The sequence below is a fragment of the Helianthus annuus genome, chromosome 1 (genome assembly GCF_002127325.2).
Source record: "Helianthus annuus cultivar XRQ/B chromosome 1, HanXRQr2.0-SUNRISE, whole genome shotgun sequence".
Taxonomy (NCBI): Eukaryota; Viridiplantae; Streptophyta; class Magnoliopsida; order Asterales; family Asteraceae; genus Helianthus; species Helianthus annuus.
Genome location: NC_035433.2, coordinates 128,393,477 through 128,454,424, shown reverse-complemented (window position 1 = coordinate 128,454,424; position 60,948 = coordinate 128,393,477). Strand labels below are relative to the sequence as shown.

At 37.7% G+C, this 60,948-nt stretch overlaps 1 protein-coding gene, 1 long non-coding RNA gene and 1 pseudogene across 2 annotated transcripts; 2 read left to right on the top strand and 1 right to left on the bottom strand.

Moving 5' to 3' along the window:
• Positions 1–380: 380 nt before the first annotated feature.
• On the bottom strand, positions 381–5,410 carry LOC110939680 (annotated as a pseudogene).
• Positions 5,411–19,291: 13,881 nt separating this feature from the next.
• On the top strand, positions 19,292–25,634 carry LOC110939672 (serine carboxypeptidase-like 2). Its single transcript, XM_035989166.1, has 13 exons — positions 19,292–19,416; positions 19,569–19,714; positions 20,616–20,677; positions 20,780–20,902; positions 21,389–21,491; positions 21,576–21,613; positions 23,316–23,417; positions 23,501–23,587; positions 24,252–24,323; positions 24,415–24,563; positions 24,656–24,769; positions 25,131–25,185; positions 25,378–25,634. Exons 1-13 carry the CDS (start codon positions 19,292–19,294, stop codon positions 25,471–25,473), a joined length of 1,272 nt encoding a protein of 423 aa, XP_035845059.1. The 3' UTR covers positions 25,474–25,634.
• On the top strand, positions 23,507–24,303 carry LOC118479867. The gene is made up of 3 exons (XR_004861114.1): positions 23,507–23,587; positions 23,665–23,739; positions 24,252–24,303. It is a non-coding gene; the product is annotated as an uncharacterized LOC118479867 (long non-coding RNA).
• Positions 25,635–60,948: the final 35,314 nt, after the last annotated feature.

Below are 60,948 nucleotides of genomic sequence, written 5' to 3'. Positions count from 1 at the left end.
TTAGGGTAAAAGTAATCTTGTCAGCCAAAACACAGAAAATCAGAAGCCAAAAGCAAAGCAAAAAAGAAACAACAGAAAACAATGATCGTTCAGAAAGCGAGCCAAAAAAATTACCGGTGAGCAAAGAACATGTCCGAAGAAGGAGAATGTGGCTTGGTGGATCCTTTAATCCGGGGTGGCTCACCATCGACACCACCTTATCCTCAACTACCACACTCGCACGACACGACCAACAACCACCGCCGTTCTTATCCACCTATAACCCATCTGGTACCAGATCTGCCCGCACCCCTTCCATCCCTAATAGACCTTCGGAACTCTCTTCTAGCCTTAGTCGACTATGGCTCACATCTATTTTACCAAATCCCTTCCCTGTCTCTCTTGATCTTTTTGTTACACCCTACACCGTATCTCACCAACAGCTGGATACGGGTAACACTTGATGGCTGTAATAGAAACAGCCATGTGTTCCAATAACAAAGTGCCAGGAAGTCTGGAACTATTCATTTCGTTCTATTATTTATAGATAGTAATATTCACTTGTCGCGTTTAATGCATCTTGATCCACCACAAATGTAGCAACTATATCCAACGGCAATCACCACATGTTATGCAATTATTTTCTTAAGATAATATTTGACCAGTTGATATTACATGACATGTTACATTATATTATATAAATACATAAAAACATTTGTAATTTTCTTGTACCTATGTAGCTGTGCCTATCTCTAGTGGAATGATCATACCCGGCTCTAGCTCGATCTCATTAAACTCTTGACCGTTGTATCTCAAACTCTCGATCTCCTCAACAGGCCAATGAAGTAGATGGGTCCTGGTCTTTCTATCGAGTACCACGGTTCTTCCGACATTCTATAACAAAACTCAACATCAGAACATTTGTTATACTTTATTATTTAAAAAAAGTACAAAGAAGAAATTAACATACGAAAATAGTAGCCCATCCTCTAGTGAGACCCTGGTTATGTTTGTCCGATTCGGCAACATAACCCCACGTGATCCGCCTTTTCTTCAACGGGTCGTAAAGACTCTTGGATGCAAAGAATCTTCCGTAATCACATCGATACCTGATACCCACATCTAGTTCCGGGTTATCGGGAGTCCATTTATCGTTTATTGTGTAACACCCCGTGTTTTGGAATGTCAAAGTCAAAGTCAAAGTCCAAGTCAACTTTGACTTTCTTTGACTGTAGATAGTCGATTTTGTGTTTTAGTTGTATTATGTGGAGTAAGTGTTGTAATCAGCAAGAACCGAAGTAATCGAATGTGTTTTAACGCGAACCGATCTACGACTGTGAATGATAGGAAGTAATAATGCGATAAAGATAACCAGTCAGTAATCAAACCGGTCTAACAATCAATCGAACTCGAGACTCGAATTATGCGAATTTTGGTATTATTATACGTGTGTGTGTGCCTTATGTGTTACTTGTGCGTGCTTACTTTATGTTTGGTGTGGTATTCAAGCAAATCAATCGAAAATCGAATCGAAACTCGAAAAGCAATCGAACTCAATCGAAACCGACATCGAAACGTGACTTATAGAAGATTGTATGTTAGATATAGTGGTTGGGATTAAAAGTAATTTGACTAGGAACTCTATCGTATCCGTATCATTGTCCATCGAAATCGAAACGACGAAAATCGTCGCAAAATACTCGAAGTGCGTGGCGGATCGAACAGGAAGCATCCTGATCGAACAGGCCAGCCGATCGGCTAGCACCTTGCCAGCCGATCGAGCAGCCCACTCGATCGGAGCTCCCAGCCGATCGGCTGCCACTTTCCTCTTTTGGAAGCCTATAAATAGGGCTGTCATTGTCATACTTTCCATTTTTGGAAAGCTCTGACCGAACCAGCTATCTTCTTCACCTTTTTTCAGATTTCTCTCAATCCCGGTAAGTTTTCACTCTAATTCTTGTACGTTCTTGATCATTACTTGATTCTACACCTTTCTATCTTTCAAAACTTGGATTTTAACCGTGAAATCATCAAGATCTAAGTGTTCTTGGGTGATGTCATCATGGTGTTCTTGAAGAACACCATGTTTTGGCCTCATTCCACTATGATTAGCTTAGATCTAACCGATTTCCACATAAACAAGTTAAGATCTATCAAAGATCTAAACATCCACAAGTTGTGAAGGATTGAAAGAAGGAATTCCAACTTTCTTTCAACTCTTTTACACTCAATGCCTTCAAACCGATAGAAACGGAGCTTGAACCGGCTAACTAATCATTCAAACAGTTAAAAGGTTCGAGATTCGGGATCTATGAACAAGGTTCACCGATTTCGGGTTAAACTCTAAAACCGACATTCCGAACCGTTCACCGGCCGGACTTGGGTGATTCCTGTTCGAGCCAAGGAAACAAGTAGGAACGGAGGTTATCATAGTTCAACACGTTGTCAAGTTACCTTGAAAGAATGACAAATAAACAAACAACCAAGTGTTAAACGAAAGGCCGACCAGGTCAGAAATGCTGGCCGAACGGCTAGGCTGTTCGAACAGCCCAGCCGATCGAACACACCAGCCGATCGACCGGGCCAGCCGATCGGCTAGCACATGGCGTCCCACCCTTCCAAACTTTTGAAGTATAGTATTGACGAAGTAATGTTCAATCGAATGGGTCACTCGATTGGTAAACATTACTGTTCGGATCATGAGATACTATGCTTCAACACTTAATCGTTTTCACAACTCGTTCGTAGTAGGGAATGTCAGCCGATCGAACAGACTGTTCGATCGAGTGACATTCAGTGGAGGACCACTCCTGAAGTTCCTAGCCGATCGAGTAAGCTAGCCGATCGAGTGAGCTAGCCGATCGAGCGAACCGCTCGATCGACCGACTTGAAAGGTAGGAACACTTCAGTGTTCTCAAATGCTGCAACGAAAACTTCAAAAGTTCAAATCCTCAAACACAAACACACCAGAGGAAGAGACAATCCACTCGTATGGTCCCGCCGATCGAGCCAACCGGCCGATCGAACAGGACTGTCCAAACAGATATACCAGCCGATCGAACGGGCCGTCCGATCGACCCTGCCGTTCGATCGACCAGCCCATTCGATCCATCCATACCTGTTTACTTTTCCGCGTTACTTATCGTTGTGCTATCGAACTATTCAGGCTAATCTTACTCTCAGCGCTCCCTTCAATCCACAATCAATCACTGTGAGTATACTCGATCCCTTTTTGCTTTTAGCACTTTTGGGTGTTACATACGTTACCTATCAAATCACAATCAAACACAAACTATTTGAACGCTGACCATTTGCATGTGCTACTTGACTAAATGAATGCTGTTTATTATGTTTACACGTGGAATGCTATCTACCTGCCTTAGCAACATAGTACTATAGTTTGGACTCAGCACCCGTTCACACGGGGGTTGTTAAGGACAAATACTTGCATGGATTACGGTGGTAATCATGTATTGCGAACCGTCTCGGACGGTCAACCCGCAGTCGTTGGTATCGATGGTCCCATGTCGATAATTAACATGCATCGTTTTCCTCTGCGTACGTGCCTGGTTATGCGTACACTATTCGAACTCTATATGCTATTACTAAACTTGTGTGCTCACCTTTACATTTTATGTATTGAAAATATTCTAACGTATGTGACAGGTAATTAGGATGCTTATCTGCTAGGGAAGCGAGGCTAGAATAAAGCTCTAGAGGCCAACAAATAGATGTAGGTCGTGGTCTACCTAGGGGTCTCTAGAAGCAAATAAACAATTGTCATGGAGCCGTTGGAGTTGTCCGATCCGGGGTCTATGGCATTAGCTGTCTGTAGATCTTGTCCGGATAAGTCTTAATGACTTCAAGCAATACTTTTATTCAATTGGTTTGTAATAATTAAATCTGAGTTGTCGGAACGGAATTTATTTGCCTAGTTGGTTCTATGATAACTTGTTTATTTATTTGGGATACGGTATGGGACGTATCATTAAACTGAATTTGTAATAATAGTTGTTGTGGAAACTTCTGGACAATCTGTTTCGCTCAGTGCCGCGCCCCGATAATTCCGCCATCGGTTGGGGTGTGACATATTGCATCATAGGTCCCAATTGAATACCAATCCTTACGATGTCCCTCCCATCCATATCAAGGGCACTATCGTTGGTTAATGACACCGGATAAAAGTCGACAAATTCCCACATATCGGTATTGGGAACCGAATGCAATGGCTCATCCAACAACTTGTAATTCATGAAATCATCCGTACGGTAAACAAATACAAGTCCTGTTTTGTTTTGTTTAGATCCCATGATCATCCTGTGTTTTCCAACGGGACCCTTCCAAATAGTTGAGGGGTTCCGATGGTCTTTTAACCCAATCCCTGGTGGAGTGTAAAGGATTGGGTTGCCGTCATATTTGACCCACTCTACACGAAGTGGGTCAGATATGTTGACTGGTACCGCTTTGCATTGAAACTGGGAAAAATTATTAGTGTTTCCCGTGTACAATGCAAAGATTTCACCGTTGGGGAGGACGGTGGTCGACCCTGATAAAACCCCCTCAATATCGTACTATTCGGATGGGCTGAGAGTAACAGGAAGCTCAAACCAGTTGATCAAGTCTTTCGACATAGCGTGACCCCATGACATGTTCTCCCAAACCGGTGCATACGGGTTGTGTTGATAGAATAAATGATACCAACCCATGTGAAACAACAGACCTGCATTTGAGGAATTTGTCAAATAAACTAAATTGGATAATTTAATGTGTAGATTAACGTTTAAATACAAATAAAATTATTATATCACATAAACAGTTACAATAGTATAATTGTTACAAGAGATTATTTACTTATAAAAATTATTTAAACGCCACTATTTAAAAACACAATAATAAATTTATTTATTCACTTTAAAAGTGCAAAGTAATATTCGAATGATGACATACCATTTGGATCTGAAGCAGAGTCCAGCCAAGAATATTATCAATAGCCATGAAATAAACCAAAAGAAAAACAATTAATATTGAAAAAAAAAACACAAATAGCAAATTCGATCGGGTAATTTTACTATACCATAAATGAAATTTTTCGCGGGTTGAAAATGGAAAGCTGTTCTCTACCATTTCAAGCGATCAGCTTGCGAGTGTTTCCGGGAATATTTTTCTAGCAATGCCGAATTCGTGGCTAAAACTTGTTGGTTCAGAATGACGAGTAAGATGGATAAAATGAATAACAATGTGATACTGAACGGAGCCCTGATGAAGAGCCGCTTTCGAACCGCAGCTGGTGGTGGTTCGGGGTGGTTCAGTAAGAGATTGTGGGCGTGTGCATGCTCAACGTGACTAAAGGGTTCGGTGGTTTTCATGGTTAAGTGAAGGACTGTGGTTGTGTCACCTCAATTACCAAGTTTAAGTAGATATCTTGGGCTAACCTTTAACTGTCGAAATAATGAGGTGCATCATGAATGTGTCATATTTTTAAACTAATTAGTATCTTATTTTTCCTATAACTCTTTAAGAAACTAATTAATATCTTATCTATCTATGTTTTTAAATGATAACTCAATAAGAAACTAATTAATACAATGCAGACCGGATACCATATCAATCACCAGACACGACAAACATACTTTTCTCTTTAGGAACAACAGTTTTGATGAATGTTACATGCATTCCATTAACATGATAGATTGATTTCCAAGAAAAAACAATTTCAAGGAAGCCTAATATTTAGGTTCCCCAATGTGTAAGAGCCACTGTACAATGAAAATAGATTCAAATTGTTTTGAGTATCTATATCCATTTGTTGCAAACCAACTTAAAAAGATCATAAATCAAATCAATCAAGGAATCCACATGAACATTAATTGTAATTAAAACCCAACTTTAAGCAAAAAGCTGACAATCAAACCAACCAAGAAACCCACAGGAGTCGGGAAATTAGGTTAAGAATGAATTTAAGGTACCTGTAAGTGAAAGTGAAGCCCTCCGGGGACACCAAAGAGAACGACTTTCTTGCCGACGACAAGATAGTGTACGGAGCCTTATAGCATATGATCATTCTCATCGACATCGGGCATCGTTGAACGGCGGTGACGGCTGACATTTCTTGGTAGAGGCAATCGTGGGTTTCTGCTGCAAGAAGAAAACGATTAGATCGCCGCTGTCATCATGGGTTACGGCGGAACCCTAAACTGGTCGGAACTCGCCACTACCACATCTGATCGCTTGAATCTTCACCCGAAAGCCCTAGAGTCAACAACTTCTGTTCTGTTTGTGGGAGACGAGGACGCGTCGAAGGCCGGTTGCTGGGGACTCACCGGCTCCCGGATCTCTGTTTCTCTCTCTCTCTCTCTCTCTGTCACTGCTCAGGTCGCGGTGTTGTTCTCTTTCTTTGTCTCTGTATTTTGCTGTTGAGAAGGGGGAAATTAAAGTGGAAAAAAAAGACAAAAAGAGGGCTCGAACCGGCGCGGTTTAATAAGAAACCAAACATACCAACCACTTTACCAAATGGCAACAACACAGTTCTAATTAAGAAACAAATATATATATACAATAACATCGATGGCTGGAGTTACTATTCATAAGGTTTCTTTTTTAATATATGTATAATGTTTACATAAACCTAATCTTCTAATATATTTTTATGTTTCTCTAAAGTTTTTATCAAGACATTTTCTTTTATTATACTTTGAAGATTATTTATTTTTTATATTAAATTTTATTATTTGTTGTAGGCAATAAATAAATCATCTCAATTATAAACATTATTGTAAATACTTAATATTCAAGAATAAAATTAATAATTTCTAGTAGTATGGGTTAAACACTTAAACGTAAAAATGTATGTTTTTTTCGTTTCGGTTCGGTTCGGGTTTTTTCGGTTATTGAATAGTAATCCAAAAACCGAACCGAAATTATCGGTTATTAAAAATCCGAAATCCGTACCGTCGGTTTTTGTTTCGGTTCGGTTTTGTCGGTTATTTCGGTTACGGTTCGGTTATTTCGGTTTTCTGCTCACCCCTAATACTCTTATTTAAGGCTCCTTCTATACATACCCCTATAATCTTATTTTCACATCCTTAGTGTATACGGACCTTATACGGCCCGTATAGAATGATTTTGCACAGAAATAAATACAGTAGAATCTTTTTTTTGTTTTACAAGTATACGGGCCGTATAACCTTATACAAGCCGTATACAACTGTATACGAGCAATATAATGTTATACGACCAAATGTGTTTATTTTTGTGAGTTTTGATCAGATTTTTGGGTTTTTAAGAATTGTATACGGGCCGTATAATGCTATACGACCTGTATATAATTTTTTTTGTGTAAAACTGAACAACCGTTTAATAAATTTTAGTAATTCTTTAGATAGAGTTTTCAATATCTGGAGTTTGTTGGGTGGCGACGACGGTGGGTGTGTGAGAGTACTAAGAGTATGATTGCTGAAGGTTTTCAGTATCCGGAGTTTGTTGGGTTGTTTGTAGCTAGGGTTCAGAATGCTTGAATATGGTGATATTAGAACATTGTACACTGCATGTAAACACAGGGGCTTTGTGATGATATCTTACAAAACCACATATTCATGTGTTGCAGTTTGGAAAGATGACCGAATAGAGATCATAGCCAACCTAAATCCACGAATTCCTACGTCTTGTATTAATCAACGATGTTCTTGTATGAAGCAAGGAAAGTGAAAGATTGTTGGTTGTAAGAAAGCATGATAGAAACAGAGCATACGTGAAAGAAAGAAAGAAAGGACTGTGAATGAGAAAACACAGAAAAGGAATCGAAAGCAAAAACGAAACAAAATCAGCAATCATTAATCATAGGACCGAAAAAGTAGAACTTTGTTCACTTCAGATACCGGTTAATTATTGTTCGATGCAATTATCTTCAGGGCGAAATCTGACCGATTACAATCCGATGTCGGCGGCGCTAACCCCGCTTCAATCTTGATCAAAAGCATCCGGAGAGTCGAATTCGAATTGTGGTCGAAACTCACAATGAATAAGAAAGATGATGGATTGCATATGGATGAACAAAAGAATTCATGATTTCTTGATTAGGGGAGTGATTGTTGGAAGATTATTAATCAAGAAATCTGGATTTTTAGAAGTCAAACACAAAAGTCAAACTTGTTCATATAAAAAGTCAATTGTGCAGAAATCAAACATGATGAATGTTCGATATTTTAGTGTCATCGGGATTGACTTGGTGATCAAACTGAATAATAATACACATCGAGCAAGTTAGGAGGTGCGGGAGTGTACGCTTGTTTGACTTATTATAATTCGAAGTGTACGGGCAAAGCCCGTACTCTACGGGGGTTCTAAGGGGGCAACGCCCCCTTGGCGGGGGTCCAGGGACAGCACCCCTGGGAGCAGGGTCCAAGGGGCGGCAGCCCCTAGTCGGGGTCGAAAATTTTATTTTTATAAACTGCCTTAATGAAACTGCATCAGAAAATTTTATTTTCTGGAAATTGTCACATTTTCGAAATGATAAAAAAATGGCAGTTATTGGCAGTTTTGTCCTAAAATTAGAGTTAACTGCCATTAGGCAGTTACACCCCAAAAAACCAAAATTCGTACACAGTTTTTGGTTGCATTTTTTCTGGTTCATACAATTTCACAGACACAAACATACCATGGTTCAATTTCTTGAAATCAAAGTTGTATCCGATTGAATCATTCGGGTGAACCACCGAAATAATTTGATATGAGAGTGATTACACGCCTCTCTGATCATCTGGTTTTCTGAAATTCCCCAACAATGAACAAGTAATTAAGTTAGTTATTTTATGTTAGTTATTTGCCTTGTTCTCCAAGGCATCTTGTACCTATAAATAGGATATAATTCTTCATTTGTAATAGTACGATACATATATAATATCAGTGTGTCTGTGTGTGTTAAACTGTGTGTATCGTCCCTGTGATTTTGTGTTCGAGTCCCTGCACAGAATCTGTGCATACTCACAGATGTTCATCCATTGTTCGTGAATGATAATCGATCCCTGATCCGACAATCTCTAAACAAAGAAATAATCAATTCTCTCACCAGTTTCCTCAAGTTTAAAAGCCAGTGTGTATGATATTAAGAAGGGAACACATCGAATGTCACTAGTTCGGGTTAAACTAACAATTTCAAAAAATCGCCACATTGTGTTTGAAGAATCGGATATTTCCTTTTAGATGAAGCTCCAATTGTATTCATAGTTAGGGAAAGGTAATAAAAAAATACTCACAATTGCATGTTCAGCTGATGTAAGTGCGACAACTATTCTTTATGAATATGAACGACTGAAACAACGAATTTAAAATGCTTACTTATTTTCATCTATTTTTGTTTTTGTTTTGATCCATTTAGTTGGGGGTGTTCAATGAACCGACTAACAAATGTTAGAATTAATCAAATCTAATTATTCAATATCTTTTGTTTCTACCTAGATAATTCGATTCGATTGATTCGACTCGAATTCAAAATTTATGCCCAGATAGAAATTTGATTCAATTTGTATTTGAAACTCGATTTCAAAAGTGTTAAGCCCTGAAAGGTTTATGGATTAGTAGGATTATTGCTAATGGACCAAGTTTCTAGAAGGTGAAGTATTTGAGTGGGTGGGATTATGGGCCTAGGGTTTAGGGGGAATGCTCCCTAAACCTTTGCTATAAATAGTAAATGGCAATTAGGAGCATGTTGTTGGTTTTACTTGTTTTAGAAACTTGTATTAGACAATTTTGTATGCAAGTTGAGGCATTGAAATCAACAAATCTTTCTTCTTAAAAAAACGGGGTTTCTATACTAAGGTAAATAGATAAGTAAATTTGCGCATAAATTGTGATGCACAAATTTAGGGGGGAGAGAGACATATACGTACATATGCATTGTTTGAGGGGGAGAATAATAAAAAAATCGTGCTAAAGAATTTGATTAACACATGTAAGGTATCGAAGCTGAAAAGACGAGGATATATTGCGATGTGTTGATAGGTCTAACGCTCAAAAGGCAAAGAGATACCAAGTGATATAAATATAACGAATTGGACATCGCGTGGGTAACAGACCAACGGCGTATGATTTCATGGTCTTAAATCCTGCGTAGATAGGTAGCCAACATCTGAGGTTTCGGGTCTTTATGCTGATGAGTCATCCCGGATATTAGGACTGTCCTTATGTTCCATCCAGATTATATGCAGAACTAGACATAGTCAGGATATCTTAAAAGAGCCACAAAAGGGCCAAAACCTTAACCGGAAGGAAATCTCATAAAAAGAGAATTTTGTGTGCTTCTAAAGCCAAAGTTGTCACACACTGACTTTTGCGGAATCGTGATTATGGTGTGACTTTCTTAATACCATTGCATTCAATCATAACATCAACTATATGATAAAACCATAGATTTGTCATCCATTAAATAAGTTTGAAAAACATCACAGCATCATTATTTAAACATAGACTTCAAATTCAAGTTTTACAAACCATACGAATTGTTTAGGAGTTCACTAAGGACTCATCAAAAAATATTAAATAAAACCAAGGTTTGGAAGACGTGTCTCGTCCAGGATTAAGACACCCAAACCAAACCTCAAAACCATGGATGACATCTTTATTCCTAACGCAGCATGAAACTTCCAACGCCCGCCAGATCCACTTATTAATTCCCTGAAATTACATGTATTTTGAAAACATCAACAAAAGTTGAGCGAGTTCGTGTGTTTGTTTGTGTATATGAATAAACCTTTGAAATCATTGTAAGTATGTATGTAAGTTTGTAAATCCCGGTATGAAAGCAACAAGGAAAAAAACAGATCACCAATGCTTTGCAAGGCCATTGATATGTGTGACGTGATGCAGGAAAGCTCAAACCTAGCAAATTTTGCACCGGGCTTCCGGCTGTAAGACATAGTCTACCCATGGGCCAACCCTAATCTAACATGGGCGGGGCTCGCTACACCCAAATAGATCTATCACTCATGTCCCTCGGTCCTGCTACGAGGATTGATGGCCTTAAGCGTTATACCCACCACTCACATGATCTAGGTGTACCCTTCCTTAGCTAACCATACCCAAATAATAACGTTTGTAAACAGTAGTAACATGTACTTCACCCCCGAAGTTATAAAACTGAAAACAGTTAAAAGAAAAGGGGGACATGAAACTCACAGTCTTGCGTCTTCAATAATCGTAACTCGAACTTCTCCGGTGAACACGACTACCTACAACGTACTAATGTCTTTTAGACGAACGGGCTGTGCCTTGACTTAGTATTAACATTTCTGAGTTACGTTTCTTTTTGTGCCTCCGACATTATTCCAAGTCACATAATTATTTGTTAAAATAATTAATATTTTAACTTAAATTATATTTATAAATTTTGGAATAATTGTTAAACAATATTTTTGTAATAATACTTCCGTATTTATACTTGTATTTTCTTCCCAAGGATGGGGGTATCTTATACATGTGTATTTGTATATTTCTGCCATGTATTGGTGTCGTATTCCGGTGTGTATTTATACGTGTGAGAATATGTATTTTATTGTATTTATTAAGTATCCTCATACTTAATTTCACATTAATTATTCCGGAATATTTTCTTTAATAAATATCCAATATATATTTCCAAAATATATATTTTAAGGAATATTACTTAGAAAAATTATTTATAATTTTTCTTTTGGCAAAAATATTTGTAGTTCTAAAACAATATATTTTCAAGTCTAACTTAGAAAATATTTATAAACTTATTTTTATCCAAAAATAATGTATTTCAAGTTTACTCAAGAAAATATATATCTTTCCCAAAAATAATATATCTTCTAATAATTCCAAGGCAAATATATATATATATATATATATATATATATATATATATATTTATACTTGTCAAAAGTGCTATATTTTTCCCTTGTCAAGATATGATATACTCTTGTAGTAATTGTAAAAATCATATTTTCATTCCTTTGTGTCCAAAATATCATTTACCAAAATATACTTTGTGAACATATTTTCCGGAACATTTTGTAAGTTACATTTCTTGTTCGGTTTCGCCAATATTTTGTGTGTAACTTGTATGCTTATTCCTTGGGATTTTGATAATATTTTGGATTATAATTCTTGGTGTTTTTGTGAGTTATATTATTTCAAGTCCTAAAATAATATAACTATTACACAAAGTATACGAATATTCACACACATGTGTCTTCTAAATATATATGTTCTAAATACATGTTTAGTTACTTTTTATTTATAAAAACCAACCTCCAATATTTGTATTTTTGTAACCAATATTTATGGCAAAGTTTATGTAGCAATTTATGGTTTAAAATACACTTTGTAAATATTTGTTTGAAAATATTTTTCTAAGTATTTATATTTTTAGAAAATTTTGCCATAGTTTCCCTTAAAAATAGAGGTTTCCATGCTTTCAAGCATCTCATTTTCTTTTGTAAAATCATCACAATCAATTTACAATCAACTCTAAACAACTTACACTTACCAATTTTGCCAAAATCATGCTTAATCTACCACTTCATGAACTTGAAAGTTTATGAAAATTTGTAGTAACTTGGTAGTGTGTTTAGTAAGTTTAGTTACCCTTTAAAGTGTGGTTGTTTATTTAAAAACATCATTCTTGAAGGATTACAACTTGTAATCATGGTTTATAAAAATGTTTCCTTATGAAATTTTTCTTGTTACACAAGTGTTCCTACACTTGTTTATCCACCAAAAATAGTGTTTGTTCATGTAAGAACCAAGTTTTAACAAAACTTATATTTTAACTTAGTTTCTTTAGAATAATCCATGAAATATTTAGATCTACAAGATTAACAATATACTTTGATCATTACTTTACAAGAAAACATTTTGTTTCTTTCAAGTTCATGCTTTATGTGTGGATGATCCATCATCCTACAACAATTTCTATTCTCACATCTTGCTAGATTATGTTTTCAATCATGATCTAGCAAGATCATATGATGATCAACATCATTTCTACAAACAATCAATGATCAATCAAGCATAATAACTCATATTCATCAATATTACTTCATATTTTAAGCTTATGTTCATATTTACTTCTCATGATCTTTAGTGTTCTTCAAGATTAGTTACTTGTAACATCTTTTAACCTACTAAAATAGAAGTAAATGGAGTGTACAAGGATCTTACCACTAGCTCAAGGCTAGGGATGATTCAAGTGTAGAAATGAAGTGGATAAAAGATAACTAGAGAGGTCCTTCAAGATCCAAAGCCACCAAGCTTCCTTGTATGAACTTTAACACCCTTGTATGTGCTTAGAATGGATGAAGAAGGTTGAATGATGGTGAGTGTGGGTGGGGTGAGTTACGGCCGAAAGCTCCCAAGGGGGAAGAAGAAGATCAAGTGTGTTGTGAGAAATGAGGTTAGGACCCTTCATGTTCTTCTTATAACCAAGTTCATGTGTTATCTTATGTGTAATATGTCACTAAAAGCATAAACAAGATCTTATATTTAATTGAAACAAAATCAAAGTGTGGGGGCCATGTATGGGCCGTCCACTAGGTTGGGGGGGGGGTCTAGCTTAGGTTTTAACCATTTAGTTTCAATCTAGTTGAAATTCAAGTATCGGTTACGTGTTTCAGTTATTAGATATTTTTAGGAGGTGTTATGATGTTTGGGGATCATAACTAGCTTGGAAACATTAAAACAGTGCTTCTAGTGTAAATTTGATGTTTCGGGTAGTGTCCGGTTGGATACTGGTTTGTTAAGGTGCTAAACTTGCAGTTTAGTGTGCTTTATGTTCCATTTTGTGACACTTTTGATTCCCGACACTTAGGAAAGCATTTAGGACCATTTAACCATGTTTCTGCATAATATTAGTGTGTTTAAATGCCGAATTTTGCTGAATTCAGCACTTTGTGTGGGTTTTAGGCACTTTCCGGCACTTAAACTATCACCTAGAAAAGCAGTTTTGTGATCCTCACTTTCCTACACTCTATACTAGTGTAGTACTTAGTTTCTGGCCCATACTGGGTCTCAAAACACTGTCTGTCTATGTGCTGAGTTCTATCAGCATTTTTCTGATTTATCAGATAACTGTGCTAACTGTACTTAATGCATCATTTGAGGCAATATAGCTTTCATGCAATATTGGTATGACATTTGACAATGTATGATACACATGTTTGTGTATGGCAATAATCAGAATGCAATTAATTGTAATTTCAGCACAGTCATTAAGCACTAATCAAGATTAATTAATTGTACGGATACCTGGATTTTGGACAGTTGTCACAAAAGTCATACCATAAAAGGTATTTGCCTAGCCCTCGTCAGACTTCACTGGTCACTCTGCTGTACGAAAGTACTGACCTGTTCACTAGAAAGTCTGGTGTTGTAAAAACAAAAGGATGGACTCAGTATACTCACCTGCTACGATGATCCGTTGTACTTACCTTGATCGCGGGGGTATGTCTTGGAATGGGACACACGGATGTCACAATATAATTCTACCCTAAGCGTATCACAAGGTTGAAAGTTGAAGGTTGATCATTAGATTTAAGAGGACAAATATATCAACAATCGCGTGGACCAGTCCAAGTAAGCACGAGCTGAAAATGTTCCTTAATCAGTTTGAGAACGATTTGATCTCGTGGGAGTTCCTCCCAATATTACATCTTTGTTATTATTTTATTTTATTATTTTTCTGATAAAAAAGGTTGCTCGGTTGGCTGGATCGTCGATTTTGAGAAAGATATTTTCTGTCATGAAAAGTAAATGAAATAATAGTTTGGCCCACTGTTTCGGATAAAACAAATCAGATTCGGTCCACTGATCTCGAATGTAATTCGGACCACTGTCCTGAATTGGGCCTGGCCCATTGATCTCAGGCCCAATCCGAAACACTATATATTGTCAACCATTTCTCATTCAAGTCACATTTCGGACTGATCTCATTTCCCAAGTATTTCGGATTCTCTCATTGACTTCTTAGACCACTTATTCGAATTACAAGGTTTGAAGGTTCCTATGCTTTTCAAACCAAAGCCTTTGAGTGCCACAATTGCCGAAGAACATAACGTGCAACTTATGAGTGCTGGTGCTAAAGCTAAGATAGTAACTGAAGTGTTAGTGACGGATGAAGAGGAAACAAATGACGATAGTGTTGTGGAAGTGATTGTCTCTGAGAAAGTTGAGGAACCCGTTCGTGAATCAACGTTAATGACGACTGAAAACCTTCAAGCTTTAATTGAATCGTTAAAGGATAGTGTCAGAAAACCCTCATTCCGTACCTATTCCTATTCCTGAAACAGAAGTTCGCGGTGAAGATGATGCAACAGAGGATGCTGAACAAGCATCCAACAAGAGACAAAGAACCGAAACAGCTCCTGATATTCCTTCCACAGGCCCAAGTTCAGAACCAGAGACTACTATGCCCACCGAACCACAAATCACTGCTGCTACTCAAGAAACAAGCACACAGGATTTCAACTTTGATTTCGAGTACGATTTACTAGAAACAACTTCCCGATCGCAACCAGAAAGCTCAAGCGGCGTCAGGTACGATGTGGGAAGTTCCTGTGGTGCTGGTTTCTCTGAGCATGATGAAGTAGCCATGCGTTTCGCCGCCAACAAAATGAAAATTCATTGAGGAAGGTGATAGTGATGAGGATATGGATGTTGATGTGGCGAAGTTGCAGCGAAGAGTGATTGTGTTGGAACAAGATGCTGCCCTGAAAGAAGCACAGATCTCATCTTTGCAAGCTCAAATATCAAGCAAAGATCCGACTATCGAACAACTTCAAAGTGATGTGGGTATGCTGATGTCTGTTGGGTATGATTTGAAAGCTAAGCTGGAAAAGAAGTTCGAGAACGAGTTTGTGGATAAAGACGATGAGCAATTGAATGATGGACGTCCTAAACAAACAACTGAAGAAAAAGATGCAGCCGATGCTGAACATGAGGCCGACCTAAATGTTTATCTAGTGGCCGAGCCAAAGAAGAAATGAAAGAAGCCAACAAAGAAACAAAGCAACAAACAGATGCTTGTGATGAAAAACCAAGATATGGATCCACTCGATGAGAACTTCCAGCTGAAAGATCTAACAAAAAGGCATGATTGATATGTTATGGAGTTGGGATCCAGCCACTACGACCAAGTTGGAAACAAATCAAAGGTCGCTAACTGGAGATACGATCATGACAAGAACATGTGGCTGATCACACGTGAAATTGGGCACAAAGAATACTACGCAAAGGATTCTCAATTCGAAACTTAGACGAAGATTGGCCTTCAAAACTTGTTGCGTGCCCCATGTCATGAATCAGATCCAAATCAAAGAGGCAAAGGATGGGCGTTTCGTGCTAAGCTCGAAAGAGAAGTTAAGAACCACTTCCCGAACATGAAGGTAGCTGAATTTTTCTTGTGGAAGAATCCTGGCGTTCGTGATCCCATACTAAACGAACGATCAAGTCTATCATATGCCACCAACTGATAAAGAGAAGATCATTCCTATTGCTCGCAAGTTCGCAAAAGGAATTATCAAGAACTTCAAGTTCTAGGCATATGACCCAAAAATGGCCAAAGCTGTGATCGTGACTGAAAAGCAATCCATTCAATTAGCAGACATGTTGGATCTTATGAGCTTCCACGAAGAGGATATCATGGTTTTGAGTCAAATCCAAATTCGCACGAATGATCAGTACGAAGAATGCGCTAAGTCATGGATAAGTGCAGTTGGCAATATAATCAGGAAGCGTCTGTTTGCTGATCCTGCTCCGTTGCAATGTGGTCCACCAAACTGATTCAGCAACTAATCCAATAAACCTAGGGGGAGATTGTTAGGCCCTAAAAGGTTTATGGATTAGTAGGATTATTGCTAATGGACCAAGCTTCTAGAATGTGGAGTATTTGAGTGGGCTTTGGGGATTATGGGCCTAGGGTTTATGGGGAATGCTCCCTAAACCTTTGCTATAAATAGTAAATGACAACTAGGAGCATGTTGTTGGCTTTACTTGTTTTAGAAACTTGCATTAAATAATTTTGTATGCAAATTTAAGCATTGAAATCAACAAATCTTTCTTCTTCATCTCTTTTCTTGAATCATAGCTTGTTTGTGTGATTCCGCCACCAAATAAGCTTGTTTTATATAGTTGTTTGATGCGGTTTTCAGGACTTATAAAAAGAATTAAATTTACTCAAAATATTTTTCAATATGTGAATTAAATCGACTATAAAATCTTTGAACTAAATATCTAAAAGTAAGAATATTAAATTATAAAATCGAATATGGATAATTAACTTATCGATGTAATTTAGATTTTGGTCTAAAACTAGAAGCTTTTTTTCTTTTTTGCGTGTATGTATGTATGTATAAAGAATAAAAATATGTATAATTTGAATTCAAATTTTGAGTTGCATTGAAAATCATATATTCGCATTAGATTCGAATTTGATTACTCAACTTGAATCGAATTGAATTCGAATATTTAAAAATCAGATTCAAACTTTTATAATCAAATTCAAATCGAGTCGAATTTTGAATTCTTCTAATCCGTTTCAAATAGTGAACACTCCTACATTTAGCTCACCATGCATGTTAAAATCTTCATCATAAACTTGAACCCTAGCTCTAGACATTGTTAATCCCATGAAACCGTTAGACCACTTCTCCTCTATGTTAGTGCATGCATCTGTCGACTTCATCTTGTATCGAGTCTTAGACTAGATAGATTAGATCAGGGCACATTTTACGAGAAAATAGGAGAATTCTGTGTTTTAGAGGGTGATTCCGCTTGAAAGTGGAATGTGCACTTTCAAGCGAAATCAGATAGTTGAGATTTCGCTTGAGTTCTAAAATGATGATTTCGTTTGAATGGTTGTTGCTGATCTCGTTTGAACTGATCATTCACATATTCAAGCGGAATCAAGCTGCCTATAAATAGTGCTCAAGCGAAATCAAATGTAATCGATTGTGAATTTCCATACCGAGGTGCTGCCGGTGTGAGATTTGGATGTAATCAGTGTAAAATCAATACAACAAGTGTTTAAAGTGTATTGCAAGCTGTTTCGAACTCAGTTTCTTGTTTTCCACACCTGAAACTGTTTCAAACTCCTCTGAACGACTCGTTCGGGTCGATACACGATCCTACACTCTATCATCAACATATCTCAAAGAAAACTGTGATTTCTTCTTGGCCTATTTTTTATAATTACTTTCATTGACATTTATCGGATAATAAAGTTTCAATACTTGGTTTTGGTTTTTTACTAGATTTCTTTTGTGAAAATTATATAAACGTTATGACACACTTGCAGAATTCTAACTTAAATATCCTGAGAAATAAAATAAATAATATACAGTAAGTTAATTAAATAATCTAATGGTATATAATAAATTAAAAACAAATTTATAAATTTAAATACAATAAATAAAATAACAAAAAGCAAGTGAGTTACTTCAATTAAACTCTTCAGACTTCAGAGGATGGAGCCAATATTTTGCCAGAGTACGTGGTGCAAGCAATATTATTATGTTAATGTGTTGGCTTTATAACTTTGTTGCACATGTGCAAAACGTGTACACAACAACAGGGTCACAGTGTTTTATCATGATGAAAAAAAGAAATTAAAATATAAATCAATGATTCATGGACCTAATTACTAAAGTGGGTTTCATTAAACCTAATTAAACCTATATTGATGAGGATATGTCCTTAGCCGCACCGAATGCCTAGACAATGTATAACCGGACCGAATAACCAAAAGAATACTCGCACCTAAGCACCAAGGACGGAACGGACCAACCCTTTGTTCCGCCCTAACTAACCTGGGACCCACAACATTAACTACCATGATAGTGACTGGTCCGGCTCTAACTAACTCGCCACGTCAGCATACCCAAAAACTATAAAAACCCCCGCCAAGACTCCAAGCCAGGGGTAATCACTTTTTTCTCTCCTCTCTCTCTTCCTGACCTATTCTCTCCTCACAGATACTTATTCTCACGCTCGAACTTGGTCACAGAGAGGCCCCCATCCCTGTGACGAGGCTAATGATGTGCTTGTTTACTTATGATCTTGCAGGTACTTGCTAGGTCATCTAAAACTCTACTTAGACCAGGCCAGACTAACTGGTTTTTGAGTCTTCACAAAACTAAACAAACACTTATTCATATCCTATTAAAAAAATTGTAATATTATTTTACTTATATTTTGTTTTGTTTATAAACATAAAATTTCCTTTATAAGTATCAACCATCACTAGGCTCTCCAAAAGTTACCAAGGGATACACATACACCAAAGGAGCCTATACTGAAAACCATGATAAGATATTTTGTTTTCCTTCTCTTCATTCAATCCTGCCTGATAACTAAATCGCATTCCAAATCAATAATTAGAAGACTTCCTGGATATGATGGTTATCTTCCTTTCAAACTAGAAACCGGGTAAAAATCATCTTTGTATTTTGACCAACTGACGGATTTCTATCTGTTGGTGAAAGTCGTCTGCTTTGTAGTGGTTTAACTAATAAATACGAACGTTCACGTATTCTTTTAATTAAATTATTAAACTTTGAACTATATATTTTGCATGGAAGTTATGTGGGAATAGGGGAGAAAGAAGATCTAAAGTTGTTTTACTGTTTTGTTGAATCAACGAGAAATCCAAAAGAAGACCCTCTTATATTTCATATTCCTGGAGGTCCTGGGGCTTCTGCCTTATTTGCCATGTTGGAGGAAGCAGGTATATCATACACATAAATAATTGCATTTCAGGTATTCCTAAATATGTCATATTTTTTTTATAAAGTGAGTATTAGAAACCATCCAAGTATTTATTTTTCTCTTATGTAATTTTTGACCAAATTTATGCCGTAAAGTTGTAAAATAACAAAAGCTTTCCTAGACGTGACAGATAAAGATAATACATATAATAATTAAAATATGAAATGCCAATCGTACTTTGTAATTGCTACCTAGAACATAATTGATAATTAATCAATATTTAAATACGTATTTCTTTTATCTTTGTGTGTTAAAGTTACATGCATTTTTGTCAACTTTTTGGCACAAATTTGGCCAAAATTAGTATAAACCAAACAAGTATATACATAAGAATTCTTAATAATAAGTTCATCAAAGTTCATATTGCCACTTAAAAAATATCATCAAAGTTCAAACATTATATGACAATATATGCTATTATAATAGTTAAAAGTCCCAAAACTTCATGTTCCATATATTATAGACTCAAAACCAAAACATTTCTATAAGAAAAAAGCAATAAATGTTCGGGTTTTATTTCGGGTTTTTCTGGTCGGGTTGTTCGGGTTTTTGGCCAGGAAAAAGTGATCCAATAATCGAACAATTTAAAGTTCGGGTTGGTTGGGTTCGGGTTTCTCGGGTATTCACTAATTCGGGTCTGGTGGCTTTGAATTCGGACCGGCTTTCGGGTTTTGGATAAAAATGAACACACTCATTTTCAAAGTACGTTGATTCTGATTTGAGTTTGATCTTTGAACGTATCATTGAATATGAAATGTATTCTTGTTTCCACAAACTAAACAAATATAAATTTTCGTAAAATTATTAATAATAATGCAACTAATTTTTTATAGGCTAATACATACATTGTTTTTATGTAGGTCCACTTACGTTAATTAGCGACAACCTCACATTAACATTGAATCCGTACGCATGGACAAAGGTTCAACTAATTTTATCATGAATTAAGTTCATTTTTCAAGCTGATGTATAATTAATTAATTATATATTTCAAGGAATGATATGTTGTAGTTTTACATTGCAGATGGCTAATATCATATTCGTGGATATACCTGCCGGTACCGGCTATTCTTACGCAGAAACCAAACAAGGGTGGACTAGTAGTGATACTATTCTTGCTGCCCATTCTAATGAGTTTATTAAAAAGGTTTAACTAAATTTGTATATAGTGATCTTAAATTTGTCAAAAATAGGTTTCAGAAGAACTAAATATTCGTACAATTCACTGCTAAACAAGTATCCGACGGTAATTAAATTGCATGACTGTGTTTCTAATGGATTCTCACCGGTAACTCACTTCACCAACGTAATTGTCTGTCGGTGATGCTCATTTGTTTGGTAAATGGTACTTTAAAGTAATCAATATGATTAATATAATCATTCTTACATTAAACCATACAAACACATAGTTGGGTTAGACTACGGATGAGCATTTGATACTGAGTACCGAAAAATAGCGGTATTACTGAACCCATTAATTAGTTTTTGGGTGTTTTTAGGAAAACTAACACCAAAAACAAGTCGGACAATAAGAAAAACACGGTGATTTGGCAAAAATAACCAAAAATTGTCTATTGTAGATTGCTTTAAGTGTACGTTTTTAGTGAAGTTTGCGTTTTTATGTAATGAATAGTTTCTGATTGACCACCCCAAGTTTTTGCGGAATCCATTATACATATCGGGATACTCTTACACCGGCATTGTCGTTCCAAAAGTCACTCTAGACCTATATGAAGGTAATTATGGCAATTGATTGATATTTTTCTTTTCATTTGATGAAGGATGAAGTTGTAATCCTTGAAAAATGGTCACATTTATAGGTATTGAGCGTGGGGAGCAACCACCAGTGAACATTCAAGTAAATCCCTTTCAAACATTATTTCCTAAAGTTTACTTTTGGGTCTTTAAATGGAGGGATTCTCTCAGTAAACGAACAGAAGTTACAAACATAAAGTTGCGAGGGGTAGCATTTCGGTTCGGTAAAGCCAAAAAAAAAATTATTTACAATGGTTTAATAAAAAAATTGTCTCATGTAACCCAAAAAAACAAACCCTTGTATGCGCAAAAGAATAGCAACACGTGTTTTACATCGATTGAAAACAAAAAAACAAATATCGATATCGGTTTTGATAATACTGATACCAATGTTGATGTTGTTTGGTCAGTATCAATGCGGTTCGTTACGGTACCGACATCAGGTATAGTTTAAGATACAGAAAAAAGGTTTATTAATGATTTTGTTACATAAAAGTTGTCTGATGTAACCCACCTTTATAAAGTTGTGTTTTACATCGATCGAAAAAATATATAACAATGAATACTGATACCGCTTCTGATAAGTTTGATATCGGTCTCGGTGTTATTTGATTAGTATCTTGGGCCGTCACGGTACTAGTACTGTAAACATACTCGATATAACTTATGTTACCAAAAAGATACTCTATTTTGAATACAACTATATTTTCAACTATATGGTGGAATTTTGAGAAGAAAAAAAATTAAACACAACTATGTATTCTGTTTTTTTTTTCAAAGTTAATGAAAAATAGTTTTCAAAAAAAATTGAAACACTAAAAATATAAAGGGTTAAATGTGTATATTATATATAGTATAAAAAGATGACACCGAAATGAAAAAGAAACTAACTTTTAGTCATGCATAAAGTGGCTAACAAACAATATTTTTTGTTCATATAAACTCTTAAGTGACCATGTGTATTAGCTTTAAGCTACATCATTAAATAAAACTATTGTCATTGTCAATCAAATTTGGCCACACTTTTCTAGTGTAACTACCAAATGTCATAATTTTTCTTAAAATATGGCTAAAGGTTTTAAAAATATGTGATTTTGCTCACATAAATAAAAAATAAAACAAATATTATGGTCGTAGATCATATTTGGCAACACTTTTCTAGTGTGCCTACAAAATATTATGGTTTTTTTTTTTTCTGAAAGTGTGACTAAACATTTTGAACTGTTATACAATAGTTACATAAATAAATACAATGTCGGCTAAAAGCATGTTAGATGATTTTAAAATGTGATTAATGATCTTTAGTCACACATCTAATCGAAACTGTAACGGAGGAGTTTTAAAAAACATAAGACTAAAAGTCTGTTTTGACATAGTCTTAATGTATAGGTTGATCGTTATAACACTATTCATAGTTTCATAAGGCCTAAAGTCTGTTTTAGCATAGTCTTAATGTACAGTTTGATCACTATAACACTATTCTTAGTCTGTTCTAATGAAAGTTGAGTTATTTTACAGAAAAAAGAAAACTCTAACTGTAGAAACCAGTGGCTAAACTTGAGATTTCCAACCGGGTGGGGGGGGGGGGGGTGGGGGCGGCGAAAACGTATATACCCAAAAGTTTTCATAAAACCGGGGAGTCGAAAACCTATATACCCAAAAGTTTATATACGATAAATATTTTAATATATTGAACAATCTAAAATGATTTACAATATATATGATAGCATTTGATTAAACTTTATTTTAGAATATGGGAAAGTATATTATTGTCAATCAATGTTCGCAAACCTATATGCATGTAGGGCTACATTCTTGGCAGTCCTCTCACCGATAAGTTCATGGATATTAATTCAAGATTTGAATATGCTCATCGTATGGCATTGATATCGGATGATATTTACAAGGTGATCTTCCTACTTTAGTAATATAAAAAAAGGTGAATTTGGATTAGTATAGTGAGTTCTATGTATGACACTTTGATTTGTAGGAAGCCATAGACAATTGTGATGGTAATTATGTGGACATTAATTTGGCCAACTTAGTATGCACAAATAGTCTCCGAAGTTATGAAGAGGTGAGAATTATGAACATAAGTATCAAAGCATATGAACCTTGTGAATATGATACAATGCAAGAAATTTCGACTTGCAGTGCACTAGTCATATTAATGTGGACCACATTTTGCTACCATTTTGCAACAAAAGTGATCCGACACTAGATTGTGAAGTACGATCTCTCTCTCTCTCTCTCTCTATATATATATATATATATAATATATATATATATTCATTTCCATTTCATCTCTCTTGGTGACACATACCTTGACAATGCCTTTATCAACTACACCTTGATGAATGTAATACATACAAAGGGCTATCGAATTCATTAGTAACCATAGGGCTTGTAGCCTAGCAAAATTAAGAAAGTGTGAATGAAATATGTCCCTCTCCCTATTAGGTTGAGAATTGAAGTCTCTTTGTAGACAAAGGTGTATGTTTAGGAGTTAGATTACAGGATGTGTGATTCAGCCGATAAAAAAATACAATTCATTTGTATACTAAGAGTTACCCAATTATGGTTTAAAATGATAAAATCTAGTTGGCCTAGTTGGTTTAGTGTTCGTCCGTATTGTAAATTACTAAATCATGTTCACCTAGTTCATAAGGTCTTTTTTTGGATTTAGGTAGATGACTTCCAATTAGCACATATATCTCACATTGCTTATTATGCCCTTTTAGTTTCGTATGTCGAAAGCATTAAGTAAATGGGCCAACACTGATCTTGTACGACAAGCTCTCAACATTCATCAAGTAAGTATCAACTTTTTCTTGCGGATATATAAATATATATATATAAATGAAATTGAACTACTTTTATTTCATTTAACAAATATTTTTTTAGGGAAAGGTTGGAAAATGGGTGGTTATCAACCAGACCTTGCATTACAAGTATGGAAAGAGTGACACAATTTGTTACTCTTATGACATCTTTAGTAGTTTCTCCTATCATAAACAACTTACTAGTAAAAATTGTCGAGCTTTGATCTTGAGGTAACATATAACGATATGGTTCTCCCTCCCAAACTATTAACATAATTATCATTTGTGTACATTCACCAAGTAAATGTGTTTATCATTGATAGTGGGGATCATGATTTCACATTTCCACATGTTGGCACTGAGCAATGGATAACTTTACTAAATCTTGAAGTCCAAACGCCATGGAAACCATTTTACGTTGATGATCAAGTCGGAGGGTGAGATAAGGCGTCGTTCAATGTTTTCTTTTTTGTATATTAAGGTGGTTTACCAATAGCGACAACATTTATAGACAGTTTTCTTAGACGCATGCAAAACTAGGTAAGCCTAAAGGGGAGCAACTTTGGACTAGATTTATGAAGGGTGGGGAGGGGTGACTTTGCTCCACATTTGACACTTTGGAAACAAACCCCCTCCCCCCCCCCCCCCCCCCCACACACACACACAACCCTAGAAATGCAAGAGGTATTGGTAAACCACCTAAGCATAATAAGAACTTGTTTTGTGTTAACATTCTTTGAGCAATTGTTCTTGTAAAGTTCAATAATTGACTTTTTTTTTTTCATTTCCCTTATGCAGATATGTAACAGAATATGCACAAAACAATTATTCGTTGACATATGCTTCGGTTAGGGTGAGAAACAACTATAACTGTTTTTCTTTATTGAACTCAATGTATTATATATATATTTTTAAACTCATACGATAATTGGTCCTAAAAAAAGTATTGTGTGTGAGTGAAATCACGCTCATGAATATCTTGCAAAACTTCAAAAGTTGTATGTATATAATATTGTTATGTTAAAGCAAGTTTTAATGTGTACAGGGCGCAGGGCATACGGTTGTATTTTTCAAGCCTAAGGAATCTATGGTATTGGCACAAAGGTGGTTTTCTTCACAAACTTATTCAAGCGATTCGTAGATGAGATGAAAAAGACGCTAATAAAGAGTTGTTTTAGTCATGTGATTCACCAAGAAACCACTGGTACTTTTAGTATGCATGCCCATCTTGTTCTGTAGATTGGTTCATGTGTTTTGGCTTGAATAAGTTAAGTGTTGGAAAAACTGAATGCAATAAACACAATGGAAGTAAATAATGGTGAAATGTTTATTAGATTTATTCAAAGCTATTGGAGTTAAGGTATTGCTACCCTTGAGGTCAAGGGTTCGAGCCACACTGAAGAAGGATTGGTGTAAAAAATTTGTTGTTAAAAAAATATACATTCCTTTTTAAGTAGGCATGAGAACATACACAATCGAAATGCTTTCTACCCTTGTGAGAACTTGTGTAGTCGATGTCACTATACCATGTTTCTTTTTGGACTACAAGAAGCTGCTCCCATCCATTCTAAAACACACTTTGCCAAAATGCTCCCTCTATCCTTGTGAAGACTTGCCCAATGATGCCATTGTGCCCTATGAGCTTGATATCATTGATTTCTCATACCACATACCAAGTTCATAAGTTTGAGCAATTTACCAAGTTAGTTTACCATTGTATGTGCAAGCAATGTACCATTTAACCGTGTTGGTTTACCATTAGGTAGTATTTGGTATACAGGAATGAGAGACGGAATGAAATGGATCATTATTGTCACACCCCAACCGATGGCTGAATCATCGGGGCGTGGCACTGAGCGAAACAGATTGTTCAAGAGAATCCATAACAACTATTAATGACAATATTTATAAGGTTTAATATCCCATACTATTAAAAAAATAATTCAAAATAGTCATTACAGATATTCAGTCTCAAAAACAAATTCCATTCCGACAACTCAGATTTTTATTTGGTGAGTTTCTAGACTTCCTAACTTGTTTTCAGCATAACGTCCAATCAACCTATCACATACGTTAAAATAAAAGTCAATACATAAAGTAAAGGTGAGTACACAAGTTTGCATAGATATAGTATGAAAAGCGTTTACGCGTAACCAGCATGTAACACGTAACGGGCGAAGCATGTAACTATCAACAATGATACAACCTAACCACGAGACTGCGTTGTAGAGTATGCGCGACACATGTTCACCGAAGCGAACACGTGAAGTAAAGTAATGTGATCCCTAGCAACCCCTGTCACACAAGTGCTGAGTCCAAACTATAGTACTATCGTTGCTAGAGGCGGTCTAGTGTAACACTGTATAAGTATAGTAACAAGCATTAAACAAATCACGTATAGCATGCGGGAACGGTTAGCGTTTATAAAGTGTTGGCGTTGTGTGTTGTGTTTCGATATATAACATATCTAACACCCAAAAGTGCGTTAAACGAAAACGGGTTCGAGTATACTCACAGTACGTGCTTAGCAAGTAAACACAATCTAGATTGGATTGAAGGGAGCGCCGGATCAGCCTGCGTACGAGCACAGAAGCATAAGTCTTCCAAGTGCTGACACGGTCGAAATCAGAGTATCGAGTGGGGTAAAAAGTGGGTTAAGTGTTCAACAGGCTATCCGAACGGATGGGTCTAATTCATTAGGACGGATGGGCTCCATCCGGGCGGATGGGCTCCATCTGGGCGGATGGGCTCCATCCGGACGGATGGCCATTCGGATAGTCCGTGGTCGTTTGTGAACCGTTACAATTTGAAGTTTAGTCGTGGTAAGAAGAATTAAACAACGGAAATTGTCAGGGTCAGGTCATCCGAACGAATAGGTTCCATCCGGACGAATGGCAATTCGGGCGGATGGTCTGTGGTTGAAGTTTTTGTAAAACTTTTCTCAAACAATGGTTTTGGTTAAGGGAGACGGGCGCATTGACGGATCCAAACAACGGAAAACACCAAGCCTAGTCCATTCGGACGGATGGGTTTTGCCCATTCGATCAGATGTTTTGTTCTTGATGGAAATTTCATGTTTGACCCGTTAATCGGTCCATCTCCTTGGTGGAAATCAGTTTTTGAGCCGGCTTTCGACTTTGGAAGGAGTCGAGAGTGTGATCGGGTCCTGATTCCTCCAAGATTATGTAAAAACTGAAAAGGAGTTTAGAAATAAGCTAAGAGACGTTGAAATCTTTCATAACTTGATCCCATCTCGAGGGAATGATGCTCCACAACAGTTTACCTAAGCAAAATGAGTGGAAACCATCTTCGAGATGGCTGGAATCAAGGGTTTTTGAGAAAAAGTTAAAGTGCGCGTGTGTGTGAGTGTGATTTTGAAGAAGAAGATGGAGTAGAAGTGAATTGAAGATTGAAGAAGATTTGGGAGAAAAAGCTTACAAATAGGCCTTGAATTGTGTCTAAGACTTAGGAGCGGATGGGAGTGTCAAAGTGTTGAAATGAGGGTGTACGACGGGTATTTATAAAGGGGGCGAGGGGTTAAGTCGGTGTGCGAGTGACGATGTCCGAATGGCTCCATCCGGGCGAATGGGCCCCATCTGGGCGGATGGCCATTTGGACGGCCGGGTTTGCGTTTGTTAGTTTTCCAACTTGGTTCATTTGTTAAGCGTTGCGTTGCATTTTATCGAGTTGCAAGTGAGCGTATAACCGTTGCATTGATAACCACATAACACTCTAAACAAGTAATCACACAAATAAGACACATAATATAAATAATCCGTGTTTCGAGTTTGCATTGTGTTTGCGTTACGATAAGTGTTTAAGTAACAAGCGTTATAACTAGCGTTTAAATGTGACAATCGTGATTAAACAAGCATTTGTAATATGCGTTGAAAATATAGTTTAACCCATGGCGTTAATCAATTCTCGAGAGTACAAGCGTTTACGACGAAATACGATAAAAGTGGGAACAACCGAAGTACGGGTTGTTACAATTATGAAGGAATGAAGAAAAGGATGTTTGGTTGGTCAATGGAATAAAATCACTCATTCCATAAAGCATTTCATTCCCTCAAAATCATTCCATCCACCCCTCATGTTTTTTTTAATTACATCCCCTCTTGCACCATCCATCAACAACACCAAAACCCACCACATTTGCCACCACCCACTACCACCACCGACGCCATCGTCGCCTCCACCCGCAACCCGTCACCACCTCCGCCGCCACCCCAACAGTCACCACCGCCGCCGCCACCACCACCCGCCACCGTTGCCACACACCACCGCCACCAACTTCCAACCACCACCGCTTACGTTTGTTCATTAATAAATGAACGAACATGAACAACAAATTTTGTTCTATCTGTTAAATGAAGGAATACGAACAAAGGTCACATTTGTTCAATTGTGTTCGTGAACGTTCGTTCATTTTTGTTTATCCATGTTTGTTTCTTTATGTTCATACAATTTTTGTACGTTTATTTATTTTATCTAACTTTGTACATATTTTTTAATTCTTGTTTATTTTATTACCCTAACAATAAAATATAAAACCGTATTCCCACCATGTTTAATGGTTTATGCACAGTTCCCTCTCCTTCTCATTATTCACATGGACAAATACTATTAATCTTTGTTTCACGATTGTGGCTTTATTTTCCAATGCTACTGTAACATCCTAAAAATCGATTTGGTAATTAAACTAAATTAATCAGGGATGAGCGGGTAAAATATCATTAGCGATAAAATTTAACCCGATAAACATTAGGACTTAAATAAATAAAGCTAGTGATTAAATAAAAGATGAATAAACGTCTTCATAAGATAAGTTTATAAAAGGCCCAGGTTATCGGGACCTAATCTAAGCTGGGTTGTAACGTCCCGACCTTGATAAAGTGAATTATTATATTCATTTGACAAATGACAAGATGTATAGAACAATGAATATTTAACTTAGTTAGAATACTCGTTTATTTAAAAAGATAAAGGGTTGTAACATGAAATTAGATAATAAAACATGGAGGGGCTAAATGGCACATGATGTATTGCAAAATACATCTATTTATTCATGTATAGTTTGTATGTTTTTATTTAGATTTAGTTTCGTTTTAGTTAGAATATACATTCTTTTGATTCATTTATGTTTTACAGGTCTTGGTTGAGGAAAGGAGTTAAAAAGAGTGGAAAATGGCCAAAATCTGAGAAAACCAAGTACCGGAACGTGAACGGGAGCTCGAGAGATGAAATGCCAAGAAAAACAATGGTTTATAAGGTTCTGATGGCCCGCGAGACTTTTGGATGAACTTATGGCTGGTCGTGAGAGTTTGGATTAGGGGTATCGCGCCCGTCACAAGGGTTTATGCCAGCGGATTTCGTAAATTTTAAGGGTTTTGGTATTTGGAAAAAAATAAATATGATGTTTATGATCATAATCAAGAACCCCAGACAACTTGGAACTGTTTTGGACGAATTTTGAAGTTGGTTTAGCACAGAATTAAGCTCTGGAATCATCGGGTATAAGTTGGGAGCATAAAGATTGAAGATTTACGGGTTATACTTTCCCGGTTCATCTTGTTTTCAATGAATTCTTCTTTTGAAACTTGTTTTCTGGATTTTGCTATTATGTTTCTTGGCTAAATACTTTAAACTACTTAGGTTGTGATGAACAATTGTTAAAGTTAGATTTTTATGGGATGTTTAATGTGTTTAAGGATTTATCTTGAAAAGTAGCTAACTTTGGTTCTTTGATTTGATGTGTATGCGTATTTAATCGTATTCATTGAATAATTATTATCCCTTATGTTGCTAGTTGAATGTCTTTCAAATAATAGTTGCATGCTAGGTCAATTACTGTGTGTTTTTGGCTATTAGATGTTTCGCTAGACGTAGTGATCCATATGGGTATAATTGTAATTTGAATAGGGTTAAGTATTCTACTAATCTTAATACCCGTAAGGTGAAAGATTGTCGATCTGTCTTTAGTGTTAGATTGCTAGGGTTAGATACTTTGTAAGCACGGTTTTACGCCTCATCACGGGGGGGGGGGGGGGTTAAGACTAGTTAGATATCATTTAGTTCAAATCGGCTAGAATCCACCCAAGTCCAAAAAAAGACCTTGATTAACCGATTTAGCCAAAACAATCTTCCAACAACTGGATTAACCGAATTGTTTATAACTTATTGGCTATGGAAATTAATTTAAAAAAAACAAACAAACAAAATATTGGTGTAGGTTCAGTTTTAACACATCACAAATGTGAATCGGACCGAAGTCACCCATGTTCTAAATGCATTGTTCCTTATGTATCTATACAAAGGTGCCTAAGTTCGTCATCTTTTTCTTTCGATTTACAGGTCGACGAGCAAATTACAGAGTTCGAGTTTCAAACTAAAGATGCAGAGGTTTGAGGGTAGGTGAAAGCATACATTATACGATTATATAATTATTTACCACTGTATAATATCAATTGTTTACAAAAACTATCATTTTCTGTTTTTGTTTTTGTTTTTATTTTTCAATTAATCATTTTTCAAGCTCTTCTTGGTGAATGGATGCATATGTTTCACTATGAACATATTCAAGGACAAAATTAAGAGCAAAATTATTAATGTATTTAGAGCATGATGATGTTACTTGTCACGTTAGCTATTGCTATATTTAAACAAAATTATAGTCTTTTAGACTATGGGGTATGGGGCGGAGTTGGGACGTGGGTTGGCTTAAAACGCCCAAGCCATTACCTCGGGTGGGCTTGGGTTTGGGCGTGGCCCAAGGGGCGGGAGTTTAAGGCCGGGCGTGGGGCGGGTCTAACAATATGACATGGCGGGCTCTCAATGGCCAAACCAAACTAGCCGTAGGACAAGGGCTTTGTCGTAGGGCAAGCGGTGCTCAAGGCAGAGGCGAGCAAAGTGGCAAAACATGACAAAGCTTGCCAGGAGAATCAACATGTGTTTGTCCCGTTTGCGTTTGATACCTTTGGTGGTCTCGCTCCTGACGCTGTACGACTCTTGAATCGGGTTCAAAAAGTCGTTAATAGTAATTCTTCGTCGCTAAAGGTTTCAAACTTTGTATTTAGTAGAATTGGTTTTTCTATTCAAAAGGGGGTGGCGGCGCAACTTGTTGCCCGACTACCTGCCATTGCTTTGTAATTGCCCTTTTTCATGTGGAATGATATAAAAGTTAGCCAACGGCTATGGGTAAAAAAAATTTATTTTTTCACTATAAAACTCACACTTCTATTCCTTTTTTTACCACAATACACTCCACCTCTTCTATAATCATCTCTATTCTCATTCTACAATACGAAAAATGAATCCTCATAATCGTGGTTTTTTCCAAGAAAATCCTAGCCCACCACCCAATCGTCCAATGCCTCCTCCATTTTTAATACACTCCACTATGCCCGATGTGGCGGGTTACGCATCGTATCTCTCGAATCGTGTGTATACTAACTTCCCTCACACCGACGATTCTATACCTAGCCCGTTTTCACAAACGCCCATCAACCTTTCACCAACCTCCATCAACCTTTCCCAAACCGAAACCGTCCCCGAAACTCAACCTCCTATCGATGGTCCTTCCGCATCCAAACCTATCAGGTGAAGAGTTGGAACTAATATTGGAGACGAGAGAAGAGATAAAGAAAAAATATTACAAGCACTAGGAATTTTTTTATGTATTTTTCTTTATTTAAAAAACATTATTAAAAAATATAAATTTTTTGTTTTAAAAATAATTTAAATAGCAGTTTGGGCTGGCCACGTCCCAAACCCCCACCCCACCATACCGTCTTCAATGTGGGTCAGCCCAGCGAAGCCCACCCAAGCCACGTGTCGGGCCACGCTCCAAACCCCCACCCCACCATACCCCACGGTCTTATAAAATGTTGATTTTCTATGATATCAATCATAAGAAATAAATACGATATATGTTTCAAATTATTGAGCTAGTTGCTTTTGAATTATGATTATAATTGAACACAAAAGGATTATACTTTGATAGTGACCAAACTAAAACAAAGGCCATAGAATGTGAAAAACAACACGTCAAAGTTGGACAGACTAAAAAGCAGGTATACTAATTTTCTTACACAAAATATAGGGCGAGTTATCAAAAACACTAGGAAGTAGTAAAAAGGGACCCTACAAATAAGTTCGTCTTTTTTTCACTAAAAATAGACATAATTGTTCCAAAATTTGAACATGCTAGTGTCCTAAATCTTAAAATGCTTGAGTCCAGGTTTTGTTTATGAGTTCCACTAGGCTATCACGTATAAACAAGTCTATCATTTATATAAATTTATTTATACTTTCTATTAAATAAGAAACTTCAATGACATAAGAAAAGCTCATGTGTCAGCTGGAGAGGCTGTCAAACAAGTCTTTTCTTATGTTATTATTATTACATCATAATGCCTAATATTAAAAGACTTTAAAATTCAAAGGTGCTTCACATTCATATTCCAAAGGCCTGCCATCAAACCACTGTCTATCTCCAAAGTTCAAACCTATGTTGTAAATTCAAACCACTGCCTTAAACCTCTGACGATTCAAATTTCAAAATTCAAAACCTTTGACGATTCAAAATCCTGGCTCCATATTCAAATCAAAATTATGGCTCCACATATATAAGATACAGCATTCAGCTCCACATTCAAAATTCAAACCATATATTCTAATCTTATAAATAAGACATAATTATCTGGCTCCACATTCAAATCTCTCTCGCTCATATCTGCGAGCGTGTCTCTCTCTCTCTCTCTTTCTCAAATGCATCTTTCTCGTGATTCAGCCGCTATTCTCCGATTACACTTCTTTGTTCGAATGTTTGATGATTCTGTTTACATGTTATTGTTCCAGTATCATTGTTCCAACATCATCGTTTCAATGAAGCTTCCCATCACACATCAACCTTTCAATATCGATGTTGCAGTATAATTGTTGCAACATCGTGAAAAGTTGCATGTGCTACCTTCTTTGATGAGAGAGTTGCAACTTGAACGGACGATATGTATCTTCTATCGTGAAAAGTCAGATGTGCTATAACAATTGAGAAGATACCTTTCCATTTTAGGTTTGTTTGTTATTTTGATTAACTGTTGATGATGTTGAGAGTTTTTATTTTCACTGACATTTTAGAATATGTTAAAATGCATGTTTATATTATTAAAATGAACTATTACATAGAAAAATAGAAATTTAATGAAATATTTATAAAGTATTACACGCTAGAGTTAACACTTGCTAGGATTTCGTAGACTCTGGCATTTCTCCATGTGAGCTTTGTGTTGTCAGTAATATAGAGTGCGGTGATAGAGACGTGGAGTTCATGGCGATGTTGAAGGACATACATCGAGAGGTTCAGCAATCGATGGAGTTGAAGCTAAAGTTTCTTACTTCTTGCTGTTATTCTTAGATTTGAACTTTAATGTTGTTCAGTATGTGATGTAATTATTGGACTTTTAATGTCATGAATAAATGAATAAATTTTAATCTTATGAATCTATGTTGCGTTTTAGTTTTACTTATTTAGTGTTTGAGATTGATTTAGATAATGTTGATGTTGAATTGTGTCTGAACATCTGTTTGGTAAGTCAACAGAAGTTTAATAGTATTAAGGGTTGGTTTGATGGTGAACAGATAATGTTGATGTTGAATTGTGTCTGAACATCTGTTTGGTAAGTAAACGGAGGTTTAATAGTATCAAGGGTTGGTTTGATAGTGAACAGATTATATTGATGTTGAATTGTGTCTGAACATCTGTTTGGTAAGTCAACAGAGGTTTAATAGTATCAAGGTTGGTTTGATGGTGAACAGATGAGTGCAAAGATAAAACAAATGTTCAGAATTTGATCATTGATAGTAGTTTTTTAAAGAATCTGTGCTCCTGCAAATTACAGAGAGTCAATATTTGGAGTTGTAAAAGGTCTGTTGTAGTTAAAGTTTGGTAAAAGAGAACATCTGCTGATGATGAAACAACTGTGTATGCTAACGACTGTTTGATTTGCCACTATTGACTAAATGAATAAATTTTAATAGTATTAATCTTTGTTGTCGCATCTTCATGTTAATTATTTCAGTCATTCCTAAGTATTATTATATAATAATTTTGTTTATCAATAACAGTTTTTTGGAAGAATTTACCGTATATTTTGGTGTTGTAAAAGGTGATGTGTAGCTAAAGTCTGACAAAAGAGAGCATCTGCTAATGAATAAATGTCTGAATATGCAAAGGTCTGCTATGGGTCAACAGATGTTAACGAACAACAGATGATATTCAATCTTAAAATGCTTAACATATGATTTGATACTAACAGTGGTTGGGCTAATGATGAATAAGTATTATTATATAAGGTCTGCTATAAGTATTATTGATAGTAGTTTTTTGAAGAATATGTGCTCCTGCAAATTACAGAGAGTCAATATTTGGAGTCGTAAAAGGTCTGTTGTAGTTAAAGTTTGGTAAAAGAGAACATATGCTGATGATGAAACAACTGTGTATGCTAACGACTGTTTGATTTACCACTGTTGACTAAATGAATAAATTTTAATAGTAGTTGTCGCATCTTCATTTTAATTATTTCAGTCATTCCTAAGTATTATTATATAATAATTTTGTTTATCAATAACAGTTTTTTGGAAGAATTTACCGTATATTTTGGTGTTGTAAAAGGTGATGTGTAGCTAAAGTCTGACAAAAGAGAGTATCTGCTGATGAATAAATGTCTGAAGATGCAAAGGTCTGCTATGGGTCAACAGATGATATTCAATCTTAAAATGCTTAACAGAGGATTTGATACTAACAGTGGTTGGGCTAATGATGAATAAGTATTATTATATAAGGTCTACTATAAGTATTATTGATAGTAGTTTTTTGAAGAATCTGTGCTCCTGCAAATTACAGAGAGTCAATATTTGGAGTTGTAAAAGGTCTGTTGTAGTTAAAGTTTGGTAAAAGAGAACATCTGCTGATTATTTTTTATAACAAACTAATGATTTATGTTTATTTGTCTGACTATTATTTTTTCTACACAATACATGTAGCGTCTTCCTGTTGAAGTTGCCAGACGAGCAGGTCTTTTTGTTGATCTTCATCCTTTGAAAGTTCAAAACATGGTTGGAGTTGTGGAGGTTTATGATGTTACGTTAGAGTTAAATGAATTGAAGCCACGTTATGCGTTGGACGGTTGGCGAAAGTTTATGACTGAGAATAACTTGAGGTTTGGTGATATGTTGCACTTCACATACGTGTCTTCGCAACAGAAGATCGTATTAAATCAAGTTACCTCAGTTTAACAACGACATTTAAAAATGTTCTGATATCAGATATTATAACTATGAATTTTTTGATGGTGATGTTGCATGTTTTTTTAAGATTATTAACTTGATGTTTTGTTGCTATGTATAGCTAACATGATAAAACACTGTTATTAGCGCTTTATGTTTTATATATAGATGATATCATGCTTCTTTTTGCTAATGGTAACTGCAATTAGTAGAAACTTGGTTTATTAATCGCAAATGTGACATTCTTCTGCATTTATAGGTTTATGAATTCAGAATAATGGATGGATATATATGACTGTATTTGGCATGATGATGTTGTGTTTCATGTTGTAAAAACCAGGGAATTGTCAGATAATAGATTGCTTTGCCCGATTAGATTTTGTGTTAAATTATAGTTCTTTAAGTCATTGTTTCGCTTTCTTGAATTTTATGTAATTTTGTAAAGAAGTACAATAACAAACAGTGGTTTGAACATCTGTTTGCCTTTTGGTCAATAGTTAATGGAAACCCATGTTAGGTTCAACAGTGTTTTGAAGAGGAAAACAGTGTGAGAAGACAGTAGATCTGATTAAGTTAAACATCTGTTCAGACTTAAACAGATGTTTGGCCTTAAAAAGATGTTTGGCCTTTTATATCAGAGGTTTGGCCTTAAACAGATGTTTGGCCTTTTATATCAGAGGTTTGGCCATAAACAGTTCTTTGACCTTAAACAGATGTTTTGCCTTAAACAGATGTTTTGCCTTCAATATCGGATATTTAGACTTAAACAGATGTTTTACCTTAAACAGATGTTTGGCCATAAACAGATGTGGGGCCTAAAACCAAACATCTGTTTAAGGTCAACATCTGATTGACTTTTGGTCAACATCTGTTTGAATTTTGGTCAACATCTCATTTAGTATTCAATAGAACTTTGAATAACTCAACATCTGTTTAATTCGTTGTTTCATTTTCTTGAATTCTATTTAATTTTGTAAAGTAATACAAAAACAAACATTTTTACAAAATCCCAAATCATCCTATCATTTAAGTGCATTGAAGTAAAAGTGGAAATGATGTTATTCATGTGGTCCTGTTGTGCTTTTGTTTGACCTCTAATATGGGTTCATGAACTAATCCGGTGATTTGAAGACATTGTTGTTGAATCGAATGAGATGGTTAATGTAATGTGGTCGTATTAATAACAAATAGTAATTAATATAATAAGTTTCCCAAGCCTGGGAAGCAATCTCGGGTAATAACCTAGCTAAATAATATTTTATAATGAGCAGTGGTTGGTTATAACAGTCCTGATGAACTTTCGTTAGAGTTTCACAAGTCTACTCAATTGCTGAAGTTAAAAAAAGTTGTGCATATCGTGACAAAGAAACGACCCGTGTTTGCACACGGGTCTTACCGCTAGTACTATTGTAACACCTCGTGTTTCGAAGTCAAAGTCAAAGTCAAGATTGAAGTCAAAGGAAGAAAAGATTGCTAATTGCGATCTGTCTCTCCTTGCTCAATTCATGTTTTGACTTCTTTGACTTGTAGATTAGTCTATTTTATTTTCGCCTTAGTTGTATTATGTGGAGTAATTGTTAAGAATCACAGTAATCGATGTATACTTATCGCTATGAATCGCTTTACGACTGTGAACAATAGGAAGTAACAATGCGATAAAGTCAACTAAACGCTAATCAACATCGAATCGCAATCGCACTCGCAACTCGAATTACGCATTTTGGTGATTGTTATACGTGTGTGTGTGTCTTATGTGTTACTTGGGCATGTTTATTTAAGTTATGTGTGGTAACCAATCGAAACGCAATCGAACTCAATCGCAATCGAAACAGTATGATAATTGGTGAAGAAAAGACAATGCGAGATATGAGTAGTTGGGAGTAAAAGTAATTTGACTAGGAAACTCTATCGCATCGCAACGCTCGCAATCAAAATCGAAACGGCAAAACTCGTCACACTGAACACTCAAACCAAGCGACCGATCGATCAGGCAACCAGCCGTCCACTCGGATTGTCGTCCGATCGGACAGGCTGTCCGATCAAGCTGCCTGGCCGAATGGCCAGCCCTTTCCTCTATGGGTAACCCTATAAATACCCCATGTCACTTTCATTCTTTCTACTTTTGGCAACTGATGTCACACCCCCAAATTACCACCTAGGATATGTCCCTATTGGAGGTGCAACGATCCAACAAAGAGCCACCAATCATATCAAACACAAGTCATAATGTATTGAAATACCCAATTGAAATAAATATAACGTTTGAAAAGTTTAACCAAAACCAAAGTATTGAGCGGAAGCATAAATGTATAAGTGTGTAAATGTATCAAAAGCAAATCAAAATAACTGTTTATTATGACCACAACCACTCCAGCAGCATCAGACAGCAAGCTCCCAAGTTCCTTCAATAATTACCTACAAGCATGCAACAAGTGTGTCAGACTACGCTGGTGAGTTCAAGGTTTTGTTAACAAGTTATGTTACCATATGTATGTTAATGCGATTTAATGTTGCGTTACGATGTTGCTCATGTTAGATACCCTAGGGAGTGTGCCCATAAGTATCCGGGGAGTAGGTACCCCTTAACGACCGTTTGCTATGTTGCCTTCGTTAGATACCCTAGGGAGAGTGCCCATATGTATCCGAGGAGTGTGCCTCTAACAACCATAGCCATACCCAGATAATTAGTTCACGCCCGTCCTTACGGCCCGGTGTGAGGTTTCCCACCTAATAGCGCTATCAACTAATCACCCCCATTGCCCTCCAGGCAATAACCAAAACCGATTAAGTTATTTACCCAATGTTTCCCTTCCAAATGTTTACCAGTTGTCCCAAACCACCGGGACGCATGCTTAGAGAAAAGAGCAATGAACTCACCTTTGGTTTGCTCGGTAGATTAAATGCTCGTTAAACAATTGATCAATCAAATCCTATCGTGTTTAATAGAGACAGTTAGTTCACATACAAGCTTAGCGCATATTGTTTCACATGTATTCATAAGACAGTACATTAACATTAAACAGGTTGTGCAAGTCGTATCAGTCAATCAACAGTGTCCATGTCTCACATAGGCATTTATTAACTCATGTCATCTACGTTGTTACACGCGTAAATCACCAACACTACTCAACACATTGCAACTACTCGCGTCCTGTTCATATTACCATTTCCCTAGCCAACGTGATTTAGCTTATCATGCATAACATAACCTTCTGACTACCATTGCGAGCTCACAAGAACTACATGATACTTGCAATTACATACATGCGTGTGAGTAGCCCATAGGGCCCAAGTTCAGTTTATTCACAACAATATATTAATTCTAGTTCCACACTTTGAGTTATAACAGTCAACTATGCTTCGACCCACAACAGCCCACTAGTACCTCCCAGGCTCCCGACTCGCCATGGTACGGTCCAAACAACATTGAAGTGGGCCTGTTGTTTGTCGAGCCCAAGTGCTCCTGTGAAGCCCGATTGTTTTGCTTACTATTATTACTAAACTAATGTTTATTCAATATATAGGAGAATAGTAATTATTATATCTTTTTCATGTTTTTACACTGATCAAATCATTTGATTTTTAAAAGTTATTGATCACACAAGCCGCCCCCCCCCCCATTGGACCTTTGCTCGGTCCACTAAGCAATCAACACATGGGCCACTCTACTCAACTCATCAAGATGTCACATGCATATTATAAACACACTGGCCGCCAATTTCGAAACAGCACACACACACACACATGGCCGAAGCTGTTAATGCCTATTCATACCCATTAGACCGTTTACTTCATGGACCACCCCATTGGGCCGCTCACTGACAAACAACAACACAAGCACATGCTAACCTGACCTAAGTGACAAACACAAGCATGATTTGACCGATTTATTTAATGACCTGCAAGTTTACTCATGATCATAACTAACACATCACATGCAAGGATTTACACTACTACATGAGACGCATTAGCAATTGTTTCTTGATCTTTATTGGACCACCCAAAATAGAGTCACACAAATCTTATATAATTCGGCCACTATACATGGGATCACATCAATAAAAAAAAACACATACATCATCATCAACTATATTATCATATCTAATACGTTTATAAAATATGCAACCAACTTTGCCGATCAAGATTATACACAATACAATTACCAATTAGCAATTATCAGTTAGCGGACACATGAAATTACTAACCAGAACTCGATTATAGAGGATGAATGCTCGCGAATAATGAGAGATCCTTCTGCCGTGTTCGAGATGTGATTTCAGAGAGATATAGGGTAGAGTTTGTTATGCTTTTAAACTAACCACAATTTGATTTAGAGTACATTACGTATGCCCATACCTATAAGGATATCACAATTGGGCCGATTACCTTTTCTAAACCAACCGATAGAATGTTGGGCTAAATAATGAAATTATATAAATATGAAGGTGTTGGGCTGATTAGCCCAACTAGATAAGCAATAAGGAAGCTGGGCCGGCCTATTCTCTTTTCTAAACAACCAATTAAAGAAGTCGGCCTACTGATATTAACAAGATGTACGGCCCATTTAATAACATCAGGCCCATTTGTGACATATTTTCTAATGTTAACAAGATGTAGGTTATCCAAATCTAACCGAGTTAGTTAAGTTTAACTGAGTTAAGAAAACGATACTAACCGTGAAGGTTCGGGTTGTCACATCATCCCCAACTTGAAAGAAATTTCGTCCCGAAATTTGACAAGCGTCAAGTGTGAGAGAAACGAAGTGAGAAATCAGGATTGTTGCGGGTTCTGCTCAGTTGTGGCATCATCCCCAACTTGAAGAGGAATCTCGCCCCGAAATTTAGCAAACAGTCACTGAGGAAGCTAGTTTTGTTAAGTGTTTTCGCGGGGTGTCACATCATCCCCTACTTGAAAGAATTTTCGTCCCGAAAATTGATCTAAAACAATGACTTGAAGTGAGTTCCGACGAACTCGATCTATAGATACTTTACAACGCCTGGGGGCTAATCTTGTGATCGGTGGAAATCATGGTATGGTGGTTAGCGTCTTGTTTTATCAGTTGCCAATCAAAGAAACAGGGGATTAATGAGGTTCGTACAAAGATTCGAGCGAAACAGGGGTCCATTAAACATCCGAAGGATTTGGCCAGCAAATTTGTTGTCAAGAAGTAATTTCCAGTAGTGGTGCATGGCGGCATGGCACAACAGGGAGGTTCGTTACATTGCGGTCGCGCGAGTGTCCAAAACAGAGGTTGGTGGGTAAAGGTTAGTGTTGCAAAACGACAAACGCGTGTAACTGTGACTGCTTCACTTCTAGCGGCGATGATAAGTGAAAGTGATAAGGTTCGTCTACAGGGATGCGTGGGTATAGTTCTCCTAATCCCGTGTTCGTTCGGAAGTTCCATTCTAGCGATGCCTTCACATGGTTAGCTCTATTGAAACAAGGGTGCACTGAAGGCCCTTGTGATCGGTCTAATTGGTGCCTTCGGTACCGTCTAAGTAATGCCTCCCACTTAAATCCAACGACCACGGTTTCCACCGGAGATTGTAGGTTGTGCAGTTCCTCTCCGTAACACCATTACGCAATTCATCACTCTCTCGTGTTGCATCGGCGTGTAACTGGGACTCTGAATTAAGCCATCATGGTACATCGCTGGATCATCGGTACTCTCGGATAGAAGTGATGCTCCGCGTGTTGTAGGGTTGGGTTTCAAAAGCTGAAAAGACGTTCCGCGACTTTGTTTTCCTAAGGATTCACAGCTCCCGGCTGTGCTAAGGAGGTTGAAGTTGCGAACCCTTCGAAAATCCTATGATGAAGCTGTGATAGTATCCAGCGAATCCAAGGGATTGCTGTACCCCAGAAGGAAATCAGGATTTGCATAAGGTCAATTCTAAAATTCCACCTAACGATGTGGAGGTAAACCAGGTAACTCTTTGGAAGACATGTCAAAAATTTCACGAATAACATGAAGATACTCGATCTTCCTTTCTTAAAGTGGCGAATCGGTGACAGGAGCTAGTATAACAGAGTAGCCCTTCCGTAGGCACTTCTGGGCTTTCATGACTGTGACAATGCCAACAACGGCACCACTACGATGATCTTAAACGGATAAAGATTCCCCACTGGGGAGAGGGAACGCACGATTTTCTTTTTTTGCAGGGGATTTCTGCTTGATACATAGATAACCAAGTCCATGTCAACGACCATGTCAAAACTTACAAGAATATTGGGAAGTAGGTCAATATCGAACACTTGACCCACGAGGTCAAGTTTACAACCAAAAAGAACATGAGAAGCTTCTATCGATTTACTATCAGTTAATTCTACTACATGCTTATTTACAACAAAGGTGGGAGTCAGTCCTAACTGACGACTGAACCCTGAGGCACATAACTCCAATCGAAATGAGGTAAAAGTCAAGTATCACATTGAAATCTACAAACTACCAAGTTTACACACAATAGGGCAGACCCTTCTCACGCTCATTAAGCCTCACTGGGATTTGCATGCACCTCGCGCTATTATTATGTGTGCACCCATAATAATAAGGCGATTTGCATGCTTATCTCAGTGCCTCTTAACTTGCGCTAAAAGGTTCCCCGCATTCAAATAGCAAGCAAGGGGTTTTATGGGATCAAGAATCGCAATAGTCGAAGGGAAGTGTCACACTAGCAGTTCACATAACAGGGGTTGGTAATGTAAGGGCTCATGCTGTTGTGCCAAGTGTGCATTCACGTGTAATGTTATATATAAGTGTACACTAGATATACTATGCAATAGTAAATGAGAAACGAACCTTGCAGTCTGGAGCTGAGTGTCATGGTCATCGTTTGGATCAATTCGGTTATAGTCTGGTTTTATGAAAACATTTTAAAACCGAGTTCTCTATAACCAGTGGCTCTGATACCAAACTGTCACACCCCCAAATTACCACCTAGGATATGTCCCTATTGGAGGTGCAACGATCCAACAAAGAGCCACCAATCATATCAAACACAAGTCATAATGTATTGAAATACCCAATTGAAATAAATATAACGTTTGAAAAGTTTAACCAAAACCAAAGTATTGAGCGGAAGCATAAATGTATAAGTGTGTAAATGTATCAAAAGCAAATCAAAATAACTGTTTATTATGACCACAACCACTCCAGCAGCATCAGACAGCAAGCTCCCAAGTTCCTTCAATAATTACCTACAAGCATGCAACAAGTGTGTCAGACTACGCTGGTGAGTTCAAGGTTTTGTTAACAAGTTATGTTACCATATGTATGTTAATGCGATTTAATGTTGCGTTACGATGTTGCTCATGTTAGATACCCTAGGGAGTGTGCCCATAAGTATCCGGGGAGTAGGTACCCCTTAACGACCGTTTGCTATGTTGCCTTCGTTAGATACCCTAGGGAGAGTGCCCATATGTATCCGAGGAGTGTGCCTCTAACAACCATAGCCATACCCAGATAATTAGTTCACGCCCGTCCTTACGGCCCGGTGTGAGGTTTCCCACCTAATAGCGCTATCAACTAATCACCCCCATTGCCCTCCAGGCAATAACCAAAACCGATTAAGTTATTTACCCAATGTTTCCCTTCCAAATGTTTACCAGTTGTCCCAAACCACCGGGACGCATGCTTAGAGAAAAGAGCAATGAACTCACCTTTGGTTTGCTCGGTAGATTAAATGCTCGTTAAACAATTGATCAATCAAATCCTATCGTGTTTAATAGAGACAGTTAGTTCACATACAAGCTTAGCGCATATTGTTTCACATGTATTCATAAGACAGTACATTAACATTAAACAGGTTGTGCAAGTCGTATCAGTCAATCAACAGTGTCCATGTCTCACATAGGCATTTATTAACTCATGTCATCTACGTTGTTACACGCGTAAATCACCAACACTACTCAACACATTGCAACTACTCGCGTCCTGTTCATATTACCATTTCCCTAGCCAACGTGATTTAGCTTATCATGCATAACATAACCTTCTGACTACCATTGCGAGCTCACAAGAACTACATGATACTTGCAATTACATACATGCGTGTGAGTAGCCCATAGGGCCCAAGTTCAGTTTATTCACAACAATATATTAATTCTAGTTCCACACTTTGAGTTATAACAGTCAACTATGCTTCGACCCACAACAGCCCACTAGTACCTCCCAGGCTCCCGACTCGCCATGGTACGGTCCAAACAACATTGAAGTGGGCCTGTTGTTTGTCGAGCCCAAGTGCTCCTGTGAAGCCCGATTGTTTTGCTTACTATTATTACTAAACTAATGTTTATTCAATATATAGGAGAATAGTAATTATTATATCTTTTTCATGTTTTTACACTGATCAAATCATTTGATTTTTAAAAGTTATTGATCACACAAGCCGCCCCCCCCCCCCCCATTGGACCTTTGCTCGGTCCACTAAGCAATCAACACATGGGCCACTCTACTCAACTCATCAAGATGTCACATGCATATTATAAACACACTGGCCGCCAATTTCGAAACAGCACACACACACACACACGGCCGAAGCTGTTAATGCCTATTCATACCCATTAGACCGTTTACTTCATGGACCACCCCATTGGGCCGCTCACTGACAAACAACAACACAAGCACATGCTAACCTGACCTAAGTGACAAACACAAGCATGATTTGACCGATTTATTTAATGACCTGCAAGTTTACTCATGATCATAACTAACACATCACATGCAAGGATTTACACTACTACATGAGACGCATTAGCAATTGTTTCTTGATCTTTATTGGACCACCCAAAATAGAGTCACACAAATCTTATATAATTCGGCCACTATACATGGGATCACATCAATAAAAAAAAAACACATACATCATCATCAACTATATTATCATATCTAATACGTTTATAAAATATGCAACCAACTTTGCCGATCAAGATTATACACAATACAATTACCAATTAGCAATTATCAGTTAGCGGACACATGAAATTACTAACCAGAACTCGATTATAGAGGATGAATGCTCGCGAATAATGAGAGATCCTTCTGCCGTGTTCGAGATGTGATTTCAGAGAGATATAGGGTAGAGTTTGTTATGCTTTTAAACTAACCACAATTTGATTTAGAGTACATTACGTATGCCCATACCTATAAGGATATCACAATTGGGCCGATTACCTTTTCTAAACCAACCGATAGAATGTTGGGCTAAATAATGAAATTATATAAATATGAAGGTGTTGGGCTGATTAGCCCAACTAGATAAGCAATAAGGAAGCTGGGCCGGCCTATTCTCTTTTCTAAACAACCAATTAAAGAAGTCGGCCTACTGATATTAACAAGATGTACGGCCCATTTAATAACATCAGGCCCATTTGTGACATATTTTCTAATGTTAACAAGATGTAGGTTATCCAAATCTAACCGAGTTAGTTAGGTTTAACTGAGTTAAGAAAACGATACTAACCGTGAAGGTTCGGGTTGTCACATCATCCCCAACTTGAAAGAAATTTCGTCCCGAAATTTGACAAGCGTCAAGTGTGAGAGAAACGAAGTGAGAAATCAGGATTGTTGCGGGTTCTGCTCAGTTGTGGCATCATCCCCAACTTGAAGAGGAATCTCGCCCCGAAATTTAGCAAACAGTCACTGAGGAAGCTAGTTTTGTTAAGTGTTTTCGCGGGGTGTCACAACTGACGTCCGACCAGCGCATTCCTCTTGGTTTTTCCTAGATTTCTCACAATTTCGGTAAGATCTCGTCCTAAATCTTGTACTTCCTTAATCTACACGCACTCCTACACCTTTCTATCTTTTGAATCTTAACTTTTAACCGTGAAATCACCAAGATTCAAGGTGTTCTAGGATGACGTCATCATGTGTTCTTGAAGAACTTCATATTTTAGCCTCAATCCACCAAGAATAACTTGGATCCAACCGATTTCCACAAAAACAAACAATGATCTTTCACAGATCTAAACAAATTCACAAAGAAAAAGGATTGAAAGATGGTTTTCCAACTTTCTTTCAACACTCTTTTACACTCAATGCACTCAAAACCGATAGAATTGGAGCTCGTGCCGACTTACTACCCATTCTTGTGGTTGTGTTGGTTCGAGATCTGGATTCTATCCAAGAGACTACTGATTTCGGGTTAACATGGAACACCGTCTCGAACCGTTAACTGACCGGATTTTGGTGATTCCTGTCCGATCATGGGTACCAAGTATTGACAAAGTTTCTGTTGCTTAACGCGTTATCAAAACATCTCGATAAAACAACAAAACAATCAAAAACAACCAAGTGTAAGACGAACAGGACGACCTGGATGGGGTGCCGTCCGATCGGACTACTGTCCGAACGGACAGCCAATCCGAATGGACAGCCAAACCGCACGACTGGAAAATCCGAACGGCTTGCATCATTGGGTCCCACACTTAACCAATTTATACCAACTTTTGAAGTCTGAGTGTTGAACGAATTGTTGTCCGATTGGACTACCATCCGATCGAACTGCCATTCGAACCATGAAACATTTGAACTTCCACACTTAAACAATTTTCAACCGTTCGAACGAGTGACAACCTGCTGTGAACTTGTTCTTGCTGAAGTGTCCAACCAATCGGGTTGTCACCCGAACGAATGACCATCCGATCGGCCGACCTGAAAGGTAGAGATACTTCAATGTTTTCAAAATGCTACAACAAAAACTTCAAAGTCAAGCCATCATACACAAACACATCTTTCCTAAAGAAAGAAGCAATCCACTCGAACAGCCATCCGACCGGACGAATGTCCAAACGGACTACCACTCGCACGACTGGCTGTCCGATCGGACTACCGTCCGATCGACCAGCTGTTCGACCCATCAACACTTGTATTGTTTTACGCGTCACTTATCGTTATGCTATCAATCTGTTCAGGCTAACCCTACTCTCTCTCTAGCGCTCCCTTCAATCCATCAATCGGTGTGAGTATACTCGATCCCTTTTTGCTTTCGCACTTTTGGGTGTTACATATGTTACGTATACAAAATCACAATCGAACACACTACGCAATACATTAAACGCTAACCGTTACCGCATGTTATACGTGACTTAATGAATGCTTGTTTGTTATGTTTACACATGGAATGCTGTCTACCTAATTGAAGATGAAGATGAGCCACCCGATATAAGTGAAAAGATTGACCACTTTGTTGAAGAAGAGGTCGCCATAGAACAAACCTTTAAAGTTCTTGACCTAAATGAGCCCCAAAATAAGGAGTCTCCTAAAGACCCACCCCTTGAGCTCAAAGAACTCCCAAAAGGTTTGGAATATGCTTTTCTAGACAAAGATGGTAATTCACCTGTAATTATTTCGTCTAAATTAAATAGTGTAGAAAAAGAAAAATTAATTAGACTTTTGAAAAAACATAAAAATGTGATCGCTTAGAAGCTTGTAGATATAAAAGGAATAAGCCCTTCCATGTGCACGCACAAAATTCTGATGAACGATGACTACAAATCAGTAATACAACCACAAAGGAGAGTAAATCCAAACGTCCAAGAGGTGGTTAAAAATGAGGTCATCAAACTACTTGACACCGGACTTATTTATCCTATCTCCGATAGTCCATGGGTGAGTCCCGTCCAAGTAGTCCCAAAGAAAGGAGGTATGACGGTAATAACTAATGAAAAGAATGAATTAATACCAACGAGAACCGTCACAGGATGGAGAGTTTGCATAGATTATAGACGATTAAATGAAGCAACAAAGAAAGATCACTTTCCTTTGCCCTTCATTGATCAAATGTTAGAACGACTATCCGGTCATAAATTTTACTGTTTCTTGGATGGTTTTTCAGGTTACTTTCAAATTCCAATAGCACCTGAAGACCAAGAAAAGACAACTTTCACATGCCCCTACGGAACTTTTGCTTATCGGCGCATGCCATTTGGTCTATGTAATGCACCTGCAACATTCCAACGTTGCATGGTGGCCATTTTCCATGATATGATAGAAAAGACAATGGAAGTCTTCATGGACGACTTTTCTATCTTTGGAGATTCATACGACCAATGCCTCGATAACCTCGAACGAATGCTATCCAGATGTGAGGAAACTAACATCGCCCTTAACTGGGAAAAATGCCATTTCATGGTAACAGAGGGAATAGTACTCGGTCACAAGATCTCGAGCGAAGGAATGGAAGTTGATCGAGCAAAAATAGACACAATTTCTCGATTACCTCCCCCCTCCTCCGTTAGAGCAATCAGAAGTTTCTTAGGGCATGCCGGATTTTATAGACGGTTTATCAAAGACTTTTCAAAAATTTCAAGACCTCTAACAAAATTACTTGAAAAAGACGCGCCTTTCATCTTAGACAAGGATTGCAATCAAGCATTTCTAACCCTCAAGGAAATGCTAGTCAATGCACCTATCATGATAGCGCCCGATTGGAATTTACCTTTCGAAATCATGTGTGATGCAAGTGACTTTGCCGTTGGAGCAGTCTTGGGACAAAGAAAAGAAAAGCATTTCCACCCAATTTATTATGCTAGTAAAACACTTAATGATGCACAAGAAAATTACACAACCACTGAAAAAGAATTACTAGCTGTGGTATTTGCTTTTGATAAATTTCGTTCTTACCTTGTTCTTTCTAAAACTGTAGTTTATACAGATCACGCAGCCATCCGATACCTCTTCAAGAAACAAGACGCAAAACCCCGTTTGATCAGGTGGATTCTACTCCTCCAAGAATTTGATATTGAAATCAAAGACAAAAGAGGAGAAGAAAACACAGCAGCAGATCATCTTTCACGCCTAGAAGACCCAGCTTTGGAGGCAACCAGGGACGAGCAAATCAACGAAAAAATTCCCAACAGAGTCCCTGGAAATGGTGGAATGTAGACAAGAACCATGGTATGCCGACTACGCTAACTACTTAGCTAGCGGTATAGTCACCAAAGGATGGCCACATCACCAAAGAAAGAAATTCTTTGCTGATGTAAAGCATTACTTTTGGGAAGACCCTTATCTTTTCAAAATGTGTGCCGACCAACTCATCCGAAGGTGCGTACATGGCAGCGAAGCACGAAGAATTCTCCGCCATTGTCATGAAGGTCCATATGGAGGACATCATGGTGCCGCTAGTACCGCACGAAAGGTATTTGATTCAGGATTTTATTAGCCGACCATTTACAAAGATGCGCAAAATCTTGTCAAGACATGTGATGCTTGCCAAAGATCAGGTAATATTTCTTCCAAAAACGAAATGCCACAAAATGGCATTCTCGTTTGTGAAATTTTTGATGTGTGGGGACTCGATTTCATGGGACCTTTCCCGCCATCAAAAGGAAACAAATATATACTTGTGGCAGTCGATTACTTATCTAAATGGGCCGAGGCCGAGGCACTTCCAACAAACGATGGAAGAGTAGTGGTAAGATTTCTGAAAAAAAATATTCTCTCGTTTTGGAACACCTAAAGCATTAATAAGTGATAGAGGTACCCATTTTTGCAATCATCAACTTGAAAAAATCTTAACAAGATATGGGGTCTATCACCGGGTCTCAACAGCATATCACCCTCAAACAAATGGACAAGCCGAAGTGACTAATAGAGGTTTAAAATGAATACTTGAAAAAACCGTAGGTTTAAATAAAAAAGAATGGGCCGATAAATTAGATGATGCTTTATAGGCTTTTCGAACTGCTTATAAAACCACTATAGGCACAAGCCCATATAAGCTCGTCTATGGAAAAAGTTGTCATTTGCCAGTAGAAATAGCTCACAAAGCCTACTGGGCAATAAAAAATGTGAACTTAGATTTAGAAATTCCAGGTAAAAATCGATTTTGTCAAATAAATGAATTAGACGAACTAAGGAATTATGCATACTCTAACTCGGAAATTTATAAGGAAAGAATGAAAAATTTACACGACAAAAACATTAAACCTAATGAATTTCGAGTGGGAGATCTGGTTCTATTGTTTAATTCACGACTTCGATTATTTCCGGGCAAACTAAAATCTAGGTGGTCAGGACCTTTTTCCATCACCCATATTTTTCCTCACGGTGCAGTAGAAATTAAATCTCGGAATGGAATTCCATTCAAAGTCAATGGCCAACGGCTGAAACTCTATCAAGGATCCATTGAGGATGAAGAGGAAGAGATCTCGCTTCAAACGGTCGACGAGTAAAAGGCATCCACATCATACCGGGTATGTTACGAACAAGTGGGTAAACATCGAAATCGGTAAGTCTTCTAACCAAGTTTTTGGGAGAACCGGGCACTCACACGAGCACTGATATATATATATATATATATATATATATATATATATATATATATATTCAAAACTTTGCTCGGCACAGGGCCGTGTCCGCGCAACTGTCGGGATAAAACGCTCTCTTCACAACAGTTACACCATTCCACACGCCCCGTTTCCCCGAAAAACGCTCTGGTCCGGGTGATTTTCCGCAGATTTTCGACGTCTCCTCTCATTCTAACAACATCAAGGTATGATTCTATCATCACTAGTAGTTAGATTAGTTACTTGCATGTAGTTAAAACATCAAAAATTTGGGGAAAATCTAGGGTTCTTGAAGTTCATCCGGATCAAACCTCAAAGTTTTGCAATAATCTGTTAGCATTAGTTTAGATTAGTGTAATGGGAAGTAAATACACTTGTATTGTTGATAGATTTGCCCGATTTCTCACAAAAACCCCAAACCCTTGTTTTTGAACCGAAAAGGATAAAATTGAAGGGGTAAACGGTTTGTTTTGGGAAAAACGGCACTTGGAGTTTCATTTTCGGGGGAAACCGCACCTCTTTGGCCAAAAATTTTCAGATTTTCGGGACCGGGACGAAAAATGCAATTTTTGAGTAACAGACGCCTGGACACGGGGTCGTGCCCGCTGAGCACGGGGCCGTGTCCAGCTCACTGTTTGCAGTTTCTTTCGAAAATCTCATTGTTTCGTGCTAACTTTTGGTGTATTCTTTCAGATGTCGCAAAAGTTCACAAGATTCAACGCAAATGAGCTCGATGCTAGGGCTAGATATGACATACTTCAAACAAGACCCGAAGAATAGCCAAGGCAAGCATGCACGGACCTCTTAGCCATGGTGAACCAAGTTGACCGGTTCAACAACCTCGTTACCGGACCACTAAGGGTTGCCCTAACCACTCGACTTCGATCGGTACACGAGTGCACTTTGGAGTTCTACAGTACCTTCACCTTCACTTCAAGGTGTGACCCGTTCGACAATGAGGGGGTTGCATTTCGGTGTGGTGGAACTAGGTACTCGATCTCTATGGCGCAATTTGGGGCAATAGTGGGGCTGTATTCAGAAGAGGATCCGGGAAGTGAAGAAAACACCGGGGGAATGCGAGAATTGGATGAAAACGAACGCCAAGTCGCATGGGCTCAGATTGGTGATGGGTTCTACAATCCGAGCAGCACTAAGAGTACTATGCTGAGGGATCCGCTTTATCGCTACATTCATAGGCTCCTCACTTACTCTTTTAGTCAAAGACATGACAGCAGCGGCGTTGTTGGGTTAAGAGATTTGGTAGTCCTCCACTGCATTCACACCCGAAGACCCCTCGATGTTCCATTCCTCCTACTCCGGAACATGCATCTGAACCGGCTTGCTCATGCACCAACCCCTATCTTCTATGGGGGATGGGTGTACCGCCTCTTCAAGCACTTCACGCGCATACCTAGGTCTTTCGAAAGGAGCCCATGGTCAGGACGGGTTGATGTGCACATTTGTCGCGCCATGAACCTAATCTATGAGGCGGAAGACAGATCGGTAAGCTTTCAGAGGATGCAAGGCCATGCATGGAACCCGCAAGAGGCGCTAGTCCTTCACGCTCCACCTCCCCAATACCAGTACCAACCCCACGGTGAACCGGGCCAGTCCTCCTCACAAGGGGGTGGTTTTCCTAACTTTCAGAGTTTACATGATCTTTTCCAGGAAAACCTTATGTGCACCAGGAACACCTACAACCTCGCCAACAACACATACCACCGGGTCGGAGCCATTGAAAGAAACATCACCGATATCCAAGATGACATCGGAAGCATCCAGGAGTATATGGCGGGGCATGGGGGAGGAGGTGATGACAGTGATGAAGACATGGACTAGGCGGGTGGAGTAGGAGTAGGAGCGGCTGGTTGGTGATCCCACAGGTTAAATTCCCTTTTCTATCAAACAATTTCCGGCCTGCGTGCTGAAGTGTTGAACAACTTACTTTTCCTAACTTATTTTTATTTTCTGCTTTTGTTTTTACCTTTAACTTGATGGTTTGGATGTTTAACTTGGTAATTTAGGACGTTTGGTATTGTTTGGTGTGGTATTTACTGATAAAACAGGTACAAACAAGGCTTAGAGTGCTAAACATTAGTACTACTAAAGCCAGGACAGGAAAACCGAAGAAAGAAACCTATTTTTCAGCCTTGCAGACTGTCCACACGGGGTCGTGTCCGGCCGACACGCCCCCGTGCCCACTTCCCAGACCTGCTGTTTGTTTAATTTCTTTTAACACCCTTTTACACATTCAATCAACCTAAAAACTTATTTTTGGGACACATTGAGGATAATGTGTAATTTAAGTGTGTGGGGAATCTTGCAAGTCCTAATAACAAGCCTTACACAAAACTCTATTGGAACCGCTAATCACCCCAAATTTTTTCAAAAATTTTCATTTTTTTTACTTGTCTAAGTTTAAGTTGGGAATTCAAGTTCTAACAAGGTTATATTTTTACAAGTTTACAACCAATAGCGTCGTGATAAAAAGAACCAACATAAGAAAATTACGAAAAGGCATGACAAACTTAGTTAAAATTTGATTATATATACTTGATCACATAAAAACCCCTTTCCCAATAAAGTGAGTTTTGAGCCTTTAACGAGCATACAAATATATATCTTTACACTAAATGCTCATTTTTTGTTTCTTGTGTGAATAGCCGCTTGGTTCGTACGACTCTAGAACTTGCCACAACAATACATTCCCGGTCCTTACCAACTTAAACCCGAGTAAGTAAATGATGGAGGAATTTGGACTAACCTTTTTTCTTTCTACACCATTATTTTTCATTTTTTTACCACCTACCCAAAATCCCCCTAGTTAACCCCTTTGAGTCTAAACCTTTTCATTTCTTAACCCAAAACCATCACCCTTTTTACCCCAAGCCTAACCCTTCACCCAAAAAGTCCTCTTAATATTTACAAAGGTATAAAGTTAAAAAGGAGGAGGATTGATTGCTTGGCAAGCTTATGGTAGGAGTAAGTTCCATGCCGCTCTCGAGTGATCCACTAAAAAAATGCACCTTCGGCCGAGTGTTGAGTGATTCCCCCGTGAGGTATGTGAACTTGTATATAAATGGAATTTTAAAAAGGTATGTTATGCCCTAATAAATAGTTTATCTTATGAAAAGTTTTTAACAAATCATGACGAATAGGATTGTAAATGAATAAAAATAAAACCTAAATAATCTTGGAATTCCTGACACTCTATGACAAGCCCGAAAACCTTCTCTTCTTCCCATTCCATTTGGGAGTGAATAAAGCCACACTATAAAGAGTTTTGCTTGAGGACAAGCAAAGATTCAAGTGTGGGGGTATTTGATGTGCACAAAATGCAACATATAAATTTCATCAATTGTGGCTTAAAACTAACCCTTTTTAGTACTAATGTTGGAAAAAGTGTGCTTTTGTCTTCCTTTTGTATTTTCAGGATTAAATGAGCTCAAAATAACAAAAGAAGCAAAAAGACAGCAAAATCTAACATAAATACAAGAAAAGGAACAAAAGTGATATGCCCGACCCCCCCGACAGCATCTTCCCAAGGAAAACAAAGAAGATAGAAGACTGAACACGCACGGCGCCGTGCCCAAGAAGCAGCAGAAAAGACAAACCTATAGAAGCTTCTACTGCCCACCACGGGGCTGTGCCCAGCGGACACGGGGGCGTGGTCAACTTGCTGCAGGCGCATTTATTGTAATTGCGAATTACAATTAATGAAGAGAGAGAGTGTCAGATGGACACGGGGCCATGCCCAGTGGGCACGGGGCCGTGCCCGAGCTTCTGTTCAGCCTATAAATAGGAGTGTTTGGAGCTCTTGCAACTCATCCCTTGGCATACCACCTCTCTCACACTCCACCCACCACCATCACAACACCATCATCTACCACCGTCATCCATTGTCCATCATAGAGTGTGTGAGTATTCTCGGGATCCAAGATTGATCGTAAGACTTCTTGACAAGCAAAGGCCATGTTTGCCTAAGTCTCTTACATCACTTGGTGAAGACAAGTGTTTAGTGTAATACTTTTTATTTTTAATCTTTTGCACTTTTTAATTGGTTTTATATTAATGACTTCAATTACTAGTTTCTTATGTTGAAGGTGATTCTTCCTTATCGTTTGTCCGTGGTGTCTTGGCATTATTTTACTGTCTATATAAAATAAAAGATTTTCACCATTCATATCTCCACGGTGTATATGGAGGTATGTTGGCTACCTGGTCGGGGGTTAAGGAAACGGTTTAGTAAGAGTCTTGTCAATGTTCAGTGTATAGATCCTGCAAAGGACCCAGGTCAAATTTAGTAGGACCTCCTTCAATACCCAAAGGTATTGGATGGCGGGGGTCCAAACTCTTTGATCCCCTCATAAGTTAAACTACTATTAAAACTTTAACCCGGCTACTTAGGACTGTATCCCTGCTGACTCAGACTACTTAGCCGATGTCACAACCCCCGATCCGTAGTTCCCGGGAAAGGGCGGCCGCGAGCCAGTTTCGGTGGTATCACATTTATTTATTCAGTTTGGCAGCGGAAATTTTCATCAGGACCGTAGTTAGGAAATATTGAATCAGAGTAAACCACCACATTTTATAACATTAAATACATGGATAAAACCCAAGTTTTCAGTACATATAATTTCGTAGGGATACACCCTATTTTATTTAAGAAAAACATCTATTTCTTTTTAGGTAACTTTACTTTTCCAAGCCTTCAGTGCTGTCCAGCTGGCTTCTATTTGGCTTTCACATTTTGTTACCTGAAACGCGTTTTAAAAACATTTTGTCAGTGGGAAATACTGGTGAGTGAATCCCAGTTTAATCAAGTTTAAATAAAAACCAATTTGCAGTATTGAGGGCACATCCGCAATTACATTTGTATCCAAGACATCACAATTAACATCAGTGGTACGGTCATACTCAACTTATGGATGTTACCACGCCAGTAACCAATTTTGTATACAAAACCCCAACATACCCACTATAATTATATTCTTTACAAATACTCAATAACTACTTTGTATATATTTAATTTAGTGAGGTTTTGTAAAAACAGTTAACAAAAAGGTTTACAAAAAGTGGATCAACTCACATTGTTGTCTTAGGGTTTTCAGTAGTGATTTCCTGGGAATAATCTATAAATTACACAAATGCACATGTGTTAGTATAATAACCCATTTTAACATTAGTAATACCCTCCCCGAGACGGTATCCCAACGACTACGTCGGGCAGAACCACGACAGCCGTTACGGAACCCTAGATCAATCGGGCAGCGTATCTAATACGTCTCCAGGGGTTATAATACTTACATCGTAGCAGAACCTCGTTACTTAGGGGGGGTATAATGCCCGGCTATAACTTCTACTATTCAGAAATTTGCTTAAGAAAGAAAGAAAATGAACGATCGGAACTGAAGGCCCGTTGCCTTCTTATATAGGGCTGAAATCTAGTCTCCACGCGGCCCGCGTAAAAGTAAGCTAAGGCTTACGCGGCCCGCGTCAACATTCAGTCAACATATAGCTTAGCTGGGTCAGCGTATAGGTCCGCCACAATGTCGACACGTGGCTGCTCCGGGGCTCGCCTGATCATCAAGCTGTCGCGGCCCGCGTAAAGGTTAAGTGTGACCTTACGCGGCCCGCCTGAACTTAAAAATTCTGATTTTTATTTTATTTTTAATGTTATATTGTATTTTGGGCTCGGTTTTCACATACGGGGTGTAATATAAGACATATTAGGACATGGTAAGATATACTAGGGTGTCGGTGTTGGTTTTACCAAGAGTTGTTATATCCTCCCCACCTTGTTTTAGAGCTCGTCCTCGAGATCTACTGGAACAAGTGTGGATATTTTCGTTATATTTCTGACTCAAGTTCCCATGTGTACTCAGGTCCTCTTTTGGAATTCCACTTCACTTTGACCAGAACTAGTCTCTTGTGCTTGAGATTTTTAATTTTCCTATCTTCAATCTGTAGAGGCCTTTCTACGAATTTGAGTTGTTCATTAACCTCTATATCCTTGAGAGGTACTACGAGTGATTCATCGGCTAGACACTTTTTGAGATTAGATACATGAAATACATCATGTATTCCTGCCATTTCTTCTGGCAGTTGTAGCTGATAGGCTACAGGTCCTATTCTTTTAATAATCTTAAAAGGTCCAATATACCTGGGACTTAGCTTTCCTCTTTTGATGAATCTTACCACTCCTTTCCAAGGAGAGACTTTTAATAATACTTTGTCACCTACTTGGAATTCTAACGGCTTCCGTCTGTTACAGCGTAGCTCTTCTGTCGATCATGTGCTGCTTTCAGTCGTTCCTTGACTTAAATGATTTTGTCAGTTGTTTCTTGTACTATCTCGGGTCCAGATAGTTGCTTTTCCCCAATTTCTGCCCAACAGACTGGGGTTCTGCACTTTCGTCCATAAAGTGCTTCGAATGGTGCAGCATTGATACTTGTGTGATAACTGTTATTATAAGAAAATTCTATTAAGGGTAAGTGATCGTCCCAATTACCTTCGAAATCAATTACACAAGCTCTAAGCATGTCCTCCATTGTCTAAATTGTCCTTTCACTTTGTCCATCCGTTTGAGGATGATAAGCCGTGCTTAGATTTAGCTTACTTTCCATTGCTTTTTGGAAACTTGACCAAAAATGAGAGGTAAAACGGCTATCCCTATCAGAAACAATTGATAGAGGAATCCCATGTAATGAAACAATTTCATTTACATACAATTTGGCTAATTGTTCCATGTTAAAGGTTTCCTTCATCGGTACGAAATGAGCTGACTTGGTTAGCCTATCTATAATCACCCAGATTGTATCATTACCTTTTCTTGTTTTGGGTAGCTTGGTAACAAAATCCATTGTTATCAATTCCCATTTCCAGACCGGCATTTCTAATTGTTGTAACAAACCTGAGGGTTTTTGATGTTCAGCTTTAACTTGTGAGCAAGTCAAACATTTAGAAACATAAGCTGCTATGTCCTTTTTCATTCCTATCCACCAGAAATTTTTCCTTAAATCCTGGTACATTTTATCACTTCCTGGATGCATCGTATATTTAGATTTATGAGCTTCTTCTAATATACGGTGACGTAAACTTCCTATTTTAGGTATCCAAAATTCTCTTTTTATGGAATCTCCAAATTCCATCTGTTCCTTGTTCTAATTCCTTAATCATTCCTTTCAATTTTTCAGTATCTTCCTTGATTACTGATTCTTCTGCTTTTCTAATTTGTTCATTTAAATCTACTTGTAGATTTAATTTAAGAGAACGTACCCTTTTTGGCTTTTCATGATACTTTCGACTTAAAGCATCTGCCACTACATTTGCTTTTCCTGCATGATACTGGATATCACAATCATAATTACTAAGCATTTCCATCCAGCCTCTTTGTCTCATATTTAACTCTTTTTGCCCGAAAATATATCTTAAACTTTTATGATCTGTAAATATGGTAAACTTAATACCATAAAGATAATGTCTCCAAATCTTAAGGGCAAAAATTATAGCTCCTAATTCCAGATCATGGGTTGAATAATTTTCTTCATGACTCTTAAGCTGTCTAGATGCATAAGCTATAACCTTTTGTCGTTGCATCAATACACATCCATAACCTAACTTAGAAGTGTCACAAAAGACTACAAAGTCTTCAGTTCCTTCTGGTAACGCTAGTATGGGTGGGTTAATCTTTGCTTAAGGATTCTAAAAGCTTCTTCTTGTTTTGGTCCCCATTCAAACTTAACAGATTTACAGGTTAACTTGGTTAAAGGAATGGCTATTCTAGAAAAATCTCGAATAAATCTTCTATAATAACCGGCCAATCCTAAGAAACTTCTAACCTCAGTTGGTGACTCAGGGGTTTTCCATCTGGTAATTGCCTCGATCTTTGTTGGATCCACATGAATTCCTTCATGGTTAACTAAATGTCCAAGAAATTGTACCTGTTCTAACCAAAACTCGCACTTTGAAAACTTAGCATAAAGCTTTTCCTTTCTTAATAAACTTAAAAGTAAGTGCAAATGCTTTGCATGCTCCTCTTTATTTTTAGAGTAAATTAGAATATCATCTATGAAGACAATTATGAATTTATCCAAATATGGCTTACATATTCGGTTCATCATGTCCATAAATGCGGCTGGGGCATTGGTTAAACTAAATGGCATGACAGTAAATTCATAATGACCATACCTTGTTCTGAATGCGGTTTTAGGAATGTCCTCTTCCTGTACCTTTAATTGATGATATCCTGATCTTAAATCGATTTTAGAGAAAAATCGAGCTCCTTGAAGTTGATCAAACAAATCATCGATCCTCGGTAATGGATACCGATTCTTAATCGTGACCTTGTTTAATTCACGGTAGTCAATGCACATACGCATTGATCCGTCCTTCTTTTTAACAAATAATATCGGTGCTCCCCATGGCGATGAGCTTGGCTGTATAAATCCTTTTTCCAACAATTCGTCTAATTGTTTCTTCAGTTCCTGCATTTCAGCGGGTGCCAAACGGTAAGGTGCTTTGGCAATCGGTGCTGTCCCTTGTAGCAGGTGGATTCTGAATTCAACTTCCCTGTCTGGCGGTAGTCCTGGCAATTCTTCTGGAAAGACATCTGAAAACTGGGACACTACTGGAATGTCGTTTAATTCTTTTCCTTTAGTGTTAGTGATTATAGAAATCAAATACACTATAGATCATTTTCTTATATAACTTGCGGTTTTCATCACAGAAATGAATTTAGTGGATCTAGATGGTTTATCTCCTTTAATGGTGATCTTTTCACCCCTTGGTGAATTTACTTGAATTGACTTTTGATCACATAAAATACTGGCTTTATTGGTTATTAACCAATCCATTCCTAATACGACATCAAATCCTACCAGATTCATTGGGTAAAGGTTTGCAATAAATTTTTGATTAAAAATTTCTATTCTTGCTCCCTGCAAGATTTCAGAAATCCTAACGGTTTCTCCATTTGCGGTCTCTACTAGACATTCTTGTGGTAGTTTAGTTAATGATTGATTTAGAAGTTTGCAAAACGAAGTATTAATAAAACTTTGGTTTGCACCAGAGTCAAATAATACTTTAGCAAAAATATCATTAACTAAAAACGTACCAGCAATGACGTCCGGAATCATCCTAGCTTCATCTGCAGTTAGAACGAATGCTCTAGCATTTTAGGATTCTTGTTGTTTGCAGCTGGAGCCAATTTCGGACAATTTGGTCTGATGTGACCTTTTTCTCAACAATTGAAGCAGAATCCATTACTGGATTTCTTCTTGCAATTTTCTTCCTTATGTCCTGGGCCTTGCAAAAATTACAGTAAGTAGAGCATCTTCCAGAATGCTTCTTTCTGCAGGCTTTGCAGTATGGTGCAGAGGTAGAACCTACATTCCTACGGTTAAAATTTCCCGAACGGAATTCCTGAGTAAGCCTTTGGGATAGATTTCTTCTCTGGTCTTCTTCTCTAGTTCGTACCAGTTCATCAGTCAAGGTATTGGCTAGTTTTACAGCTTCTTCTATGGTTCGGGGTCTAGCTGCCTTGATTACATGTCTAATCTCTCCAATTAATCCCCAGATGTAACGGGAGATTAATACCGGCTCAGGTGATGCAAGGGTTGGTACTATCCTAGCATATTCAAAGAATGTGGTAGTGTAACCCTTACTATCTACCCCGGTCATTCTAAGGTTCAGAAACTTATTTGCTATCTGTTCTTTTTCATTAGTAGGGCAGAATTTCCTTTCTACCATATTTTTGAACTCCTCCCATTCCATGTTATAAACCCTATCACTTCCTCTTGACTGGAGGATAGTGTTCCACCATTCTAGAGCTGCATTCTTAAATAAATTAGAAGCAAACATTATCTTATCCTCTTCAGCACATTTGCTTATTTTCAGAACTGCCTCAGTTTTCTCTATCCAACGTAAAGCTGCAATGGGTCCTTCATTGCCCGAGAATTCTATTGGTTTACAGGACCAGAATTCTTTGTAAGAACAACCATATGGCATGGTTCTTCTTCTTTTAGGAATGGGCGCTTGAAACACGGGTCCATTGTTCACGCTGTGTTCTGGTTCACTTGGTCGCTTACCGCTATGCTTACTTTTATTATTCGCTTCTTGAACTGTTTGAATAATAAATGGCATTGCATCTATAATTCCTTGTGCCACCATATTTTGAACTGCACTATTATCCATTTGGTTTCCATTGTTGTTTGGATTCTCATTAACCACGTTATTGTTACTCTGGTTATAATTATTCAGATTATCTTGATTTCCCTCGTCGGCCATCTGAATTTTAAACATTTACCAAATATTAATATCACAAAAATATTTGAATATAGCCAATCACATGACACGCACTTTTAGTCAAAAGCGTCGAGCATTGCGACTTTTACTCTATTCATATAGTATGCATCATTACACACTAGTACTGAAATTAAAATTACAATACCAACTGAAATGTAAAGCTACAATACTAATAGTATGCATCCGTAGTTTTTTTTTTCTAACACGTACACACATATATTATTATATTATTTATTATTATTATTATTATTACTACTACTACCGTTTCCACCATCACGTTCACTGATATGGATTCATCCAAAAATCCATATTGCGCTTGTCGTATTTCCATACGAGACGCTCTCCCACCTGTCGCATTCTCTCACTGCTTTCTAAAATTTTCTCACCGAAAGTCCTAAGTTCTTGTACGTTTTCTGCACTCATTAGGGGTGCAGGTTCTAGGACTGGGTTTGGAATCTGGGGTGCGGGTTCCTGGTACGGAGGGATAGGGGCCTGGTATGGGTAGGGATTCTCTAAGATCTCCCTAATGTATGCATCACTAACATAGTAGGGATCTTGAAGATCTAACCCTGGGTAGGCTCCTAAGTTGGGTATTGGCACATTTTCCTGTATCGGGTTTTGTTGCACGTAGTCCCTAACATCGTCCCACCAGGGGTCGTAGTTGTTTGGGTCTAGGGGATTTGGTGCAGGTACCCTAGGTATCTCCTCCGGGTTGTAATTAGGAATTTCTATTTGGTTT

Excerpts from the sequence above, each read along its gene's own strand:
- LOC110939672 (XM_035989166.1), top strand. The coding sequence starts at position 19,292 with ATGATAAGATATTTTGTTTTCCTTCTCTTCATTCAATCCTGCCTGATA. Across the intron at positions 21,614-23,315 it reads AACCACCAGTGAACATTCAA|GGCTACATTCTTGGCAGTCC; the intron begins GTAAATCCCTTT and ends ATATGCATGTAG. Across the intron at positions 24,324-24,414 it reads AAGCTCTCAACATTCATCAA|GGAAAGGTTGGAAAATGGGT; the intron begins GTAAGTATCAAC and ends ATATTTTTTTAG.